The sequence below is a fragment of the Vicia villosa genome, unplaced genomic scaffold, assembly GCF_029867415.1.
Source record: "Vicia villosa cultivar HV-30 ecotype Madison, WI unplaced genomic scaffold, Vvil1.0 ctg.000506F_1_1, whole genome shotgun sequence".
Lineage (NCBI taxonomy): Eukaryota > Viridiplantae > Streptophyta > Magnoliopsida > Fabales > Fabaceae > Vicia > Vicia villosa.
Window position 1 is genome coordinate 53655 of NW_026705241.1, and position 72089 is coordinate 125743.

Below are 72089 nucleotides of genomic sequence, written 5' to 3' on the forward strand. Positions count from 1 at the left end.
ATGTTATTTTTTGAAAAATAAGTTACCACAAAAGTAGCTAGAACGTACCATTTGTACTTGAGATAAATATTGGTTATCACTATCAATCAATTAGTTACATTTTATTTTTTTAATATATTTTGAATAGTAAAAAAATTAAAATAATTATCTTATATATTAAAGTTTTTAAGTATTTTAATAACTTTTAGAACCAAAACATGAGGATAGTTTTCTCATATATATTAAAGATGTTAGCTCTAATAACTTTGAGTCAAAACATGAGTGTAAAATTTTGTAACTTCCCTTTTATTTATTTATTGATTTATTTATTAAATTTCCACTAAAATTGAGGATGACTAATATTTTACCTTCCCCTTATCATTTCTTCACGTGTAAGTGTAATGTTCAATTTTACTTTCACAATTTTTATTTATTTTATTAAATCTAATAAATAAATGTGAGGTTTATTATAACTTCCCTAAAATATCGTACTAAATTTTGACAACTTTTAGTAAACTTTGTAATTTAATATTATTTTATAAAAAAATTAATAAAATAATTGTTCCCGGAAATATATATAGTGTTGATTACAACTTCCCTATTGTCAAGTAAGATTTGTAACTTCCACACAATTATTTGTTCAATTATTCATTAATAATAATTAAATAATTAATTAAAAATATAATAATAAATTAATAGTAAATTAAAATTAATGATAAATTTCACTATATTCATTCCACTACCTGCATTTATGATCTCTCATTTATTCATTAATATTTAATTAAAAAATTAATCCATTAAACTACGTCACTCACCACTAATAGAGTGGGAAAAGGCTGGGTCGAGCTAGGCTTTGCCAAGCATGAGTCTGACCTGCTAAAAAATTTAAAGCCTAAATCTGATCTGTAGTTTATCGTAGGTTTATTTTATTGGCCGAGCCTGACCTCTTTGAAAGCCTGATTGGCCTGTTAGCCTACTTAAAAGTCTATTTCATTTGAACATTTGTAAATAAGTCTTTCAACTCAACTTTATATAGACTAACAAATTAAAATATCAGTGAGATTAAATGTTTGTTTGTATTGACTTATTTGAGTTTATCTTGTAGTACAAGTTTTATGATATTATTTATTTAAAAAAACTTATGGAAGTAACTTATGACATTGTTCATAAGATTTTTTTCAGCTTATTTTCATAAGATAATTATTTTTTATTTTTATACTTTGATTCAAAATACAATATAATAATAATAAAATTATTCAAGTTTATTTAAATAGGCCGGCATAATAGGCTTAAAATACTTTTTATATGGCCTGTGACCTAGCCATTTTAGCTAAATAAGTTTATAAAAAAATCTAGGCCTTTTCTACTTATATAAAAAGTCCTGACCTAACCTAGGCCTATGTAGGCTGGGCCGTAGGCCCATGTTAGTCGGCCTGAACTATTCCCACCCTTAACCACTAATTATCAATTTTCTCAAAAGTAATCATCAAATTACTTTCACATAAATTCATATCAATGGGAGTTGTCCACACCATAGTTTTAAAACCCGAACCGTTCCAACAGGTCGGACCGGTTAGATTGTGAACCGGATGATAGAGCGGTTCGATAAGGTCTTCGAACCATTGATGCAATTCATCCGCTAAAATTCAGTGTGATTCGGCCGGTTCACTAGTCAGACCAGTGAGCCGGTGAGTTTCTTAATCCGGCGGTTTAATATTTTATATTTATTATTTTTTTAGTTTAATTATAATTTTGATCTCTACTTTCATTTTCTTAAGTTTTGGTGCTTCTATTTTAAAATTCGATTTTATTAATATTTATAATTATATAAAATATTTATAATAACTAAATAATATTAAAATTATAAAAATAAAAATTGTCAAATTTTAACAAACAAATTATTAGGACGGTAGCTTTACCGAATTGTTGTTTGTTAATTTCTTATTCTTAATTCTTATCATGCTTTTTATAAAAGCAATTTAAAATTTTTATAAGGAGTTGAATTTGGTCCCTTTAAACGAAATCTTACGTCTTTACCATTAGACCAAGGTACATTTATGATAAATGATTCCCATAATTTATTGTAATCTAAACAAATTCAAAATAAAAAATACAAAATTTGTACCAATAGGGTCACGAACCCAAGTCACTATAATAGAAATTGATTTGTCTTTTTGTAAATGATAGTCACTTTACTAACAATAGAAATTGATTTGTCTAGTTGTTATTGATAGTCACTTTACTAACCGTAGAAATTGATTTATCTAGTTGTAAATGATAATCACTTTATTAACAATAGAAATTGATTTGTCTCACTGTAAATGATAGTCAATTTATTAACAATAGAAATTGATTTGTCAAGTTGTAAATGATAATCATTTTATTAACAATAGAAATTGATTTGTCTAACTGTAAATGATAGCCAATTTATTAATAATAGAAATTGATTTGTCAAGTTGTAAATGATAGTCACTTTATTAACAATATAAATTGATTTGTCTAGTTGTAAATGATAATCACTTTACTAACAATAGAAATTGATTTGTCTAGTTGTAAATGATAGTCACTTTATTAACAATAGAAATTGAATTGTCTTATTGTAAATAATAATCACTTTATTAACAAGAGAAATTGATTTGTCTAATTGTAAAGTGAATATCATTTAACGTGAAGGAACTTGGATTTGAAGCACCGCTATCGATGAAACCTGCACGTTACCAACAAAGGGAAACATTCAAACAGAAGATAATTCAAATTATTATAGAGAGAAACCAATTAACCAATTATGTTTAGTTTTTCTTTGTAACTCTTATGTATGAATAGTAATATTGAATATAAACATATACAACCTCTTTGCCTGCAGGATAGAGACGGCCAAGCAACAATAATTGCACTGAGGTCCATCTGTAAAGGAGAAGAGGTTTGTTCATGCCAATTTCTTATTCTCTAATCATTTTTATCGAAGCCATATCTAAGATACCATCAAATGTTAAGTTTTCCATAAATGCCATGTTCAAGTAATTAATATTTGGAAGGACGTTTCAGATAACCATTTCATAGGTTGATGAAGACCTTCCATTTGAAGAGAGACAAACATCCCTAGCAGATTACAGTTTTAGATGTAAATGTCCAAAGTGCATTGAAGAAGAGCCATAAATAGTGTTACAACCCCATGTCAACATTTATACACAACATAGTCCAATTGTATAAAGAGGCTGAATGCAAGGTTTAACAATGAATTTTATGCATGGAACCAAAATCAATTTTGCAAAGTTTGTATATTTCTATGAGTTGGTTGGTTTATATATGTGTATTGGATTTTTTTTTTAAAGTTTCCCCTTGAATGTACCTCATTAAAATGATGATAAACACATGGACGGTGCTACATTGTCAACACTGTAGGCATGTGCAGGGCCGGCCCCATAGATATTGGGGTCTAAGGCGAATAAATTTATTTTATTCTAATTAATTTTATTCAATATTTTATTTTGACCGATAATAAAACAATTTATTTATTGTTGTTGAGATATTTTTAATTTTAAATAATATTTTATTAACTTTAACTTGTTTCTTAAAATTTTTTTTATGCAAACACAAAGAAATCGTTAACAATAATCTATAATCAAATAAACATATTTTAAATAATCATATTTTTTTATGTAAAAAAAAAATCATATTTTTTATATAATTAAGATTGACACATGAAGATTCGATGCCTAAAAATGTAAAACTCTTAAACTATTATTTTTGTTAAAACTTTTAGTTGTATTTATCATCATATTCTAATGTTTGTTCAAAGGAAAAAAAGTTTCTTTTAATTGTTAATGAATTTTAATATTTAATAAGAAATATCATTAATTACATGTTTTAATTTATTCAAAGTTACGTTAAAATATAATATAATAATTGTTTAATCTATTATATATAAAAAGTAGTTTGTTTAAAATAATTTTTGAAATTATTATAATTTTAGCATTAAAAATCTCATTAAATTATTTTATACGGAATATACCTTTAAATAAATTAATGTGTGGGAGGTTTATATAAATTTTAAGAATTAATGGGTTTAAGGTTTATTAATTAATAATGCGTTTATATAAATTAAGAGGGATAGGATAATATAAATTCATTGCAGCAGTAATACAAGTGCATACAACAAAGCAAGTTCTGATATTTAAAAGTGTTTATGGCCACTTTATTGAAAAGCCGCAAAACAGTGACATTAATAATAATAGTTAAATGTTATTGATTTTCTTTCAGCAAATACTATTGAATACTAATGTAAGAAAAAAAATTAGAGGCCGTAGGCAATGGCCTAGTTTGCCTACCCCTAGGGTCGGGCTTGGGCATGTGCCCCCACTTAGGTTTAATTTTCTATAGAGTACTACTATGTGTTTCAAATGTCATATCTGAGTATAATAATACAAAACTATATACAACATATTTAATGCAACTATTAAATATCTCCAACCTCTTTCTTTATTTTAATTCATTTAACTTTTAGAAAAAAAATATGCTATTAATAACATATATACTTTTTTATTTTATTTTTTAAAGCATAAACATACAATTATATGTACCTAAATTTTGCATATTTATTATTTTTAAATATAAACTATAGGATTTTAATTAACAAATTAATTGAAACACTAATTTTATTTTTTATTTAAAAATCAATATAAATTAAATAATTATAAATTTATATATAATATTGTCCCCACTATTTAAATTTTCTGGCTCTGTCTCTGGATAAACATATGGAAATATCTCTGGTCTTTTAGAGTTTGATTTTAGCCAAACACTTAGTTAGATGAAAGATGAAAGGTGGTAATATATAAGACTGTTTTGTACAAAAACTAAGATTCACAATGTTGTCACTTGTCGGCAACCAGGTGGAAGAGACTTCAAAAGTAGTGTTTGATTGAAATCAGTTCTAGAAGAAGACATGCAAAGTATTTACAACCACTCCGACGCTCTAATTAGTATGAGGCTAGAGAATTTTGAAGTTAGAGAGTGTACCTTGAATGTTGGTATTAGTAAATTTATATATTCTTAAAATTAGAGAGTACTTTGAGCGTTGATATTATTAAATTTAAATATTCTTGAAGTTGCGATAGTAAGTATAAATTTGTCAAAAAGCTTATAAGAATAATGTTCTCTTCAACTTAATAGCCACTTGCAAAGTTCTACCTGCAAATTGTCCGCAAATACTTCGACGTTTAAATTAGTACAAGGGTATGAGATTTTTAAAGTTAGAGAGTGTGTACCTTAGGTGTTGATATGACATTATTAAATTTTACCTTGAGTGTTGGTATGAAATTATTAAATTTATATATATTTAAAGAAGTCGCTTATGTAAAGTGAATGCAAACACTCTAATGCTTAAATTATTATAGATTATAAATTTGTTAATTAAATTTATATATATTTAAAGAAGTCACTTATGTAAAGTGAATGCAAACACTCCAATGCTTAAATTATTAAATTATTTAAAGAAGTTAGAGAGTGTACCTTGAATGTTGGTATTAGTAAATTTATATATTCTTAAAATTAGAGAGTATTTTGAGCGTTGATATTATTAAATTTAAATATTCTTGAAGTTGCGATAGTAAGTATAAATTTGTCAAAAAGCTTATAAGAATAATGTTCTCTTCAACTTAATAGCCACTTGCAAAGTTCTACCTGCAAATTATCCGCAAATACTTCGACGTTCAAATTAGTACAAGGGTATGAGATTTTTAAAGTTAGAGAGTGTGTACCTTAAGTGTTGATATGACATTATTAAATTTTACCTTGAGTGTTGGTATGACATTATTAAATTTATATATATTTAAAGAAGTCGCTTATGTAAAGTGAATGCAAAGAGTCCAATGCTTAAATTATTATAGATTATAAATTTGTTAATTAAATTTATATATATTTAAAGAAGTCACTTATGTAAAGTGAATGCAAACACTCCCATGCTTAAATTATTGTAGATTATAAATTTGTTAAAGTCATGTTCAAGTAATTAATATTTGGAAGGACTTTTCAGATAACCATTTCATATGCTGATGAAGACCTTTCATTTGAAGAGAGACAAGCATCCCTTGCAGATTACGGTTTTAGATGTAAATGTCCAAAGTGCATTGAAGAAGAGCCATAAATAGTGTTACAACCCCATGCAAACATTTATACACAACATAGTCCAATTGTATAAAGAGGCTGAATGCAAGGTTTAACAATGAATTTTATGCATGGAACCAAAATCAATTTTACAAAACTTGTATATTTCTATGAGAAGATTAGTTCTAGAAGAAGACCTGCAAAGTGGTAGCAATCACTCCGAGCTCAAATAAATATAGGTAATGAGATTTTTAAAATTAGAGATTACTTTTAGCGTTGATATCATTAAATTTAAATATTTTTGAAGTTGCGATAGTGAGTATAAAATTGTCAAAAAATTCATAAGAATAATGTTTTGTTCAAGAATTTAGGCTCACAATGTCGACGGAGAATAGTTGGATGACAACTCGATAGCGGTATTTGATTGAAATTGATTTTTGAGGACTTGCAAAAGTACTACCTGCAAATTTCCTGCAAACACTCCGACGCTCAAATTAGTATAAAAGTATGGGATTTTTAAAGTTATTGCAAACACTCCGACGCTCAAATTAGTATAAGGGCATGGGATTTTTAAAGTTAGAGAGCGCGTACCTTGAGTATTCTAATCTAGAAGAAGACCTATAAAGTGTCTGCAAACACTCACTCTTACGGAAAAGTACCTGCAAACACTCCGACGCTCAAATTAATATTGACAATTAGAGTTAAAAATATGTACCGTAATTTATAGTTTGATGGCCAAAATACCTGCACCTACTTCATCATTCAAACTAGTATTGACAATGAGATTTTTAAAATTAAAAATATGCATACCTTAAACAATGGTAATTTAAGCTTATATATCTGAAGTTGTGGTATTTGAATTTAAAGGCTTAGTAAAACATCCCATCAAAAACAAAACTCTAACTAATAAATAGATAATATAATTTTAATAATATCTAACTATATATTATGTACCAAATAAGAATATTTCACCGATAAAAATAATATGTTATAAATAGATAGTTAGAAAAAAAAATCTCAATTTTTTTTTTTTGAATCAAAGAATATATATTAATTCAAAAAACCAATACAAAGCATGGTGATCTACAAAGAGATCCAACCTATACAAAAACCAAGTAACCTATAACATCAATTTGGCGATATGTATGCGAAGCTCTCTATACTGCCAAGCCCTATATACTATAGTATCTTTTATACTGCTTTCTATACAAATTTTTTTTCCTATACCATCAAAAAAATCTCAATATTAAAATAAGTAAGAGATAAAAATATCAAATATTTCTTGACAAAATAAAAATATCAAATAAAAAACCAAATAATATAAAACTATATTAATGCCTCACAAAAACCATTTGAATTTAATTAGCACGTTCCCAACTCATAGTAAAGACTAAAAATAACATGGTTTGTTTGGACTTTCATTTGCTCAATAGATATATACTACAACATTCTAAAGCATCTAGTCCAACATTTTCAATTCCATGATAATGAACACTAAATAGATGCACTAACTTACAAAAATATTTTACCTTTAACGGTACATTTTCACAAATAATAACATGAAATTCATAAAATTAAAAAATTATTATAAATTTAGATTAACAACATTCATGTTTAAAAACATTAAATAACTTATGTTTTTAAATGTGGTAACATCTCCGAACTAAAAATATTAATGCAATTTTTTTAATATAAAACACAAACAAATATAATTTTTTCATAAGATTATTTATATATAAAATTTACCCTCAGGAACATACTATAGTCGGATAATATTTTCATATTTAGAAAAATGATCCATCCACTAATTCATAGTGTGTGTGTGATGCCCCATATTCTATTTAGAAATCTAGAGCAAAGGAAGAGGTTTCAACTTTTTTTTGAAATTTCTATTACAAATCCTTCCTTTATTATCTCAAGAGTGCAAAGCTATCGGTACTTATTAAGGGGAAAGTTTATTATTGTATGCACGACTCATTGTTTATAGCAATCAAATTACCTTTTGACGCGAATAATAACATTTGTGATGAAATTACCCGGTTACTTAGTAAATGGATTGTTCATAGTAATCTAATCACCTTTTGACGCGAATAATAACATTTGTGATGAAATTACCCGGTTACTCAGCAAATGAATTGTTTATAGTAATCAAATCACCTTTTGACGCGAATAATAACATTTGTGGTGAAATTACCCGGTTACTTAGCAAAAAGATTAAGGAGCGCATTTCGCGTTACTCCTAAAAAAATTTGAGTCGAATTTTTATTTTGTTTTTTCCCCTGCTATTAATATTTAATTTTGCTTTTACACCCTTTTGATACTAAATTTCAGATTAATTTGGTGTTAAAATCAAAAGTCTTAATCCTCTCACATTACCTATATTACTTCACAAAATATAAGGTACTGGCATATGTCAAAAGAAGAGGATATTTCAATTAACTAAAGACTTAAATATAATTCCAACACAATAAGTATAAATTCATCATTGGGTTGACAAATCTCAAAAAATGGCGAATGACAAATAATCAAGAGATCTCAAAATATACCGAATGATGAAAACGATATAATAAATGTAGGATTTTCCGTCCTATTATTGCCACTGAAAAATAATTTTAAAAAATAATATAAGATACCAAACTTTGAAAAACAATCTAATAATTTTAATAGAAGTTTATTACCTCGACAGATGAGAGGAATGTTCTATAGGTAATTTTTTATGGATGTTTTTGTTTTTATTCTCATGATCATGCAAATATAGAGATTCCTCCATAGTAGTTGGAAGTGGTGGCTTCCATTTGTGGTGGTTGCGGGATTGGGGTTGGGGTTGATTGAGTTGAAGTAGAAATATCAGTGGCTTTGCGGGATTTGCACCCATTAAAAAAACACTTAAACATGGTTGGAGTTGAGTTGAGGTTGCTAATTTTGAAGTTAAAGTTAACTATAGCCTCTTGTATATACTATTGGTTCCATTCAAAATTTATAACTTCTTGTTATAATTTTTTTATATCTGTCCTTGAATATCTCAACAACAATAACGTATTAAACGTAAAAAATTCATTTTAGTTAGTGGATAGTTTTATTCAAATTTCAATATTTTAGGATACTTACTTTGCTATATCTTTTAGGATAAATTTTAGGAGATAAATATTAATTACTAATAAATTAATTAATACTTAAAAATATTATTGACATAAACATAAGAACAATTATAATATATTATTTAATATTTTTTTTATACTTTACTTTTCATGTTATTTTTTGAAAAATAAGTTACCACAAAAGTAGCTAGAACGTACCATTTGTACTTGAGATAAATATTGGTTATCACTATCAATCAATTAGTTACATTTTATTTTTTTAATATATTTTGAGTAGTAAAAAAATTAAAATAATTATCTTATATATTAAAGTTTTTAAGTATTTTAATAACTTTTAGAACCAAAACATGAGGATAGTTTTCTCATATATATTAAAGATGTTAGCTCTAATAACTTTGAGTCAAAACATGAGTGTAAAATTTTGTAACTTCCCTTTTATTTATTTATTGATTTATTTATTAAATTTACACTAAAATTGAGGATGACTAATATTTTACCTTCCCCTTATCATTTCTTCACGTGTAAGTGTAATGTTCAATTTTACTTTCACAATTTTTATTTATTTTATTAAATCTAATAAATAAATGTGAGGTTTATTATAACTTCCCTAAAATATCGTACTAAATTTTGACAACTTTTAGTAAACTTTGTAATTTAATATTATTTTATAAAAAAATTAATAAAATAATTGTTCCCGGAAATTTATATAGTGTTGATTACAACTTCCCTATTGTCAAGTAAGATTTGTAACTTCCACACAATTATTTGTTCAATTATTCATTAATAATAATTAAATAATTAATTAAAAATATAATAATAAATTAATAGTAAATTAAAATTAATGATAAATTTCACTATATTCATTCCACTACCTGCATTTATGATCTCTCATTTATTCATTAATATTTAATTAAAAAATTAATCCATTAAACTACGTCACTCACCACTAATAGAGTGGGAATAGGCTGGGTCGAGCTAGGCTTTGCCAAGCATGAGTCTGACCTGCTAAAAAATTTAAAGCCTAAATCTGATTTGTAGTTTATCGTAGGTTTATTTTATTGGCCGAGCCTGACCTCTTTGAAAGCCTGATTGGCCTGTTAGCCTACTTAAAAGTCTATTTCATTTGAACATTTGTAAATAAGTCTTTCAACTCAACTTTATATAGACTAACAAATTAAAATATCAGTGAGATTAAATGTTTGTTTGTATTGACTTATTTGAGTTTATCTTGTAGTACAAGTTTTATGATATTATTTATTTAAAAAAACTTATGGAAGTAACTTATGACATTGTTCATAAGATTTTTTTCAGCTTATTTTCATAAGATAATTATTTTTTATTTTTATACTTTGATTCAAAATACAATATAATAATAATAAAATTATTCAAGTTTATTTAAATAGGCCGGCCTAATAGGCTTAAAATACTTTTTATATGGCCTGTGACCTAGCCATTTTAGCTAAATAAGTTTATAAAAAAATCTAGGCCTTTTCTACTTATATAAAAAGTCCTGACCTAACCTAGGCCTATGTAGGCTGGGCCGTAGGCCCATGTTAGTCGGCCTGAACTATTCCCACCCTTAACCACTAATTATCAATTTTCTCAAAAATAATCATCAAATTACTTTCACATAAATTCATATCAATGGGAGTTGTCCACACCATAGTTTTAAAACCCGAACCGTTCCAACCGGTCGGACCGGTTAGACTGTGAACCGGATGATAGAGCGGTTCGATAAGGTCTTCGAACCATTGATGCAATTCATCCGCTAAAATTCAATGTGATTCGGCCGGTTCACTAGTCAGACCAGTGAGCCGGTGAGTTTCTTAATCCGGCGGTTTAATATTTTATATTTATTATTTTTTTAGTTTAATTATAATTTTGATCTCTACTTTCATTTTCTTAAGTTTTGGTGCTTCTATTTTAAAATTCGATTTTATTAATATTTATAATTATATAAAATATTTATAATAACTAAATAATATTAAAATTATAAAAATAAAAATTGTCAAATTTTAACAAACAAATTATTAGGACGGTAGCTTTACCGAATTGTTGTTTGTTAATTTCTTATTCTTAATTCTTATCATGCTTTTTATAAAAGCAATTTAAAATTTTTATAAGGAGTTGAATTTGGTCCCTTTAAACGACATCTTACGTCTTTACCATTAGACCAAGGTACATTTATGATAAATGATTCCCATAATTTATTGTAATCTAAACAAATTCAAAATAAAAAATACAAAATTTGTACCAATAGGGTCACGAACCCAAGTCACTACAATAGAAATTGATTTGTCCTTTTGTAAATGATAGTCATTTTACTAACAATAGAAATTGATTTGTCTAGTTGTTATTGATAGTCACTTTACTAACCGTAGAAATTGATTTATCTAGTTGTAAATGATAATCACTTTATTAACAATAGAAATTGATTTGTCTCACTGTAAATGATAGTCAATTTATTAACAATAGAAATTGATTTGTCAAGTTGTAAATGATAATCATTTTATTAACAATAGAAATTGATTTGTCTAACTGTAAATGATAGCCAATTTATTAATAATAGAAATTGATTTGTCAAGTTGTAAATGATGGTCACTTTATTAACAATATAAATTGATTTGTCTAGTTGTAAATGATAATCACTTTACTAACAATAGAAATTGATTTGTCTAGTTGTAAATGATAGTCACTTTATTAACAATAGAAATTGAATTGTCTTATTGTAAATAATAATCACTTTATTAACAAGAGAAATTGATTTGTCTAATTGTAAAGTGAATATCATTTAACCTGAAGGAACTTGGATTTGAAGCACCGCTATCGACGAAACCTGCACGTTACCAACAAAGGGAAACATTCAAACAGAAGATAATTCAAATTATTATAGAGAGAAACCAATTAACCAATTATGTTTAGTTTTTCTTTGTAACTCTTATGTATGAATAGTAATATTGAATATAAACATATACAACCTCTTTGCCTGCAGGATAGAGACGGCCAAGCAACAATAATTGCACTGAGGTCCATCTGTAAAGGAGAAGAGGTTTGTTCATGCCAATTTCTTATTCTCTAATCATTTTTATCGAAGCCCTATCTAAGATACCATCAAATGTTAAGTTTTCCATAAATGCCATGTTCAAGTAATTAATATTTGGAAGGACGTTTCAGATAACCATTTCATAGGTTGATGAAGACCTTCCATTTGAAGAGAGACAAACATCCCTTGCAGATTACAGTTTTAGATGTAAATATCCAAAGTGCATTGAAGAAGAGCCATAAATAGTGTTACAACCCCATGTCAACATTTATACACAACATAGTCCAATTGTATAAAGAGGCTGAATGCAAGGTTTAACAATGAATTTTATGCATGGAACCAAAATCAATTTTGCAAAGTTTGTATATTTCTATGAGTTGGTTGGTTTATATATGTGTATTGGATTTTTTTTTTAAAGTTTCCCCTTGAATGTACCTCATTAAAATGATGATAAACACATGGACGGTGCTACATTGTCAACACTGTAGGCATGTGCACAGGGCCGGCCCAATCAGTCCGGGGGTCCTGTTCTGATTTAAAAAATAGGCCTACTTTTTTTATAAAAAAAATATGGTTTTAATAATTAAAAATAATGCATAAAAAATAAAAAAATATTATTTAAACTATAAACATTATTTCATACAACCTAAATACCTAACTATTTAAAAAGAGTCTTTCTACAAATACTTTTTAAAGTAAAATCATCAACTAAAAAAAAGCAATACAGGATATGTCCATAGAGTCAAATACACATAAAATTCTAGAGTAATATGTACAATTTTTTAATTTTAATTCATAGTGAGACAAAATTGTTTTCTTTATTCCTTCTCATTTTTTAATCTTTAAAATATAACTTCTTTAATATTTATCTTTATTCTTTCTCACTTTTTAAATAGTTTTGTCATTATAATTTCTAAAAACTAAAACTTGTAAGCAACAAGCCAACAACAATCCCATCGTTAACACAACAAGTTTGTAAATGTAGAGAACAATTGTTTTCTTTTATCTTTTCTTTTTTCCATCTCTAATAAGTAGCAATTATTTTTTTCTTTCACAGTTTCACTTACTATCTTTTCTTCTTTCCATCACTAACAAGTAACCCTTGTTTTCACTTTTCAAATTCCTTTGTTATTCTAATTTTTAAAAAGCTCCACTTTCTTTAACAAATTAAGTAATTAACAAAACTAAGATATAAAGATTATAATTATTATTGACTATTGATTTCTTAATTTGTGTGTTTACTGTTTAGGTTAGTTCAGAACTTTGTGTTCTTTTCTAAAGCAAAAAGGATGAAGCTTTGACAGAAATGATAAAGTATGTTGAGATTATTTAATCAATTGCCAATTCTAGAATGGTTGAAGAAAGATTGAAAAGAAAAATAACATACCACATAATATAGAAATGGCAACGAGAGGAATCAAAACATTGCGTCGACGCCGCTTTCGTTGTTCCGTATCTCCGTAAACGTGGCCGTAGATAGTGCGCCATTTCGTTATGATTACGGTGGTCCAGTTTGTCAGCGTTTTGTTTCATTGGTGGTGGTGTTTCGTGTTTTAATGTCCTTTTTAATGGCAACTCATGAGAGAGAAGATAAACAGGGCAGCCTATTTTTAGGTTTTAATTTACATTGATTTTTGTTTTTATATTGGATAATAATAATAATATTTGGGCCCCCAGGATTGTGAGGCTCAGTGCTTCAGCACTGCCTGCACCTGGAGAGGGCCGGGTCTGCATGTGCAGGGCCGGCCCAATAGATATTGGGGTCTAAGGCGAATAAATTTATTTTATTCCAATTAATTTTATTCAATATTTTATTTTGACCGATAATAAAACAATTTATTTATTGTTGTTGAGATATTTTTAATTTTAAATAATATTTTATTAACTTTAACTTGTTTCTTAAAAAAAAATTTATGCAAACACAAAGAAATCGTTAACAATAATCTATAATCAAATAAACATATTTTAAATAATCATATTTTTTTATGTAAAAAGAAAATCATATTTTTTATATAATTAAGATTGACACATGAAGATTCGATGCCTAAAAATGTAAAACTCTTAAACTATTATTTTTGTTAAAACTTTTAGTTGTATTTATCATCATATTCTAATGTTTGTTCAAAGGAAAAAAAGTTTCTTTTAATTGTTAATGAATTTTAATATTTAATAAGAAATATCATTAATTACATGTTTTAATTTATTCAAAGTTACGTTAAAATATAATATAATAATTGTTTAATCTATTATATATAAAAAGTAGTTTGTTTAAAATAATTTTTGAAATTATTATAATTTTAGCATTAAAAATCTCATTAAATTATTTTATACGGAATATACCTTTAAATAAATTAATGTGTGGGAGGTTTATATAAATTTTAAGAATTAATGGGTTTAAGGTTTATTAATTAATAATGCGTTTATATAAATTAAGAGGGATAGGATAATATAAATTCATTGCAGCAGTAATACAAGTGCATACAACAAAGCAAGTTCTGATATTTAAAAGTGTTTATGGCCACTTTATTGAAAAGCCGCAAAACAGTGACATTAATAATAATAGTTAAATGTTATTGATTTTCTTTCAGCAAATACTATTGAATACTAACGTAAGAAAAATAATTAGAGGCCGTAGGCAATGGCCTAGTTTGCCTACCCCTAGGGTCGGGCTTGGGCATGTGCCCCCACTTAGGTTTAATTTTCTATAGAGTACTACTATGTGTTTCAAATGTCATATCTGAGTATAATAATATAAAACTATATACAACATACTTAAATGCAACTATTAAAGTCTCATGTATATCTCCAACCTCTTTCTTTATTTTAATTCATTTAACTTTTAGAAAAAAAAATATGCTATTAATAACATATATACTTTTTTATTTTATTTTTTAAAGCATAAACATACAATTATATGTACCTAAATTTTGCATATTTATTATTTTTAAATATAAAGTATAGGAATTTAATTAACAAATTAATTGAAACACTAATTTTATTTTTTATTTAAAAATCAATATAAATTAAATAATCATAAATTTATATGTAATATTGTCTCCACTATTCAAATTTTCTATTTTATTTTTATTTAAAAATCAATATAAATTAAATAATTATAAATTTATATATAATATTGTCCCCACTATTTAAATTTTCTGGCTCTGTCTCTGTAATGCATGCTTGATTTTATGCTTAGATTGTGTGTTATAAATGTATTGTGTACATTAGATCACTACTGCATGTTAGAATTCGTTGGGATTATGTTAGTGATGCAGGGAATCAATTATGGGGAAATTGGGACTGATTTAGAACCCTTAAAATGCAGAAAATTGATTCTGCTTCAGGGTAATCGGTTACTGGCATTTGGGTAATCGGTTACTTTGTAGAAAATTGCGTTACAGGGCATTTTTCATGCCAGTAACCGGTTACTGGACTCTGGGTAACCGGTTACCCTGGGCAAAAGTGCAAAAATCAGCAAACTTTAGAAAGTCATAACTTTCGGCTCGGGTATCGGAATTGCGCAAACTTTATATCGTTGGAAAGCTAGCGACGTGTACTTTCTAATAAAATTGGTCCCCAAACCAGAATGTGTGATTTAATAATATTGGAACCCTACTTAGTGAACCTCGTCGGGCGAGATTTTACATTACTAATTCCCCCGAGAGCAGTTCTGTTCCGAATAGAGAACCGAACGCCTCCTTAGTCGTGTGAGACTTGTTTAAATTATAATTGAACATGTTAATGATGTTAATGATCATGGATGTGTTGATTCTCAATATGCGGATCATTAATTAATGCATTATATTGATATGTTTTATGATGATCATATTATGTTTATCCGTCCGTTCGATTGACGTTCGGAGATGGTTGTTTGTTTGTGGCATGATGCCTTGTGTGATAATGATCATTAATTCCCGTTGTTTCGGTTAAACATTCGGGATTGATTGTATTGTGTGATTGACGCTTGTTATGCGTGTGGTATGCTAGAATCGAAGTGGGCCACTACTAGGTGGTAAGGCACCATTGTGTATGGACTAGTTTCCAAAGATACCATTGCGATGTACCTGCGGGGTCTTTCAGGGCGTTTCCCAAAGGCGTGATACATTGGCGTTCTTGGTATGATTTGCACACCTGAGCTATCATTGCGATGTACCTGCGGGGTCTTTCAGGGCGTTTCCCAAAGGCGTGATACATTGGCGTTCTTGGTATGATTTGCACACATGAGCTATCATTGCGATGTACCTGCGGGTTCTTTCAGGGCGTTCCCAAAGGCGTGATACATCGGCGTGCTTGGTATGGTGGAGTTGTGATGCCAATTAGGCGATATCACTTGGATGACTCACCTATAGTGGTGCCACGTAGGCTACACCACTAGGCTCCTAACCGGATGGGCTTGTACAGTCAATTAGGCGTATTCGCACTTGTGGATACCATATTGCGTATGGATGATGATGAGGCCGTGACGCCGTGTAGGCAACGTCACCGCTATAACTCGTCACGGGTGGAATGCCACATAGGATCTATCTGTTTCATCTAGCGATGGGTCTTGTGTGAGTCTTCTTGACGACAGGTACTTGGTTACTCACCGAGGGTGTGTGTGCAGCCTTGGTAGTTGGTTGTTACCACTTCTGGATTCCCCGTACATGGGTATGGGTTTGCATACGTGTTTGTATACTATTTGTGTACTTGTGATATGATGACTCCTATGGTGGACGATTCATGTGTTTGCTCCGTACTTGTACCGGATGTGAGGTTGAACCCCAGATCAATGGTGGATTCGGTTTGTGATGCATGTACCCTGTAGAACCGAGTGGACCCATAGGATAGGAGGACTCACTGAGATTTAGTAATCTCACCCCAATCAACTTATTTTTTCAAGTGCAGTTTAGTAGCGTTTGACAGATAGCAGGTTCGGATTGATGACTTAAAGTGGTGATGGCTCGGAGACCTCGTCAGATCTCATTTTCCGCTGTGCAGATCCATTGAAGACACATGTTTTGTAATTATCAATATTATTTTATGTTGTATTTATATGGATCATCTTGTATCTTTGGCTTTTGTGTGTACTCAAATACCAATTTTTAACGTTTCATGCATAATATACTAGTCAACTATGTATGGGGTGTTACAGTTGGTATCAGAGCAGGTCGATTCTCGGCCGAGCCATGAGACATCACTAGCAATTATTTTTCCTCCTCTCAAGTGTGTGTTGCTAGCCTGATTTTACTGATATCTCATTCAGTTGTTGAACTTGATCAACTCATCGACTGAGTGTGAGACAGTAGGATTACGGCAGAGCCGCCACGAGGAATCGTAAACCTGTAAGTGTTGTGAACCCAAGTAGTTGAAGTGGGATGAGTAATGGATTTTTTGGACGTTGTAAGTGGATAATATTGGAGTCGTCAAGTTTAAGGAGAGTGGTTGATGTGAAGTAGTGATACCCGGACTATCAAAGTGTGGATCGAGACAACTAGAACTCACAGGATTTTGACTGAACGAAGTGAATATTTCTCTAAGTCTTGGTAATAGCAAGGGAAATCCAAATAGGAATGAGTAGGAGCCTTGTAAGGGAGATTCTCCGAGGGTGTTGAGCTGTGAATTAGTAGGATTCAGTACTGATGATGCTGCCGGTGTTAAGTGTGACGGGTGAGCTGATAGGACAAAATGGCCTCTAGAAATGCGGACAGAAGAGTTAGACCTTTCTGATTGCGCTGGTACGGACAGTAATTGGATGGATGAAGTATTAGATCCTGATCCAACTCGAAGTACCCTAAGCGAGAGTAGTTACCTAGTAGATGTTGGTGGAATGTATGAGTGTGGTAACTTAAGATTGGCAAAGCTTGAATACCTTGTCGGTGGAAAAAGGGCATGCATTTCCGTTCTTATCATTTTGTATTTAAGTTCTAGAACTACGCTAGATGGAATATGAAATGATGTAGAAGCGTGAAATGCAGTGACCTAAGTTCTTGTTAGTTGTTGTTTGTCTGACCCCGAGTGAAGCCATAGAACTACGCTTAGCGTTGGGCGTTCAGGCGAGTAAGAACTAAGATCTATCTGGAACGTCAGTAGGATAATCGCAGTTGAGTTGGTTGTTAGGAACCCTAGTATTCCTATCTGGACTGAATCATCCTTGGAATCTCATGCATGCGTGGGACGAGTGGGTACACGCACTGCATGGTAATCCGAAGTTGAACTCCAATCTTTGTGCTTGGCGTTTTGGCTTTCCGAGTAAGTAAACCTTGATGTGAAGCACTCTCAGGTTTTAGCATCCTGAGGAGTGTGATTCGAAGGACTTGAGGAACGATGAACCTATTGGAGGTCTGTTCAGACACTTGTCGGTTGTGACTTTAGGATACGTGTGGAGATCGTTATACGCCACTGAGGTAGGTTTCCTGGATACATGGCCTCGGAGTTGGACCCCCATGTTGGTACTACCAGACGAGTATAATTCCACAGTATCACTACCGTGCACAAGATGCGTGAGTCATCATTTTTCCGACATGTGTGGGACAAAGGTGATCTGAAGCTCAAGGTAGAATTCTGATTTGGCACTCGTGAGACACAGGTCCAGACTCTCATAAGGTATGTAGGATGAGGATCCATACGTCACGCTCGATAGTAAAGGAATAACTAGACAGGCGATGGTGTGATGGATCAAGATCCAATACTATACTCTGAGTGATCGTGATCGCATGAGTTAGTATCCGATTGTACCTTGGGGATGTTCTCGTTTCGTGAAGTGTTAAGTTGGCATTTTTCCATGAGTGTCTAGAGTGGGACTCATGTGCTCTCATGATATCCTGGTCAGCATGGTGAGTGGCTATCATGTACCATTGGCGACCGGTGATGGAATATGCAAGTTGTATCTTGGATCGGCTCGATGTGTGATGTGTCCGGTAAGGTATTGCTAGATACTCTGAACGGAGAAGTGTTAATCTTGGTAAGGCATGGACATTTTGGTTTGAGAACTGCTAAGGAATTTATAAGAGAGATGTTCGAAGCGCAAAGTGCAAAGTGCAATTTCTTGCATTGTGGCTACACTCAGACCGTTGGAAGCACTGCAATGAAGGATGCAGCCGCTGAGGAAGTCAGTTCAGTGTCTAATTCAGAGGTGGAACATACGTTATATGACTGTGTGAATGGAGTGTGGCTATGGGAGGATCGTTATATCAGTGGGTCGCACGAGTTAGCAGAGGTGATACTACGCTAAGAGAATGAAGGTGTATGGTTGGGTAGAAGTTGTGTAAAACTGCTAGAGTTATCATGAACTGCAGTACATCGTGAAGGGTTCGATATGCCGGTTGAGCAACAAGATTGGTTGGACTGAAAAACATAGCAGATGTACACTGTGGAAATCAGTGACAAGGACGAACCTCTAAGTCAGTGAGTGTTTGGGTCTCAATGTCCTGAGGATGAAACGTGTACCTAAGTTGTGGTAGATGAACTATATGGAATGGCAGAGTAAGTAGAAGCTTGATTCTGGAAAGTACGCAACTTCAAAGAGTAGTAGTCGATGATGGATGTATATAAAGTTCTGGCACGTGTTGTAATTGGACGACTGTAGATAAGGAATTATTGTGTATTAATGGGAACTAAGTGAATTATGGATATAATGGGACTCAGAGGATTTCAAGGTGTGTGACTTGTTGGGATCAGAGTAGCGCAACGGATCAAGGGAGAATCAGATAAGTCTGAGGTAGGAACGAACGGACTGTTTTTGGGACTTTACGTTGGGATGAAAGAATCTTCCTAAGGGAAATTGTCGAAGCAGCATTTTGTTCGTTATAGTTTCTCAAGGATCACCATAATCTCGAGAAGTGTCGTCAATGGGCCGGATTGGCGTAAGTTCCTTGTGGCTATGCCTTATGCAGTACGATCGTGCAGGAAGGCGTGGGCAGTGTTTGCAGGTTAACTGCTGAATTTCACCTTTCGTCAGTGGAATTTTGTGTGAGGTGGTGGAATAACCAGGTTGTAGTTGCAGAGTGCTTCACCTTGTGGGTGGTAGTGACGGTTGTTACGGATAATACCGAAACGAAAATCGAAGTAAGAAGCCTTAGTTGCATACGCAAAGGGGAACTTGGAGTGAGTCGTCGTAAGCATCAGGGAGTTGGAAGTTAAGACCAAGGGAATTGGCAGTCATCTTAACATCATTGAATGGACTAATGTAGGAGGTAATCCGACGTTTCATTGTGGAGAGCAACGTTGTAACGAGGATTCATGAACAGGATGCGATTCGAGGAGTTGAGGAAGAATTAGTAATGTGTGTTGAGCAAGGATAAGTTCAGCGAAGATTGAAACTAAGGACGCCCGACAGGGATAGAGTATTACGGCTTTCAAAGGCATGGAAGTCCAGTGTAGGTCAGCGGAAATTAAGAGTATTAGAAGATCTTTCTCAGGGTTATTGAGATGAAGTTCCAGAGGAGATGCGTTGGGTGAGTACTAAGGTTTCCGGTCAGGAATGTCAAGACGAAGTATCAGATGAGACGTGTTGCTTGAGGGTTAAGGTTTCTAATCATGTGTAGTGGGACGCAGGTGCTTTGGCAGAATACGTTTCTTCATATGGAATGACCCTCAAACAGAGTAGTGAGATTACCTAAGGAGGAATGCGAGTAACATTCTTTCCCTTAATTGGATAGCTATGACAGGTTGGTTTTCGTGGTGAACGGAAGGAATTCGAGGACGAATTCTATTTAAGGGGAGGAGAATGTAATACCCTGACTCTCTAAACCCGATAATTATTATTTAATTGGTTAAGTGATGATTAGAAGGCATATTGATATTGGATTATATTAATCTAAGAAGGATTATTAAGAGAAAGTTTCATGTGGAATGGTTAGAATCTAATGGCATAGTTAGAATATGACTACATGACATTGTTGTAAATATGAACAAGTTAGAGGACATAATGGACCTTGATCTCTATTGCATGATCATAAGGGCATGTTTGGAGGGTTAGTTGTTATAAGTCAGAATTTTTTAAGAAAGAAGAACTTAGAAGCAAGTGGGAGAAAGTAGAAGTCATGTCCATCTTCTCCATTTTCGCAACCCATGGACAGCCTCCACTAAAAGTGCCATAACTCTCTGCTCACAGCTCCGATTGAGGTAATTCTTGAAGTTTTGGATAGCTAACGAAATTCCCTTCGATTTGATATACTAATTCGCATTCATGGGTTCTGTTTTGAGGGAAATAAGCAGGTTTGAAGTGGAGTGATCCATGTTGAGTTTGTGTGTGAATGCAGCTGCGAATTTGATGATGAAGAAGGTGAACCTTTGGGCAAGAGTGGAGTTCAAAGGCTGCATTAACACCATCTAAACCTCTATTAATCCAAGGTGAGTCCTTAGTTAGAAACTTGGGGAAAATTTGTGGGAAATAACATGTTGGGGTTTTGGGTTTTGAGTGATAAATCCATGAATCCATATATAGTGATAAATACGATTAATTGCTAATTGGTGATTCTATGTAATGCATGCTTGATTTTATGCTTAGATTGTGTGTTATGAATGTATTGTGTACATTAGATCACTACTGCATGTTAGAATTCGTTGGGATTATGTTAGTGATGCAGGGAATCAATTATGGGGAAATTGGGACTGATTTAGAACCCTTAAAATGCAGAAAATTGATTCTGCTTCAGGGTAATCGGTTACTGGCATTTGGGTAATCGGTTACTTTGTAGAAAATTGCGTTACAGGGCATTTTTCATGCCAGTAACCGGTTACTGGACTCTGGGTAACCGGTTACCCTGGGCAAAAGTGCAAAAATCAGCAAACTTTAGAAAGTCGTAACTTTCGGCTCGGGTATCGGAATTGCGCAAACTTTATATCGTTGGAAAGCTAGCGACGTGTACTTTCTAATAAAATTGGTCCCCAAACCAGAATGTGTGATTTAATAATATTGGAACCCTACTTAGTGAACCTCGTCGGGCGAGATTTTACATTACTAATTCCCCCGAGAGCAGTTCTGTTCCGAATAGAGAACCGAACGCCTCCTTAGTCGTGTGAGACTTGTTTAAATTATAATTGAACATGTTAATGATGTTAATGATCATGGATGTGTTGATTCTCAATATGCGGATCATTAATTAATGCATTATATTGATATGTTTTATGATGATCATATTATGTTTATCCGTCCGTTCGATTGACGTTCGAAGATGGTTGTTTGTTTGTGGCATGATGCCTTGTGTGATAATGATCATTAATTCCCGTTGTTTCGGTTAAACATTCGGGATTGATTGTATTGTGTGATTGACGCTTGTTATGCGTGTGGTATGCTAGAATCGAAGTGGGCCACTACTAGGTGGTAAGGCACCATTGTGTATGGACTAGTTTCCAAAGATACCATTGCGATGTACCTGCGGGGTCTTTCAGGGCGTTTCCCAAAGGCGTGATACATTGGCGTTCTTGGTATGATTTGCACACCTGAGCTATCATTGCGATGTACCTGCGGGGTCTTTCAGGGCGTTTCCCAAAGGCGTGATACATTGGCGTTCTTGGTATGATTTGCACACATGAGCTATCATTGCGATGTACCTGCGGGTTCTTTCAGGGCGTTCCCAAAGGCGTGATGCATCGGCGTGCTTGGTATAGTGGAGTTGTGATGCCAATTAGGCGATATCACTTGGATGACTCACCTATAGTGGTGCCACGTAGGCTACACCACTAGGCTCCTAACCGGATGGGCTTGTACAGTCAATTAGGCGTATTCGCACTTGTGGATACCATATTGCGTATGGATGATGATGAGGCCGTGACGCCGTGTAGGCAACGTCACCGCTATAACTCGTCACGGGTGGAATGCCACATAGGATCTATCTGTTTCATCTAGCGATGGGTCTTGTGTGAGTCTTCTTGACGACAGGTACTTGGTTACTCACCGAGGGTGTGTGTGCAGCCTTGGTAGTTGGTTGTTACCACTTCTGGATTCCCCGTACATGGGTATGGGTTTGCATACGTGTTTGTATACTATTTGTGTACTTGTGATATGATGACTCCTATGGTGGACGATTCATGTGTTTGCTCCGTACTTGTACCGGATGTGAGGTTGAACCCCGGATCAATGGTGGATTCGGTTTGTGATGCATGTACCCTGTAGAACCGAGTGGACCCATAGGATAAGAGGACTCACTGAGATTTAGTAATCTCACCCCAATCAACTTATTTTTTTCAAGTGCAGTTTAGTAGCGTTTGACAGATAGCAGGTTCGGATTGATGACTTAAAGTGGTGATGGCTCGGAGACCTCGTCAGATCTCATTTTCCGCTGTGCAGATCCATTGAAGACACATGTTTTGTAATTATCAATATTATTTCATGTTGTATTTATATGGATCATCTTGTATCTTTGGCTTTTGTGTGTACTCAAATACCAATTTTTAACGTTTCATGCATAATATACTAGTCAACTATGTATGGGGTGTTACATAGTTAGAAAAAAAAATCACAATATTAAAATAAGTAAGAGATAAAAATATCAAATATATCTTGACAAAATAAAAATATCAAATAAAAAACAAAATAGTATAAAACTATATTAATGCCTCACAAAAACCATTTGAATTTAATTAGCACGTTCCCAACTCATAGTAAAGACTAAAAATAACATGGTTTGTTTGGACTTTCATTTGCTCAATAGATATATACTACAACATTCTAAAGCATCTAGTCCAACATTTTCAATTCCATGGTAATGAACACTAAATAGATGCACTAACTTAAATATTTTACCTTTAACGGTAAAAAGTACATTTTCACAAATAATAACATGAAATTCATAAAATTAAAAAACATAAATTAAAAAATTATTATAAATTTAGATTAACAACATTCAAGTTTAAAAACATTAAATAACTTATGTTTTTAAGTGTGGTAACATCTCCGAACTAAAAATATTAATGCAATTTTTTTTAATCTAAAATACAAACAAATATAATTTACTCATAAGATTATTTATATATAAAATTTACCCTCAGGAACATATTATAGTCGGATAATATTTTCATCTTTAGAAAAATGATCCATCCACTAATTCATAGTGTGTGTGATGCCCCATATTCTACTTAGAAATCTAGAGCAAAGTAAGAGGTTTCAACTTTTTTTTTAAATTTCTATTACAAATCCTTCCTTTATTATCTCAAGAGTGCAAAGCTATCGGTACTTATTAAGGGGAAATTTTATTATTGTATGCACGACTCATTGTTTATAGCAATCAAATTACCTTTTGACGCGAATAATAACATTTGTGATGAAATTACCCGGTTACTTAGTAAATGGATTGTTCATAGTAATCTAATCACCTTTTGACGCGAATAATAACATTTGTGATGAAATTACCCGGTTACTCAGCAAATGGATTGTTTATAGTAATCAAATTACCTTTTGACGCGAATAATAACATTTGTGATGAAATTACCCGGTTACTCAGCAAATGAATTGTTTATAGTAATCAAATCACCTTTTGACGCGAATAATAACATTTGTGATGAAATTACCCAGTTACTTAGCAAAAAGATTAAGGAGCAATCACGCATTTCGCGTTACTCCTAAAAAATTTTGAGCCGAATTTTTATTTTATTTTTCCCCTGCTATTAATATTTAATTTTGCTTTTACACCCTTTTGATACTAAATTTCAGATTTATTTGGTGTTAACAATCAAAAGTCTCAATCCTCTAACATTACCTATATTACTTCACAAAATATAAGGCATTGGCATGTGTCAAAAGAAGTGGATATTTCAATTAACTAAAGATTTAAATATAATTCCAACACAATAGGTATAAATTCATCATTGGGTTGACAAATCTTAAAAAATGGCGAATGACAAATAATCAAGAGATCTCAAAATATACCGATTGATGAAAACGATATAATAAATGTAGGATTTTCCGTCCTATTATTGCCACTGAAAAATATTTTAAAAAAATAATATAAGATACCAAACTTTGAAAAACAATCTAATTATTTTTAATAGAAATTTATTACATCGACAGATGAGAGGAATGTGCTATAGGTAATTTTTTATGGATGTTTTTGTTTTTATTCTCATGATCATGCAAGTATAGAGACTCCTCCATAATAGTTGGGAGTGGTGGCTTCCATTTGTGGTGGTTGTGGGGATGGGGTTGGGGTTGGGGTTGAGATTGAGTTGAAGTAGAAATATCAGTGGCGTTGCGGGATTTGCACCCATTAAAAAAACACTTAAACATGGTTGGAGTTGAGGTTGCTAATTTTGAAGTTAAAGTTAACAATAGCCTCTTATATATACTATTGGTTCCATTCAAAATTTATAACTTCTTGTTATAATTTTTTTATATCTGTCCTTAATTATCTCAACAACAATAAGGGATTATATGTAAAAAATTCATTTTAGTTAGTCGATAGTTTTATTCAAATTCCAATATTTTAGGATACTTACTCTGCTTTATCTTTTAGGATAAATTTTAGGAGATAAATATTAATTACTAATAAATTAATTGATATTTTAAAATATTATTGACTTAAGCATAAGAATAATTATAATATATTATTTAATATTTTTTTTCCATACTTTACTTTTCGTGTTATTTTTTGAAAAATAAGTTACCACAAAAATAGCTAGAACGTATCATTTGTACCTGGGATTTTGCAAAATTTTGTAACCTTACTTTTATTTCTTTATTAAATTTATATTAAAATTGAGAAGAACTGATATTTTTCCTTCTCCTACCATTTCTTCTCATGTAATGTTCAATTAAGTTTGTAACTATCACAATTAATTAATAAAATTAATTGTCACTTTCCCATAAAATTTGTTGAAATTTGAAATATTATATGTCGTAATGTTCTTTTATTTTGTTTTAAGTTATTTAATTTTATTAAAAAATACTAAAATTTTATTAAAATATATAAATTAATTTTACTTCCACAAATTTTTTGTTTATTTTATTAAATTTAATAAATTTAAGTTAATTGTCACCTTCCCAAAAATTTTGTTGAAATTGAAATATAATATGTGATAATGTTCCTTTATTTTATTTTAAGCTAATTAATTTTATTTAACAAAATACTAACATTTATAAATTAATTTTACTTTCACAATATTTTATTTATTTTATTAAATTTCATAAATTTGTGTTAGGTTCATTATAACTTCCCTAAATATCATACTAAATTATGATAAATTTTAATAAAAATTAATAAAATTTTGTTCCCTAAAATATATATTAGGCTGATTATAACTTCCCTAAAATATTTTTCAAATAAGATTTGTAACTTCTACACAATTATTTGTTCATTTATTCGTAAATAATAATTAAATATAGTAAATTTTATTTATATTTATTAATCAATTTTACTTTCACAATTTTTATTTATTTTATTAAATTAATAAATGTGAGGTGTATTATAACTTCCCTAAAATATCATACTAAATTTTGATAACTTTTAGTAAATTTAGTAATTTAATATTATTTTATAAAAAAAAAAGAAAATAATTGTTCCCGGAAATTTATATAGTGTTGATTACAACTTCCCTATTGTCAAGTAAGATTTGTAACTTCCACACAATTATTTGTTTAATTATTCATTAATAATAATTAAATAATTAATTAAAAATATAATAATAAACTACTAGTAAATTAAAACTAATAATAAATTTTACTATATTCATCCCAATCTCTCATTTATTCATTAATATTTAATTAAAAATTAATTCACTAAACAACGTCACTCACCACTAATTATCAATTTTTTAAAAAATAACCATCAATTTATTTTCATATAAATTCATATCAATGGGAGTTGTACACACCATAGTTTTAAAATCTGGATCATTCCGACCGGTCGAATCGATTAGACTGTAAATCAGAGAATAGCGCGGTTCGATAAGATCTTCGAACTCTTATTGTAGTTGATCCGATAAAATCCAATGATCCAATAGTTTGAGCGGGTCGATAATCAATTCAGGTTTTAAACCTTTGGTCCACACAATTTTTTTGGTGCAAATTCATTTTCATTGTTTCCTCTCATGAGAGTTGTCACACTTTTTTTTTATATTTATTTTTCAATATTTCCTTTATTTATTATCCAATTAGTATTTTCAACATAACTAATAAATTTGTACTATTTTTATTAGTATTATTTATAATATTTATGTGATTTTCATTGTTCAAATTTATTCTCCATTATTTCTATTCTTTTATTATTAACGTGATTTGTCTTTACTTTTTGATTTCTCATTTTTCTAAATTCTTAATTTTACTGTTGTTTGTTAATTTCTTATCATGCTTTTTTTAAGGTACAAATTTTAAGTTATCATAAATTGTATTTTTGGTAAAGAAATTTGTTTTCTTATTTCTTAAATTCTTAATTGTATTGTTATTTTGTAATTTTTTTATCATATGTTTTTATGTTACAGTTTATCTTGCACAATTTATTTTCTAACACGAACGATTATATATTATAATTTTAATACATTAAAAATAAATTAAAATTATCGATAATTACGAATAAATGTCAAGATACAAACACTACTTAACATGTCATTTATAAAGAAATATTTCAAAATTTAAAAATAGAAATTAGTTGTATATTACAATTATTTATTTAATTCTAACATCTCAAGTTGTATCGCTTTATTTTTATTCTAATTTTTATAGTTATTCACCTCTATTTTAATTCATTTACTTTTCAACCAAAAGTGTGCCCAATATTATATAAAATTTATCTATAAAACTTAAAAGAATTTTATGAAAATTTTGTCATTAATATTAATTCAATAACATATTTCTGTGCATCGCACGGGTAGACGAATAGTAATGTGTTTATATGAGTTTATTATAAAAAACTTACATGCAACATATATTTATAAAAAAAACTTAAACTTATAAGTGCTTTTTAATACTTCCAAATGAGAACTACTTTAAAAAAAACAACAAGAATTTTATTTATTAAATAAAGTTTTTGTAATACCCCATACATATACGTCTAGAATAATATGCATATGATATTATAATGTTTTACATAAATGTCATACATAAGCATAAGTAGCGGAAAAAGAAATAGTATTAGTAAGAGTACAAAAATCGAATACAACATGGCCAAAATGGTGCATGGTCAAGGTACTACTACATAATCCAAGGTACATCGACTTAAAATCTCAAAACATGATAGAAATAAATGCCGAAGAAACATCTCCAAGCAAGCTAGATCATCTTACCATTGCCTTTGTCATGCCTGAACAACCTTAAAAAATATAATTGGAATGAGGTGAGATTACTAAATTTCAATGAGTTCCCCTATCTTATGGGTCCTTTCGATCCTATAGGGTACATGCATAAGATACGATCCACAATTGATTCAGAGTTTCCTTATTGTCAAGTTAGGAATCAACCATAACACCACATAGCATCCCAATTAGGATTCCCTTGACCAACCAACATGATTAAGATATCACACACAAAATATAACAATACAATCAAGTATGCAGACCCGTACCCATGTACGAGGAATCTATAAGTAGTATATGCTTGTCTACCTAGGCCACAAAACCACACCCTCGATGAGTAACCAAGTGCATAATGTCAAGAGACTCGCACAAGATCATCGCATGATGAGTCAGATTAGTTCATCAGAACTTATTCTGGAACGAATTGGTTTACGCCTACTTGGCTACACAACCCCATCTGTGACGAGTTCATCAAAATTTAAACTGGAATGAAGTGGTTTATGCCTACTTGGCTAAACAACCCCATCTGTGACGAGTTCATCAAAACTTAATTTGGAACAAAGTGAAATTTCCTAAGTGGTGTCACAACCTCGTTAATTATCCATTCACAGATGATTATCGTAAGTGCGAAAACGCCTATATGGCTGCACGACTCCATCGGGAAAAAGTGCTAGCGGGTTCATCAGAACTCAATCTGGAACGAAGTGATTGACGCCTACTTGGTCACACAAGCCCGCTATAGGTGAGTAACAACGTGACATTACCTACATGGAATCACGACCTCACCATACTGATAATCCAGGTGAACTGTCTAGTGAGTAAACCGCCTCGTCAGGCACCATTTCCCACCATATCTATAGCTCAGGTGCGTACGTCCGAATCCGGTACGATAACTCCAAGTGATTTACCACCTAGTAGCTTAGGCCTACTTCGATTCAAGCATATCTCATAGTCACATATGAACTTTCAACCAGAATGAACGGGAAACAAGTGATCACGTCACATACAAATCACGCCACGATCAAACAAAACACCTTCAAATGATTAAATAGAACGAACGGAACAACAAGCCAAACAAATGATTATATCATATCATTTATTAACCATGGTATATATTACATTAAGCACACATGCACAAGAGGGCATAAATAATGATCACGTCATATCAAACGCCAATCAATAGTATATCATGTTGGTCACACGCAAGAAGAGGCGTCACACTCGGGGCGGAACTGAACTCATGGGAAACCAGATACAAAATTTTTCCCAGTAAGGTTTGCTAGGAGAGACATGGCGAGGTCCCAATGAAGCCTGGTAGAAAAGAGATTACCTTCAGTAGAGGCCTATTCACTTAGCGAACTAGTAGCAAAACCAATTTCCCTAGGCGAGGGCTAGTGAGCTCTAACAGAAGATACCCAGTTCTGGAAATGGGAATTTCTCTAAGAGAAATATATTTTGCTAAGCAAAATGTGCTGCAACCCATAAAACCAAAAAATTGAGGTCTCACTAGGCGAGACACACCTTCGTTAAGCGAAAGTTGCAGAGTGCAGAAAAACCATAAGCACTAGAAACAAAACCAACGAAAATCACCATTCCTTCTTACATGCATTCATTGATAAAGAGTTATAGACGCATTTCAACATAAAAAATAGGTTATAATATAGTAAGGACATTAAGATACATTTAAGGAGATAAATATTAATTACTAATTAATTAACATTTTAAAATATTATTGACTTCAGCATAAGAATAATTATAATATATTAATATTTTTCACACTTTAATTTTTATGTGATTTTTTGAAAAATAAATAACTAAAGAAGTAGCTAGAACGTACAATTTCTACATGAGATAAATATTGGTTATCAATCAATTAGTTAAATTTTATTTTTTTAATATATTTTACATAGTAAAAAAATCAAAATAATTATAATGTGTTTATGTAAGTTTATTATAAAAATCTTACATGCAATATATATTTGTAAAAAAAAAAAAAACCCTTAAACATATAAGTGCTTTTTAATATTTGCAAGTTAGAACTACTTTTAAAAAACGAACATACATTTTTTTTCATTAAATAAAGTTTTTGTAATACCTCATACATCTACGTCTAGACTAACATGCATATGATATTATAATGTGGTACATAAATGTCATACATAAGCATAACTAATGGAACAAAAAATAGTATTAGTACAGAGTACAAAAACCGAATACATCATGGCCAAAATGGTGCAAGGTCAAGGTACCACTACATTATCCAAGGTACATTCGCTTAAAAGCTAAAAACATGATAAAAATCTATGCCAAAGAAACATCTCCAGGCAATCTAGGTCATCTTACCATTGCCTTTGTCCTGCCTCGAACAACCTGAAAAAAATGATAATTAAAATGAGGTGAGATTACTAAATCTCAATAAGTTCCCCTATCTTATGGGTCCTTTTGGTCCTACAGGGTACATGCATTAGATACGATCCACCATTGATTTGGATCTTCCTCACTGTCAAGTTTGGAATCAACCATAATACCATATAGCATCCCAATTAGGAGTCCCTTGACAAACCAACAAGATTATCATATCACACAAAAAACTATAACAAGACAATCAAGTATGCAGACTCATATCCATGTACGAGGAATCTAGAAGTAGTATATGCCTGCCTACCTAGGCCACACAAGCATACCTTTGATGAGTAACCAAGTGCATAGCGTCAAGATACTCGCACAAGATCGTCACATGATGAGTCAGATGAGTTCATCATAACTTAATCTGGAACGAAATGGTTTACGCCTACTTGGCTACACAACTCCATATGTGACAAGTTCATCAGAACTTAATCCGGAATGAAGTGACATTTCCTAAATGGCGTCACAACCCCGTCAATCATCCATACCCAGATGATTATCGCAAGTGAAAAAATGCCTACATGACTGCATGCGCCCATCGGGCGAAAGCGCTAGTGGGTTCATCAAAACTCAATCTAGAACGAAGTGATTGATGCCTACTTGGTCATACAACCCCGCTAGAGGTTAGTAACAAAGTGATATTGCCTACATAGTATCACAACCCCACCATACTGATAATATAGCTGAGTATCCAAGTGAGTAACCTGCTTCGTCAGGCCCCACTTCCCACCATATCGATAGCTCGGTAACTCCAAGTGAATTAACACCTAGCAGCTTAGGCCTGCTTCGATTGAAGCATACCTCATAGTCACTTCTGAACTTTTAATCGAAAAGAACGGGAATGAAGGGGGTAATAAGTCAAACAAGTGATCATATCATTTATTAACCATGGTACATATTAAGTTAACCGCACATGCATAAGAGGACATAAATAATGATCACGTCATATCAAACGCCAACCTTTAGTATATCATGTTGGTCACACGCAAGAAGAGGCGTCACACTCAGAGCAAAACTGCACTCAGGGGAAACAAGATAAAAAATTTCCCTAGTAAGGTTCGTTAGGCGAGACACGGCGAAGTCCCAAGAAAGCCTAGCCTAAAAGAAATTTCCTTTAGTACAAACCTCTTCTCTAAGTGAACTGGTAGCGAAACCAATTTCACTAGGCGAGGGCTAACGAGCTCTGATAAAAGTAACCCAGTTCTGGAAACGGGATTTTCTCTAAGAGAAATATATTTTATTAAGCGAAATGTCCTGTAACCCGTAAAGCTATAAAATTGAGGTCTCACTAGGCGAGACAGACCTCCGTTAAGCAAAAGTTGCAGAATACAGAAAAACCAGAAGCAGTAGAAACGAAACCCACACGAAAATCACCATTCCTTCTTACATGCATTCATTAATCAATAGTTATAGAAGCATTTCAACATATAGAAATAGGTTTTAACATAGTAAGGACATATGATCATACCAAATTTGCACATTTCGTGGATTTTGTCACAGCCCTTCCCAAAATCATGCAATCCCTAATTCTCAAGTTCCTAACTAATGAAATTCACCTGATAAGAGGGGATTAAAGCTGCAAGGAGGTGAATCCAGAGAATAAGTCTTGGGTTGCTTGCATGCAAGAATGGAAGTAGCTAAAGCTTGAAGTGAATCCTAGCTTTTCCTTTCCTTTTTCACGTGTTCCACCCTCTCCTTCGCTCCAAATTCTATTTTGAAAAGGAATGAATGAAATATGAAGCCCAAACAAGCCCTTAAGTCCTCTTTAAAAGAGTGAAATGACCATAATTCCCCTTTCAAATAATTGGTCAATTCCTAAGGGAAATTCCAAATTGATAGAATCTTGCACTACTAACCTCCTAACTAATCACACTGATAATCCATCAGAATATTAATTAGTCGATAGTGGCACCTGGGTGTTACAGTTACAGTCATGATCATTTTACAACTCTATCCAATAGGATTCAAAATTTAAATCAATAGATTATAAGACTAAAATTTACCACAAAGTTAACGCATCCAATGTTGAAAGTGGGAATAACTATATCACACTCTCAAAATAATCGATTAGTTACACAATAATTTCTTCTTTTATGTCCATAAAAAATAATTATAATATATTAATCGATTTTTTGAAAACTTCAAAATTTTAAAGTTTTTTAATTAGTCATAAAAAACATTAAAGCTATTAGACCTTTCATTGCTTTCTCTATATCTAAATCATGTGGCTAGGCACATATGGAATATAGAGGTAGTATAAATATTTTAATTACTATTTTAAATATTTGTGTTATAGTATTTTAATTGTGTAACGATGCATTTATTATTTTTAGTACCGTGTTAAAGTGTATCAGTCACGGTAGGAATATTGCAAAGCTAATGCAATCAGATGAGCCGTGATTCTAGGATGTCATGCAGCTATCAGGGTTTAAGGATTTATGTAGGACTGATTATGGTTATATTAACCATGACTTATTGTTTACTTTATGGAGAGATGACATGCAGAGAGGTTGTCATTTCGTCTTTCGATAAGTGAGATGTCTATCAAACTTGATGATATCTCACGCCGCATTCATCTTCTCTTATAGGGAAAGTTATTAAACTTCTATATGACTACCATACCTAAGGCATTGAACACGATGATCACATATTTGGGAGTTAGCTTGGGAAAAAATCAACAGGATTTAGATGACACTAGAGGATGTAATGTTATGTTGTTATTCTTGATTGATTTGTATGAGCACCACATAGCTGCAACTCTAGATGCTGATAGTGATGATTACGAGTTGCATACCACCGAGCGTGTGCATTGAGGTCATACCTCTTTTTTTGGTCGACACATCCATTTTTGTGGACAAAAGTGCTACATATGTCAGCGTTATCTACATGAGATATTTTATTGACTTGAAGAGGATCCACGAGTATAACTAAAGGATTTCTTGTTTGGGGTACCTCTACGTTAAGGGTAGTATATGAAAAGTATCGATAATTGACTGGAAACAACTTTCTATTTATGGTAATTTTGTTGCACCCTTATAGATATTAACGTCATAATATCTATACTACACTATTTTTTTACTAATATTTCATTTGGGCCATTTTCAAGCATGAATTCACCAGTGTTTTTAATGTTTTGCCGATTGAGCATGGCTTCTCTAAGGCTTGCCACATGCGTTCTCGATCATCCCTCTTAGAGATCGATATCCAGGTGATTGATCTTTTTTGAGATGCTATTGACCGCATCATGGAGGATGATATTAATGAGATGTCGTACGACGATCACCGTGAGACATGAGCCTTGAAGGTGATTGCATTGTACTCTTGATGGATGGTTTGTGGATCTTGACTTATGTACCCCCATCTACATGGGCGAGTCTTGTGTCGGTTCGAATATATCTAGGGTATACTCAAAGACCCCACTGTTGTTGCTCCTACCCCTGTCTTCCACAGAGATGCTAATGAGATATTTGCATCGAACTTTGGTCATCTAGTTCTAGAGAATGTATGGTGTGTTCCCGCTCTTCGTCCATGGAGTAGAGTATACGATTACATCTAAAATAGAGTTTCACACCCTTTCATGAGACCAGATGTATAGGGAGATCCCTCGAGGCCAGTCATTAGTAGATCTTAGAGAAGAAGTGGGCAAGACCAAACCATACCGTTGATGTGTTACATGCATGTCACTGCATTGTGGATATTGGGAGAGATGCCTTAATTAAGGGCGAGTTTATTGAGGGAACCTATCAGATGGCCACCTTAGTAAAGGCATGACATGCATTGCAGTGCCGACGATAGAGGAGGAACAAGGGCGTCCGATAAACTTAGTAGTGTAATTTTTTTTATATATTTTTTGATATTTTGATATTTTGATATTACAATTTGAACTTGAAAGGATTATGACATGGTGACATTTAAGGATTATGACATGGTGACATTTTAACCAAATTAAGAAAACAGATTCAACACTCGAATTAAGCAAACGTGATTCGACATACGCAATTTAACGGTAAAGCAACGCTAAAACGCAAAACAGATCAAGGAAACATAAACCAATCAAGTTAAATCAGAACATTCTATATAACTTGAATTAAGCATACAAGACATGCAGAAGAATGTTGAAAGGGAAAAAATTTGGATTAAAATTATAAAACCTCAAAGTTTTGGCGGAAACATGAACAGTAGATCGATCCTTGGTGATTAGTTATCCATGTAAAGCATACAAAGCTTCCTATTTTTCATAAAAATTCATAATGATCACATAAGCTACACTTTTGGTTAAAATATCAAAAGGAAAATCGGGCACTAAAAGCATCTGACCCGAAAAACATAAAAAACTGATCCAAAACTAATTATTTCTTAAGTCTAAAACTAATTAAATGAATTATTTGTATCTTCTACATTTCAAACCAACCTATATTTATTTAGGTTGAAGATCATTAATATTGACGAACTTACCTTAAGGCTATTATAAAGCCTTGTTCATTTGAAGGATGAAGTATAGATCTTTAGGAAAATTAATTTTTACTTTAATTTTCTATGTAAATAATGTAATATGCTAAGTAAACAATATAATTTATAAACAAATTAATTTTTAAATATTCTGTGTAAACAACGTAATGAGTGTTTTAAAAAAAATTTATCTTACCCCTCAATTTTATTGATAAACTGAGAGGTATGATGCACTAGATTTGAAAATAATAAAAATACAGATGTTGAGTTTCAAACTCATATGCAGATAACTTAACCCCTCGATTTTTTATTAACGTAACCGAGGATGTAAAGTGATAGTTTTTAAAGACATTCTTTGTTATCCCGCTTCTTTAGTCGAGGTTAAATATATTTCACCTTCGAAATTAAATGTATTTTTATATGATTAGAGTTTGACATTGAATTAGATGTTTACATAAAAAGTTGCATTGAATTAAGAAGAAATCTATTACAATATGAAGTAAACATGCCATGGTTTTAAATTGCGGCTGCAGTTGCGGTCGTTGTGGTTGCGGCTATTGCGGTTGTTGCGATGCGGAATGCGGTCGTTGCAGCGTAAATTCATATTTATGAACATAAAATATATACATAAAATATTATATTTTATTATTTATTTTCGAATTCACATTTCTTCTATTTCTTCTCTAAATTTTCATATATGTCTCATTAACAATTCGTCATCGTTTTAAATATCACTAATCCTTTTAAAATATATCTTAAATCTTCAATATAATTAAAAAAAAGATAGACCAAATAATTTTTGCGAGCATTGCATAATCTGATGCGCCTTAATGCGGCCGGTGCAGTGTTATGATGCGGCTTAATGCAGCCGATGCGGTGTTATGATGCGGCCGTTGCAGTGTTATGATGCGATTTTTATTGTGATTTGCAATCACACCGTAATTACGGCCAGATGCGGATGCGGACACTACCGCAACCGTAATATTGCGGCCGTATGAGGTGATACGGTCCCGCTAAGCTTCTGCAAATATATTATTGACACTAGAAACTCTCTCTCAATTCTACTTTTATTACAACAAGAACATAATGTACCACCATACCAGAAAATATAAATTACAATTGATTGAAGCAATTTATTATTAAAATTATTACAACACACATAAAACACCCCATACCATAAGGGTCTGACTTATTGAGATAAAACATGACACCCAAAAACATAAATCAACAAGACAAGATTCTTATTCTTAGCTATTTACAAGTGCACAATGTTTCCTGATCTCACCCTGTGACCCTGTCTTAACTTTAATTTGACCCATTTTCTCAATTGATTTAGCAAATTCAGCATAGAAATTTTCAAGTGTCCCTTGAAGAAATTGAGTCACCAAAGACTTTGTAACTGAATTTGTCAACAATGCAGAATCAGATTCAAACAAACCTCTTCTCTTGACAACTTGACTATAATAACTAAGATCAAAAGTGTTTCGACTTCCGGGGTCCATTTCGACTATTGTAGTATTGTCATTGATGTTCTTGCATTTGAATGTCTTGAGATTTGTTGCATACTCACTGTCAAGTGATGGATCTTCATCACCCTTTCCAGTAAAATTGTACAAACGGTTCGAAAATGATGTGCAAAGAGAGATACCAATTGTGTGAGCACCTAAAAAAATTGAAATTATGGTCATAAATATTAAAACCATATACACTACTAAAAAATGTTGAATAAGCAATTTTCTAGTAGTGACTTAAAATGCGCGATTTTAAGGAAATTGTTGAATGTGATAATATTACCTGAGAGAAGGACTAAGTCTTTTAAATTAAGTCCTTGATTGGCAAAGAGAGTTTGGAGGGTGGTGAAGTTGTTAAATGGAGCAGGAATGTTTTGACTGGATTCCACTAAGTTTGATATGACTCCATCTCTTCTACCTGTTGGAACTTTCCAATAGGGACCACCCTAAAATCACAAAAAAAAAGTCATTATTTTCGTAAGCTGAAAACATCTTATCAACATATAATAAGTCGTTTTTATAAGCTCTTCCCAAACAGTCTCACGCGTAGTAATGTTAGTAGATAAGTTTAAATAAGTCAATCCAAACGGGACCTATTATATTGAAGATGGAATTAGTGCTTACTGCTTAGTACTTACTGTGACAACAATAGAGTCTCTAGCAGATAAGGCTATGATATCAGCACAAGAAACAACACCAGGACATTCAGCTTCAACAAGGCTCTTGATTCTGTCAATGAAATCAAATCCTCTAACTGTAAGATTTGGAGGAGCATTCTTTTCAGCTTGGTTGGTTGTTGAGTTCAGAAGTACCGATCCATCACATCCCTACATCAAAATTCATAATGTTAGCTCATCAACTTTGAAATTCATAAGAAAAAAATAAGGTTGAACTTCATACATACCCTAACAAAACAATCATGAAAATGCATTCTTATTAACGCGGCTGCAAGGGATGGAACATTGCGGATATGTTCGTGAACAAATTTCTGAATGATTTGTTCAGCTTTTGGACAGCTCTTAGCATAAAACCCTAGCTCCAATTGAGCATGAGTCGATGCGGCGAAAAGACAGATAATCAAAACCTTGAAGTACTTACTCAGATGTTCCATTTTCATAGATGTAAATACTAATGAAAAACTTGTGTTTCTTTTGCTGTTGAATTCATAACAGTGGTAAGTGATTTATATATAGTTGTTATGTTGAGAACTTGAGGCAGAAGAAACAAAGAAAATAATAGAGATGGTCCATGCAGCTAGCTAACATGTGGGATAAGGTGACAAAACACATGCTACTTTGTTATCCATTTGCAGTTTAAAATTGGTTAGTTGAGAATGTCCTTATAAGACAGATATGGTGACTGACTACCATATTATTGGGTTTCTGACTGCTTCTATAATGTCACTTGATTTATTTAGTAAAGTTTATGACATAATGAGTATATTTGCTTTTTTCAAAGTGTTGGATTCTTTTTAGGTGCATCTAATTAAAATAATTTATTAAAATATAAGATTAGTGAGTTGTTATTAACTTTAGTAATTAACTAGTTTGTTAATTAGTTAGTTATACTAACTATAATTATGTATTATTTCATATAACAACCACATTGTTACTTCTAACAAGGAAGTTACTTTTCGAAGTTGTAGATTCCCGTTAATGTTATCATGAAGATCATTCTCTTTTTTGCACTTGATCGCTTTATAAAAAAAGAAAATTTGCACCCTCTAATGCTTAAATTAGTAATTGTCAAAGATAAGAGATAGAAATATAGTTTTTAAGAAATGTTTATGTATCTGATTTGATGTCCGTGTTTTCTTTTATAAGTTTTTCATTAGGATTTTACTAACCTTCACGTCGTAGTTTTCAATTGGACCGTTCATATTGTCAGATGAAGAGATATTGTTATGTTGTTCAACATTCTTCAATTTCTCTCTAGTTTGGACCAGGTGTATTTTTTAAGACTGGTCCAAATCTGCTCTCTAGGTCCTAGAACATTTTTCTTTAATAAATGATATTCGTCCCCTGATATCTTTGGTCTAACGTCATTTCAGACACAAATATCTTCATCTTGGACTTTTGTAATTCACGTGGGTCATTTTCCATCGAATATGAGACCGAGTAGCAATAGACACAATTCTATCACTATTCAATATACATTTTATTACAAAAACTTGTAGAGAAGCTTAAAACTCGGCTTAAACTACTTGGTCTTTAACCATCTCATAATCAATTCGTATCATGACATATATTGATCCTATAGTTGACGTCAAAGCAGATGGAAAGTATAGGTTTAGAAATATTGCATCAATGCATGCATATATGGTGAGGATGATTGGTCCATGGTTCATTGAGACTTAGATAATGAAATAAGAAATCTTAGATCAAGTCTCTATGAGAAGTTATTTAGAGATCAATCATCATAAGTGAGAGAGTCTTTAATGATATGAGTTTAGGTCCTCAACCAAAAGAGAAATGAATGATATTATCATATATGGGCTATTTGATAGTAAATCGATATAAATCAATCTTGTTTGTTTGGGGTATTTTAGTTTGACTTTCTTTTCTATGAGGACTTTATATTTATCTATTGTCTCCATTTATTGCATTGGTTTTGTAAAATAAAATCAATGGGTTTACGTAGTTACATATTTATATTTGTAAGATTAATTACTTACCTTTACGTAAATATTAATTTCGATGCTAATTAGGTAAAAATGAAGGAAGGGTTTATGTTTCCAGAAATCACATATTTACGTTAGTGGCGCGAAACATTGTTACCTTAAAATAGTACTATATTTGTTATATTTTGTTGTATTCTATTGACCTTATATTATATTAGATGTTATCGACTCAAAATTATAGTACATAAGTCTTAAAGTAATAATACATCAATCTCAAAATAATAATACATCAATCAGGATAATGGATTACCGTGAGTTAAACGTAATACTCGAAATATCTCTACAAAATTAGGGTTGTCCTCAACATCATCTAATTGTTGAATATAACTATGAAACTCATGTGAAATAGATTATAGCCTCAAATCTTACAATATTTCATCATAGCCAAATATTGTAACTGCTTTGCACATTCTGAAAGGGTGGTATCAACTGAGAATGTGACACCCTATAATATCACTACAAGTATCTTACATAAACATCGTAGGAGTGTTAGCCACATCATATGGCGGCTTAAACTACTAAAATTAAGCTATAATTATTTGATTAAGAATTCCAATTTAATTTTAGCTAATGAATGTTTCATCTTTATCTCACATTCTACTTATTCCTTGTCATTTGCTAGAATCAAAGAAATAATAAAGCAATGAACTTTACCTGCTCCTATACTATGGAGTATAGTTCCTTTTACTTTAATGATGCCATACATTGAGACAGCTAATTTTCATATTAAATTAACTTAGATTACCTGCTGCCACCTGTGGAACAAATTGTTAAGAAATAGAAAAGTGTGACGAAAGAATTATAGAGTTGGTAAAATAGTCGCTAAAAAAAGTTGTAAGATCTAAATCTTTGTGGTTATAAACATACATTGAATTGAATACTTAATGATGATAAAGATAGGGACACATTTTGGGAGTTTCTTTTGTATAAAGTTATATTAATTCATATGTACAACTTGTAGGGTATAATATAAATTATAAACTTGGAAATAATTGTAATAATTTGATAAAATATAATTGTTATGAGACTTAGAAGTCAAATATAGTGAGATATAGTAAGATGATATGAGAGATAATTATGGCTAATGTTATGGAGAGAATCATGTTGTCATAGCTAACTTTCACCAAAATAAAAACTAACAAAATTTGTCAAATGTCAAATAGTAAGTGAGTCAAATTTCATACGGTTATGGATAAGAAAGTGTTGACAAAACTTACCTGTTCTTTTTGTTGTCTTTTCCATTCTTATGAATTAAATTTAAAATAATTTAAGTTTAAACATCATATAAATATGAAGTATATCTTAATGCACTTCATTGATCTCTTACATACCGCGTGAAATTTCATTTTTGTCCCTTATTTCCGTAGATGCACATCCGGAAGCATCCTATTTTCTTGAAAAATTTAATTTTTTTCCGTAGATGTATCTACGAAAGCGTTAAAACAGTGAAATTTGGGATTTTCTCAATTAATTGAGAAATTAATTTGAAATTTTCTCAATTAATTTGTAATTTAATTTGAAAAAATCCCAAATTAAGTTACAAATTACGAAACATTCTAATTTTCCCAATTTACGAAACATCTACGGAAGGGTTTGAAAAGAAAGTGTCTCGTAGATGTATCTACGAAACATTCTAATTTTTCCAATTAATTGGGAAAATCCCAAATTTCACTATGTTTTAAGGCTTCTGTAGATGCATATATGAAAAAACTATTTTTTTTTTTAAAATAATGCTTCCGAAAGTGCATCTACGAAAGCACAAAGACATTTTGGTCAACTCGGTGGTGCATAAGAGACTCAAGGGGTGGGATGAGAAATTGTGAATGTGTTTTGCATGTTGGCTGCATTATTGGTAAAACATACCTGGTTGATTATGTCTATGCAGGTTGCATATATGTGTGGAGCTAATACAGGTTTTGTAAGGAATGTCATGATCGACGTCATGACATCCATGTGTGACAGAAGGAGCTGTTATTGTTTATGAATTGTGTTTCCTGATTTATCTTTTTTATCAGTTTAGGAAACTTTTTATTGAGTGTTGCATATTTCGTCCAGAAGATCCTACTGACAACACATTGTGTAACAGACAGTTGGCGTGTGAATTACGTTAACTTTGTTAACCCTAATGTGTTTCTAAAAAAGCCCAAGGCCCAAGACTGCTTATAAAAAGACCTGCAATCCTAATTTGGAACGCAGATAGAAGATTGTGTATTGTGAAGAACGGCTGTTCTGTAACTGTCTCTTGTGATCCACGCTATTATCTTTGATGATTGCGTTGGAATTAGTTTGTGTTTTTATTGTGTCACTCTATGCTTTTAAGCACGAGTGTGTGTCTCTTGATTGAAGCTTTTAAGAAGATCAAGGTGTGTTTTTGAAGTGTGTCTTCTATCTGTAATTGTTTATTGTGTATGTGTATCACTGATGTGATTGAGGGGGAGTGGAATGGAGATATTCCATATCTAGGTAGAACCTAGGTAGAAGGGTCATTGGGCAGTGATTAAACGAGGAGTTGTAAACTGGGAGTTTAGCTTGAATTGATACTGCTAATAGTGGACTTCATCCCTGACTTGGTAGCCCCCAGAGTAGGTTGTTTGAACCGAACTGGGTAAACAATTTTGTATGTTCTTTACTGTTTTATGCTGTTTGTTATTATTGTCTGTGCTGCGTAATAGTGGATGTCATAACATCCAGTTTGACATCGAGCGTGTGTTACTATAATTTTCAATTGGCATCAGAGCAGGCACCCTGCCTGTTTACATCTGCGTGAGATCTAGGGATAACAAAATTCTGGTACTATGGAGAAGGAACTGTTAGTGTTTGGAAACAGACCACCTATCCTGGATGGCTCTAACTATGACTACTGGAAACCTCGTATGGTAGCAGTCATTAAGTCAGTGGACAGCAAGGCCTGGAGAGCTGTTGAAAGTGGATGGAAACATCCTGAGAAAATTCTGGAAGATGGAACCACTGTTCTAATTCCTGAAACTCAATGGAGCAAATCTGAGGAAGAGTTAGCGTTGGGCAATTCCAAGGCCCTAAGTTCAATATTCAATGGTATCGACAAGAACATCTTCAGACTTGTGCAACACTGTGAGCTGGCTAAAGAAGCTTGGGATATTCTCAAAACAGCACATGAAGGTACGTCAAAGGTAAAGATGTCGAGACTTCAAATACTTAGCACTAAGTTTGAAAATCTCAATATGAAAGAGGATGAAACCATTCATGAGTTTTACATGATTGTCCGTGAGATTTCAAACAACTCTGCAGCATTAGGTGAGAAAATGACTAAAGAGAAAATGGTAAGGAAGATCCTCAGATCACTGCCTAAGCGATTTGATATGAAGGTAACTGCCATTGAGGAAGCTCAAGACATCAGTAACATGAATTTGGACGAACTCCTTGGTTCTCTCCAAACCTTTGAGTCAAGCATCTGTGAGCCTGTTGAAAAGAACAACAAAAGCATTGCGTTTGTCACCAACACAGGTGATGATTCAAAAGAAAGCAATGGTGTAAGTGATGAGAAATTATCAGACGCCATAGCCATGCTTGGAAAACAATTCAACAGACTTATTAAAAGGGTTGATCAGAAGTCCAGACCCGATGTCAGGAACACTTCCTATGATATCAGTCAGACATATGACTCAAGTAAAAGGTTCAAAGCTGAGGAGAAGCCCTATCTAGGAAAAAGGGTTCAATGTCATGGATGTGAAGGATTCGGACACATTAGAGCTGAATGTCCTACCTACCACAAGGAGCAAAAGAAAGGATTGATTGTTACTTGGTCCGACGAAGACTCAGATTCAGAAAAGGAAACTGCAAAGCATGTCACAGTTTCAACAAGAATCTATGAATCTGATGATGATTCCAATGATGATGAACTAACCTTTGATGAACTAGCTGCCTCGTACAAGAAGTTGTGTAGGGAGAATACTGAAGTCTGCAAACAAGTGGAGAAACAAGAGGTGATCATAAGAGATCTAAAATCTGAAAAGATTAAACATCTTGCAACCATAGACTCCCTCAGTAGTAAAGTAAGCATGTTGAATCACAAACTTGATCAAATGACCAAGTCATTCAAAATGCTGAAAAATGGATCTGACACTCTAGAAGAAATTCTGGAATCTGGACAAAGATCAGGAGACATGTCTGGAGTGGGATTTGTGGCTAAAGAAGAATTAATCTCTGGACTCAAGAGGATAGAATCCAAGACGTGTGTGACTAACCAGATGTCAATCCAAATGTCACAACATCAAGGAAACATAAGAAGGAGGTTCTCAAAGAAAAGGTTCCAGAAATGGAGGTGTCATCACTGCGGAAGATTTGGTCACATAAAGCCATTATGTTTCAAACTATTTGGATATCCATACCAAACTCAACAAGTCAAACTTGATCATGATACCTGTAACAGGAAGCAATCTGGGATAGCTAAGAATGTTGCTCTAATAGCACACACTTCTCTAAGGATGCTAGCAGAAGAAGACTGGTACCTTGATAGTGGTTGTTCAAATCATATGACCGGGAGGAAGAACTCTCTAATAGATCTCAAATTGGAAGGAAACAACTATGTAACTCTGGGTGATGGAGATATAAGAGAAGTCAAAGGTGTTGGGAAGACATAAGGGGTGAGTATACCTAATCTAAACAATGTTCTACTTGTACAAGGTTTAGCTGCAAACCTTATAAGCATTAGTCAATTTTGTGATGAAGGATTCAATGCTAAGTTCACCAAAGATGAGCGTATCATCACAAATGAAGCAAATGAGGAAGTCATGAAGGGATTTAGATCTAAGGATAATTGCTATCTATGGAAGCCTGACACATCTGTCCACCCCTCTGACCACTCCATGATCAAGGAAGAATTAAAAATGTACCATCACGAATTTGATGAATCTTATGATTCTGATGAATCAGATAAAGAATCCTATATTGGTGATCTCACTATAAGTGAATTGTCTACTAGTTTTTTTGAGACCAGTCTTATGAATGAGAAACGGTGTGCAAAAGTAAGGGAATACAGAAGTATCAATAGATTTTTGCTAGAAGAAAGAGTAAGCCTTGTGTTGGACATTACAGATCGGGAAAGAAAACTAGAAAAGTCAAATTGAGCAATGATCCCAAAGGACTGTCTGAAAGCAATGTTACAGAGAATGTTGCAACAACATCTAAAGACAATATGACAGAAAAGGGTATGTTGGGTATTTGCTACCAAAACTTATTATAGCAATTAACCAACGTGAGGGAATACTATTTGGGCTTTGTCAAAATCCATGTTTGAAATTTCCCTCACTCAGTGTGCATATAAAGCCCCCTTGATCCCCTAATATTCTAAAAACGGCAAACCTTCCTAGTAGTGCTGCTAGCTACTCTCTGAGATTGATTTACTTCTATTGCTCTCACAAGTGTGAAACAAGTTCTGGTTCTCTAAGGTTCAGAATGTCTCAGCAATCGAATGATGAATCTCCCGTTTCAGACTCAGCAACACCGGAAGAGTCCTCTAACCCTAATAGGGTCCTTAAGGTTATCCCTTTAAGGACGATTAGTAGTGACGAAGTAAAGGCCACAAAGCCTAAAACGACTCATGCAAAACGACCCAAAGAGGGTTTTCACAACAAGGGTACCAAATCCTTAGCATCTGCTACCATGGAGGAACTTACTAAAGAAGGATCCAAGTATGTCGGTAGTGCAATTACCAGGATTGTTAATCATATTCTGAAGGAGAATCATCAAGTGCCTGGAATATCTATTCCACTTCAAACCATAATGGTTGATCCCCTGAATAACACCAGTAAGGCTGAGGCTGTTCACACCGTGGATGGTGACCTAGAAATCAACAAGGATGAGCAAGGGGTTACTAAGAATACCAATGTCACCAAGGATGTCAATGACATTGACAATAAAGAGCACCCTAAGGCCAATACTGAAACTGATACTAATGTGGTATACTTAGATGAGTACTCTGAAGACGAATTACTTACTTCCTTGAATCTGAGTGTAGCCAACAGGCTAATGACAAGAAGAAAAGGCAAAGCTGTTGTTCAAGGATCACCAAAAGGGAGCACTCAAGTGAACAACCCTGCCAAAGACACTATCAGAAAGAAGAGTACTTCTGCAGGTCCTGTCAAGAGCAAAGTTGTTACCAAAAGTAAAGGGGTTGGTCCTTCAAAATCTTGGAGCAGGGTCATTCCAAAGAAAAGAAAAGAGCGGGAAATTTTTGAACCTGAATCTGATGTTGAAGCAAATGTCCCTGACATTCTATCAAGGAAGAAGCCTACAACCAGTAAGCTTGCTGCTAACATTCCTAAAGTTCCCATTGATAATGTGTCTTTCCATTATGCCTCTAGTGTCAACAGATGGAAATATGTTCTCCAAAAGCGATTGGCTGTTGAAAGGGAATTGGCTCCAAATACTATTAAAAACAAGGAGGTCCCAGAGCTGATTCAAGAAGATGGACTGCTAAAAACTATGTGAAATCTTCCCAAATGCTATGAGAAGCTGGTCAAAAAATTTGTGGTAAACCTATCTGAAGATTGTGGCAATAGCTGAAGTGCAGACTACAAAAAGGTGTTTGTAAGAGGTAAGTGCGTATCGTTCTCTCCTTCTGTGATTAATAAATTCTTAGGAAGAACAGATGAAGCTCAAATCGAGCTGGAAGTAACAGACAACCAAGTCTGTCAAGTGATCACAGCCAAGCAAGTAAAAAGCTGGCCCATGAAAGAGAAACTAACTGCAAGTAAGCTGAGCATCAAGTATGCAATGCTTCACAAAATAGGAGCAGCTAATTGGGTTCCAACAAATCACAAGTCCACTATCTCAACTGTGCTTGGTAGATTTCTGTATGCTATAGGAACAAAGACAAAGTTTGATTATGGAGCATATATTTTTTACCAAACCATGAAGCATGCTGAAAGCTTCAGTATTAAGGGTTCAATTGCCTTTCCATCCCTCCTAAGTGGTATAATTCTGGATCAATATCCAAACATTGTCAACGAACATGATGTAGTGTGCAAAAGAGAAAGTACCTTGGCTTTCCATTACAAACTGTTTAAGGGAAAGCATGTTCCAGACATTGTCATGACATCAGTTGAAACTTCCAAATCTGGAGCATCAATCAGTAAAGCAGAAGTCATAGCAATACTAAAAGAGACTTGCAAAGAACTGGAAGCAAGAAAAATGTCTCTTGAACAAATGCTACGTACTCTGGAAATGGATGAGAATGAGGAGTTTGCAGATACAGAAGAGATGGAAGATAAAGATGATCAAGAATTGAAAGAAGAAAGTGCTAGTCCTGCTGATGACTTTGAGAAAGAAAGTTCTTCAGACACCTCAGCTGGTTCTGACTCTGAGCAGTAATTGCAACTAGAGTCTAGTGTGTTTGTTTTTGTTTTGTTTGATTTGTTCTTTTGCATTTAGTTTCGTCTGTTTTATTTTTTTTTCTTTTCGGTCAATTTTATTTTTAGACTTATTTAAACTCGTTGCGCGAGTAGTTTTTTTTTTGTTTTGGCAACATTTGTGGCCAAACAGGGGGAGAAGTATTATGTGTCACCCCAGAACAATAAGAATGGTGGTTGTGTGTGATCAACAATTATATTTGCTTATCTTTGTGTTGATCTATTTGTGCTTGTGCTACTCTTGTGGCTTGTGCTTGTGCTACTCTTGTGCACTGTCTGTTTTTGTTTGAGCACTGTGTGCATACTGGTGATGTATGTTGTTTGTTTGTATTAGCTTGTGTTTGTTTTGATTATCCGCTGCAAGTGTTTCTCTGGTATGGTGTGACAGGATGTTTTAGCCAAAAATTTGCCAAAGGGGGAGATTGAAGGTGTTTTGCATGTTGGCTGCATTATTGGTAAAACATATCTGGTTGATTGTTTTTATGTAGGTTGCATATATGTGTGGAGCTAATACAATTTTTATAAGGAATGTCATGATCGATGTCATGACATCCATGTGTGACAGCAAGAGCTATTATTGTTTATGAATTGTGTTTCCTGATTTATCCTTTTTATCAGTTTAAGAAACTTTTTATTGAGTGTTGCATATTTCGTCCAGAAGATCCTACTGACAGCACATTGTGTAACAGACAGTTGGCGTGTGAATTAGGTTAACTTTGTTAACCCTAATGTGTTTCTAAAAAAGCCCAAAGCCCAAGACAGCTTATAAAAAGACCTGCAATCCTAATTTGGAACGCAGACAGAAGATTGTGTATTGTGAAGAACGGCTGTTCTGTAACTGTCTCTTGTGATCCACGCTATTATCTTTGATGATTACGTTGGAATTAGTTTGTGTTTTTATTGTGTCACTCTAAACTTTTAAGCACGAGTGTGTGTCTCTTGATTGAAGCTTTTAAGCAGATCAAGGTGTGTTTTTGAAGTGTGTCTTCTATCTGTAATTGTTTATTGTGTATGTGTATCACTGCTGTGATTGAGGGGGAGTGGAATGGAGATATTCCATATCTAGGTAGAACCTAGGTAGAAGGGTCATTGGGTAGTGATTAAGTGAGGAGTTGTAAACTGGGAGTTTAGCTCTGAATTGATACTGCTAATAGTGGACTTCATCCTTGGGTAGCCCCCAGAGTAGGTTGTTTGAACCGAACTGGGTAAACAATTTTGTGTGTTCTTTACTGTTTTATGCTGTTTGTTATTATTGTCTGTGTTGCGTAATAGTGGATGTCATAACATCCAGTTTGACATCGAGTGTGTGTTACTAGAATTTTCAAATTGTCTAAATTCAGGTTAAAACTTTATTAAAATTAAATAATTAGGAACTTAATTTATATAAAATTAATTTAAAAGTCCAATTTTAATTTAAAAAATAAATAATATCAAAATCAATTACACAACACTGAATTGACTATTACATAAATAAAACAAAATATACATGACATAAGTCTCAAAATCATTTAAAATAATGGTAAATAAATCAATAAATGTTACAATTTTAATTTTCTTTACAGTAAAACAACTTCATTCAATAGATAAAAAAGAAGGAGTACAAGCATAATAACAAACATTGATTGAGCATTTCTCATCCTCAATCTAAAATCAACACTAATAGCTAAGACTACTAAGAGTTGGACAATAGTAAACTTTGAAAGATTACAATCCAAAAGAGTAATACCAAACCAATTCCTTAATCCTAGTAACCAAGCAACAGTCTTCCATAAAAGATAAATGAGTTTGGGAACCACAATCTTTGAATCTATCCAGTTACGGATCATATGTTTAGTTGTATCACGCACAGTTCGATTATATCGGTTCTCTACCTTGAAAAAACCCACCATCTCTGAAAGAAACCTTTGTTGGATGGAATAGAGAAGATGGTTAGAAATCACCCTTAGATTTTTACTCCAAAGTCCATTACCATCATTCAAACCTCTTTGGAGCAAAACAACAAACACCTTGAAGGCCCACTGTAGATAGCTTAAACTAAAGCATAACACACACAAAGATCCCAAAAGGCAACAACACAAGAAAGAAACCACAGAACTAAAATTAGATAAATGGAAAAGAGGAGGAAAACGTAGACCGTAGGTAAACCATGGTGGTTTTGGAGTTGGGCGAACAGCCAAAACCATTGAAGTTGTAGGAGCGGCCGATAGTGCCTCCGAAGACGCCCGAGTAAGGAGAAAGAGCTTTGGAGATGAACTAGCGGTTGACAGCTTTGAGGATGTGAAAACAACCATTCGTGGCGGCTCCGGTGGCGGTCGCTTCAGAAGGAAGGGGAGATTGGCGGTGATTCGGAGTGGTGAGGGGGGGGAGTCGGTGAAAGGAGTTAGCCGATGAGAGGAAGTGATGCTTTCCATAGAGGAGGGGAGGAGACAACCATAAAGGTGGAAAAAGACCACCATGAAGGTGGGAGCAGCCGCCAAACCCTAGAAGGTTGGAGGAAGAACAGAGCCTTCTAATAAATGTTACAATTTTATAAAATTGCTTAATTAACTGTCATAAATTTAGTACAAACGAATTAAGAAGTATTGCATATAACATTAATTAAAAATAAAGTTCAAATAAATTGTTTTTCGTTAACCTGTAAAAGATATATTTTATAATAATATTTTCATTAAATTGATACTTATTTTGAGAGGTAACTTATACTAAATATAAGTTAAAGAAATAATTATATATTCAATTCAAAAAAGAAAAAAATCATATAATAGATAAATTGTATATCTATTTCTGTAAATATCAATATTTCACAAATTCATTCAAATAAATATGTGTAAATTACTTTAAAAAACCAATTTTAGAAAATATGAAATCATAATATTAAAAAAAGGAACTTAGAGAAAGAGACTATTGAAGAAAAAGGAACATATACAGAAAGAAAGAGACTATTTGTATAAACAAACACTGGAGTATGTACATGCATAATTGCATTTAAAATAGCTGGACTTAACTAAAGTGTGCAATGGGACCAATTTCATGTCATTTTTGTCTTTATATATATGTTGCATAGCATAGAGCAAGTTAGCTGGCATGTAAATTGTAAAGCAGATTCCAAACCAAATACATGTGCATGTCAAAAGCAAGATTATTAACGACATAAGTTAAAATAAAGCAAAGCCTAGAAACCCTTAAATCATGTTTTGTTTTCCATATAAACCAATGATTGATTTTCATCAATAAAGAAGGGCCTGGTCTGGTCTCCAATGTTGGAGTTGATGACAAGAAATCAGGAAAGGGAAAGTTGAAGAAAAAGAAGGTTCATTATTCATCAAGTATGCTTTTAAAATAAGTAGGGGGCGGGGGATTATTTTAACTTGTAATTTAATTAAAGATTATGATTAGAAAAATAATAACAATCATTTTTCTATATTTATTTTAAACAAAATTTATTTAATAAATCAACATTCATTTTAAATCACATGGATTACTATGTAATTAAATATAAATATCCATGACATGCTTTAACTTTATTAAAAAAAATAGTATAATATTTAAGATATTTAATTTATGTATACATGTATTTAGATTTTTAATAATAATAATAATATTTAGTAATTTAAAGGTAAAAAGTTACAATTAAAATTTTCTTTAGTATACTAAACTTTAAATGAGATGGATTATTGGACTCGTCAAAATGAGAATAGAAGCCAAGCTCCAAAATATAAGAGAAAAAACAAACATCACACTTATTTAAAAAAATAAAAACAAAATAATTTGACTTGTGGTATTTTTTAAAAAAACTTATAAAAAGTTAAAAACAATTCTAATTAGTTGTTGGTTATAGAAAAGATGAGAGAAGATAAATTAGATGCAAATTGCATTTAATTTTACTTTGAAAAAGATAAAAGTTAATTTTTTTCTCTTATATTTTGGTTAGGGGTGGGAATAGGTCAAGCCAACTAACAGGGGTCTACGGTCTAGCCTACACAGGCTCAAGTCAGACCAGACTTTTTTTTAAATAGAAAAGGCTTAGGCTTTTTTAAAAGTCTATTTAGTTAAAAATGTTAGGCCACATGCCATAAAAAAGTCTTTTAACCCTAGTAAGCTGGCATATATATATATATATATATATATATATATATATATATATATATATATATATATATATATATATATATATATATATATATATATATATATATAGTTTAATTATTATATTTATATTTTGAATTAAAATACAAAAATCAAGCTTAGTCATTTTGAAGATAGGCTTTTATGTTGGCTCTTAGACCAAACAGGCCTTCAAAAAGGTCAGGCTTAAGCCTAAAAATAAATCTTTGATAGGTTACAGCCTTACAGGCCATGCTTAGGCTTTGAAATTTTTGACAGGCCAGGATCAGGTTTGACAAAGTCTAACTCGGCTCAGCCTATTTTCACCCCTTATTTTGGACTAGAAAAATGCATTTCTTTTTCTTATATTTTGGGACGGATGGAGTATAATTATAATCCCTCAGGCTGTCACCGTGAGAAAATGGTTGAATTTATTTATCCAGCTCGGTGGGATTTGATGGACTTAACATTTCAACACATGGCACTTAGGATGCATAGGTGGGCTTGATACAGTTATAGCGGTCAAAATGGCTAGCCTATATGGGTCAGTCCGTCAGGCCTGAAAAGGCCCGAAAAATGATAGAGTTTAAGTCTAAAAATTAGAGTCCATATTTTTCAGGGATTTTTTAGTGCAGCCATGAAAAGTCCGTTACTCATCAGGACTAGCCCATATGGCCTGTGGGTAGCTCATTAGGCCCGCATAATTATAAATTTTAAAAAATATATATTAATATTTATATTGTCTTACTCCAAAATAGCACATTGATTTTTTCCACCTCACTAAATTTTTATATTTATTCTATTCAATCTTTCTCTTTTAAATATTATACATTAATATAATCAGCATTCTTTCATCATATTATATTAGTTTTTCTGTTATGTTAAATATTCAAGTATTACTTTATAGAATTTATGCATATATTGTATTTAGAAACACATTATAGTATTTATAAGAGATAATATAGTACTTAAAGATGAATTATTTTTAAAATAATAAAAATTTTAATTTTATTTATAATAAATACTATGAAGTTTTTTATTTTAATTTTTTAAAATAAAAAAATATGTTTAGGGCCGGGTAGTCCGAAGTATATTTAAGATCGGGCTTGGGTAATAATTTTCGAGCCTATATTACACAGTGTCTTTTTGATCTACCCTTAAAAAACCCAGGGCCCACCTGTTTAGGATCGGGTAGCCTATTTTTTTACAGCTCTAGGTACAGCCCTTGAGGGCTTTATACTAAGACAATTTCTCATTGCACACATATATATTCTCTCAGATTTTGCACGAAATTTTCAAAATGCCCACTACTTTTGAAGATGCATTTTCGGACACATTAAATTTTATTTTTTGATAAAAATAAATTTTAGTGAGGTGAGAAAATTTTATTTTTTGCACACATTAAATTTTAATTTTTGATGAAAATTTAGTTCCAAGATATATCTTCAAAAAAAATTTATATAAATTCGAAAATGTACTTCCGAAGATACCATTTGTTCTAATTGTCATCAATTTCTCTAAAAAAAAAAAAATTTAAACCATCATATAGACTAATACTTTCATTCTTAGTAAGCCTCATTTTAAACTTGTAAAAAATAATTGCAAGTTTTTTATATTAAATAATTCATTTTTAGTACAAAAATAATAAGTAATATATAAACCATGATTTAAAATAATATAAATTAATAAAAAAAAATATTGAATTAAAATAAATAAAATATTATTATTTTTAGTATATTTTGATAGATTTTCTTTTACATAATTTTATTACTAAAATATATCAATCTCGATTGTTTGGTTTTATTACTAAAATACTAATAGGATGATATAAAAAATAATAACACATGAACATGAATTATATATTAGTAACGAAAATAATTATAATTATTATTATTATGTGAATTATATATTAGTCAAGAAAATAATTATTATAAAAATAATAAATAATATTTATAAAAAAAATATCTTTTTAAGGAATTTTTTATTTTTATTTATCTTAGCTTGTTGAGAAATTGATGACAATGGGAACAAATAGTATCTTCAGAGATACATCTCGAATTTATCCAAAAAAATTCAAAAATTCTTCTCCGAACTAAATTTTGTCAAAAAATATGATATTTGGTACGTTCGAAGATGCATCTTCAAATTAACCAATGAAGTTTTTGAAATTTCAAGGGTGTACCCCTTCAAGCAAGGGTGGGAAGAGAAATTGCCTTATACTAAAAGAAAATATAGTTGTGCCCTCACTAACAACAATTACTTTTAGCACAATAGTAGGTGCTTGTCCGAAAAATGGTATCAAGTCTATCAATCGGACTTTGGACCGTCTACATCCCACACACCAAATTCAAAAAAAAAAAAAAAGTGTTAGGCATAAGGAGTATATTGAATAAAATCTGAAGTCTCGTTTTAATTGGAGATAGAACATTGAAAAATTTATGTCAAGTATTATTGATGACCTTATAAATTGGTTTTGTAAAAATGACTTAGGTCAAACTTTAATATTTAATTATATTATTATTTCATTTACAAAATCAAATTTCTATTTTATTTTTAAGCAATTTGGATATCGTTTAGGGAGTTGATGATCACACTGCACAATATGGCCCAGCAATTCGGAAAATCCCTCTGCATGTCGTGGCTAATGGTGACATATCCGGTACAGCATAATCCGCCAAGACCGGATCCAACAACAACATCATTAAACCACTGAGCCCGTGGTTTAAAGAGATCAAATATTTTTCTCGAATGGTTCAAGGATTTTATGGGCATCCGTTTCTGTCACAACAAAAAAACAACAATGTTAGTATACCGTTTAAATTCATTTCAACTATTTGTAAGTAAGCCAATTAAATTAAAATATGCAATAAAAAACAACATTGTCGTCCCAAATATGTCGACCGGCATGGTCATGATAGTATATCAAGACAGACGTGTCTGAAGGCCCTCCCGGGTAGCCGCCATCCTGTGCATCCTGAGCATCATCGTCATGCTCAGGGTGAACCTCGGGTACCTCCTCCTCCTCATGTACTTCCTCCTCCTCCTCCTTCCCCTCCCGACTAACCTCACGAGAGGAAGACGCTTGAGACAGCCGACTCCTCGCTGCAGATGAGGATCCTGTAGGCGCCTCATCCATTTGGACTTGGACTCATACTCGACCCCGTCCCCGAGTCACGACTTGTTGTGCGGCTCTCTCGCGCGGAGCTGAGGCTGTCTGGGTTGGCCTCCCATGTCTAAGTCGATCGGGCGGTGCCTGGTTGTCCACCATTTTCCTGAAAGCAAAGCCACTGGTAAGAGTATGAAACAGATTTGAAAATTAAAAAAAAAAAAACAACTCTAAGGACATTTCGCAAGTGCATATCCGAAACTAGTTTAGGGGAATTTTGGATATGCACTTCCGAAATTACATGCGAACAACCATTGTTGTTCAACTTCCATTTCTTGCCCTAACTCATCCAAAATCCAATTTTTTTACCTAAACACTAACATTAAACATCACCAACATCAACATACACATTAATCTAAATTCTAACAACCCTAAACATCTTCAAAACAACTATGAGATAGAGATAGAAAGTATAGGAAACTCACAAATATTTGGAGCTTTGAGTAGAACTTGAAATGGGCTTTGAGATTGTAGGAGTGCTTGAATGGAACTTGTAGAGTAAGATTGCTTGAATGAAACTTGATAAAAATGGGATTGAAATGGAATTTTGGTGTTTGAAGAGTGTATTTCGGAAACAATGGGGATGGTTGTTTGTGTTTTGTGTAATAACTCAAACTATTTTGGATATGCATATTTGAATTCACTTTTCTTTTTAAAAGGATGACTTCGGATGTGCATATGTGAAGTCACCCTTTTTTTGAAAAAAGTGAATTTGCATATGCTTATCCGAATTAAAGAGATATTTGGGGTTTTTACCCCCGAGTCTATGAAAAGGTATGTGAGTGCAATGAGAAATAGTTAAAGAGCTATGAACAAATCTGTTCCATTGTTAAACCATGAAAAACAAACTCAAATTTTGTTCCTTTGTTTAGATCTGAATTTGAGATCCATCTAAAACTAAGTATATTGCTTTTAAATCATGTAAAACATAACACACAAATTAGAGGCAACTCTTCTAGCTTTAAGGTGGAGCTCAATTCCGCAATCACATGCCCCATATTTAAAAACTGCTCGTATAAAATATTGTTGCTGACAATATCAATTTCTTCTTCTTTTATCATCACTATTCTTCTTTAACTTTTTTCCCTTAAATTTCAAATAAAAAATCCAGATTTTTATTGTCAATAATAAAGGAAAAGAGGAGATTTTTCTTGTCAATAGAAAACTCAGATTTCTACTATCAATAAAAAAGAAAAAGAAAGATTTATGTTGTCAATAAAAAAATTCACAATCATTAAAACTTCATTGTTGATTTTAGTTCTCAATAAACAAATCAGATTTCTCTTAACCTTAATAAAATTTGCATTAGAGTATGAACTCTGAAAAAATTTAGAACAAGAAGTTTGAATATCCCGTCCCGGAATATTAATTGAAAAGATTGTGTATGTATTTACAGATGAGATTTGAAGACTTTCAATAAAATAGTCATTTTACCAGGTGATTTTTGGTGAATTTCAATAGTCTTGTATACTGTATTTATGTGAAGACTAGTGGAAACCTGGTGTGGTGGAGATCATGGTTAGACAATAAATTCATTCTATATCCAAAATTAAACAATTGAAATTTGAAAGGACAAAATAAACATTTTAGAAACTCAAATAATCTAATCATATACAATTTTAGTGAAAATTCAAAATAACATCAACACAAAATAAAATAAAAATATATAAAATGATACATTTTATGTAATTAAAGTAGTGTCATTTGTTCTTTTAAAGATTTCAATCATCAATAATTGAATTAGTACTAAAATTCAGAGTACATATACTAACCCCTATAATTTTTTTTTGTAAGTATCCTTAGAAACGAAATTATTGCTTATACTTAAAAAAATATTGTTTGTGCAAATTATATGTGATTCAATTTCTATAATAGCGGGTCAATTATAACACAAAAGAGATTAACTTTAAAATGTTAATCTGCTATGATGTAATTCATTTGATCACGATCAACTATAACACAAAAGAGATTACCTCTAAAATGTTAACCTATCACATGCACCTTCACGCTGTTTATAAACATTATAATTGGGGTAATCAATATTCATGTATTTTACAAAATAATGTTACATTCTTTAATAATTCACCTCAGCTATCATCTTTCAACTTATGATTTTATATTGAATTTTTCTTTATCCACCTCCCTATGGGGGAAACCCCCAGCGAAATCCCAAAACTGCCCCTGCTTCGGAGATGCATCTCCGAAGTTATTTTTTTTTGTTTTTTTTTTAGTTCGGAAATGAATCTCCGAAAACATCAAAAATTTGATGTTTTCGGAGATTCATTTCCGAACTAAAAAAAATTCAAAATCCGTGCATATTGTTGTTTATCATGTAAAATCGGACCGATTCAATACATATATAATATAAGTATGTTTTATGTCATCAATGTCTAATTTATGTCTATTTTGAATTCCTTTGGTATTGTTTACACAAAACACTAAGCAATCAACAAAATGCAAAATTTAAGTCTGTTTTCTGCATAATTCGGAAATGAACTTCCGAAATATACATGTCTGGAGCCTATTTTCGGAAGTTCATTTCCGAAATGTCCCCTGAGGCAGGATAAGGTTTGTTGGGTCATCAATGCTCCAATAAGTCTATAAATACCACACACTCTTCTTCATCCTCTTCACACCACAAAACACAAATGACACAAACCTACCCTCACCTAGCATTCGTCTACTTTGAAATCGGCTACCTGATGCCGTTCCAATTTCGCTTCTCGCGCGACACGCCGTTTGCGGAATTGATACCGTCGCTCAACACGCTTTTGCGCTATCCCGAGAATTGAAAGGTTGTCAAGCTCGAGTACCGCTCTCCATCGCTTAACGACGAGGGAGACATTAAGTTCACACCTTTTGAGATCAAGAACGACGAAGACTTAGCGGTTATGTGGACAACGTTCGACCGATTTTCTTCGAAAGGCCCGATCGAGTTGGACGCCAAACTTCAAAGATCGGCGGACGACGTTATCAAAATGTTGACTCATCCCCACCTACCCGTGTTCAACAATATGTAACTTTGATTTTCAGTAATATTATCGTTGTAATCTTCACCCGATTAAATAAAGCGAATCGTTGTTATTTTTCATTTTGCTTCTGTCCAGACATAACTTCGGAAGTGCATTTCCGAATTCCATCATGGGGGGTGCGCTCGGAGATGAACTTCCGAAACACCACATTTTCTGAAAATTTAACTTTATTTCGGAGATGCATCTCCGAAATCAATTTTTTATATTAAAAAAAACACTTTTTCGGAAGTTCATTTCCGAAAACACCTTTTTTGCAAAAAAAAAAAGTACCTTTTCGGAAATGAACTTCCGAAATAAGGGGTAGTGTGGTAAATTCACTAGGGGTGGGGAAGAAGGTTAGGAGGTGGCTAAAGAAATTCTCTTTTATGTTTTTGTAGTGTTGACTTACTCCATAACATTAAATATACTTGAGATTTGTAATGTAAAGTTTGATACAAAAGACTTCTTTTTTTTTTTTATGATTTTATGATTTTTTTTTATTTTTTTTACCAATCGTTAGTTGGTCCAGTGGTGATTGGCGCTGGACTTGGTAGGGAGAACCACGGTTCGATCCCCCGCAACTGCGATCGGGAGGGGGATGGAACCACTTGATGCCAGAACTCGCCCCCGAACCGGTCTAAACCAGTGGTATAAAGCCAAAAAAAAACAAAAGACTTCTTTTTTTTTTATAAACAATGAGATATATTATAGGTACTGAGTACAAAAAGTACTCAAATGAAGTACATAATTAACAGCTAGCTCCACAATCCACCAATCCTTTACATAAACTTAAACACAAGCTAAAGGATTGTGGAACCACTCATAGAAATTACAAAGCACTCTCTGTTTTGAACCTAATGCTAACCACCACCAAGTGAACATTTTCACATTATGAACAATTTCATCTACATCACCTACAGCATTGTTAAATATAATGTCGTTTCGTTGTTTCCATATGCACCAACAAGTTGCCATCCATATACCCGCAGCTCTTCTTGGTGAACAATAGTTCCTTAATGCATTCAAAACCTGCAAGAAATGATCACAGCAGTCTAACCTTAATGGTGCAGCTATCCCTAACCACTCCATGATCTTCTTCCAAACCCCTGCTAGGAAAGCGCAGTTCAAAAACAGGTGGATAGAATTTTCAGCAGAAATACAGCCAAACGCACATAAGCTCAAATTTGTATTTGTTATGATGTTTCTTTTCATGAGTTGCTCCCTCGTTGCCAATCTATCCATCAACAATCGCCAGCCAAAGATTTTGACTTTGGAAGGCATCCACCCTTTCCATAACGCCTGAATCGCGTCTCTTGCCACTGGCTGCAGCCCCTCCGCCCCACCCTCCAGGAGAAGCTTCTTATAATACTCTCTCACGGTGAATGCATTCATTTCTCCACCAATCCACACGATCTTATCCATTTCGGCATACGTAGGTACCACATCCCCCAAAATCCTACATAATTCCTCCAACTCCACACCTACCAACTGATCATGTACCGGTATGTTTTCAGTCAAACCCCACTTCCAAACATTATCCTCCCACCATTCTAGATTACTGACACTGCAACTCTTCATAACTTCTGGTACAGCTTGATATAATAGTGGAAAAGTACAGCACAAAGGTTCCTGACCAATCCATGTCACTGTCCAGAATGGAATCCTCCTCCCATCCCCCAATTTGCTAGCTATGCACCTTAAGAATCCAGCCTCTGCCTCACTATCAGCCAACTTCATTAGGTCTCTCCACCAAATGGATTTGTGTGACTTATTCCCCACTTTTGTTTTGAATAAAATTCTTTCATGAAGTAGACCATACCTTTCCTCCAAAATACCTTTCCATATAGCTTCTTCATCTTTTAGGAACCGCCACAGCCATTTAGTGAGAAGAGACTTATTGAACAATTCTAAATCTTTGATTCCCAGCCCACCATCCTCTTTCTTCAAGCAAATTGTTTTCCAACTCATCCAATCCACACCTTTTCTTTCCTCCGCGTTATGCCACAAGAAGTTTCTTTGAAGCTTAATTAATTATTTCTTCACCTTTTTTGGCATCTTGAAAAAAGAGAGGAGGTACACAGGTAAATTCATCAGTACGGAATTTATTAGTGCAACTCTACCTCCAATGGACAAAAGTCTGCCAATCCATGGAGACAGTTTGGACTTCGTTTTCACCAGTAGTGGCTTCCAAAAGCTAGCTTTCCTCGGGTTTCCTCCTACTGTAACTCCAAGAAAATTAAATGGAATACTTTCCAACCTACAACAAAGAAACTGACTGGCTGCTTGTAAAAAATAATGGTCCACACCTATCCCATATAGTTTGCTTTTCCACATATTTACTCTTAGGCCCGATACCATTTCAAACCCACGGAGTAGCACTTTGATAGCCCACAAATTTCTCCACGATCCTTCACCCACGATAATCGTGTCATCAGCAAACTGAAGCAATTCGTATGAGACCCCTTGGTTTATTCTAAATCCTTGAAATTCCCCTCTTTCCATAAGCTTGCGCATCATACCTGCCATACCCTCAGCCACAATTGTATACAAGAATGGGGAAAGGGGGTCTCCTTGCCGTAACCCTCTACCGGCTATGAATTCCTCTGTTGGGCTGCCATTTACCAGGACTGACATATTGCTATTGAATACACCCGCTGACATCCACCGCATCCATCTCTGGCCAAAGCCCATTTTAATCAACATTTCCTTTAAAAACTCCCAGTCTACACAGTCATATGCCTTTGCAAAATCTACTTTGAACAACAGGCAGCTCTTCTTCCTTCTTCGCGCATAGTCTACAATTTCGTTTGTTACCAAAACCCCGTCAAGGATCTGCCTTCCCGGGACGAACGCAGTTTGTGACTTAGAGATCAATCCTCCTATTACCTTCCTTAGCCTTCCCACCAGAACTTTTGCTATAATTTTATAGATGCAGCCTATTAGACATATCGGTCTAAAATCTTCCAGACCTTGTGGATGCTCCACTTTTGGAATCAGCGCTACGAATGAGGCCGACATAGCTCTAGGGAGATTTGCCTTATCATGAAAGTCTTGAACACAATGAATAATGTCATTTCCCACTATATCCCAGCATTTCTTGATGAATTCTAAGTTGTATCCGTCTGGTCCAGGACTTCTATCACCCTCACAATTGAACACCACTTCTTGAATTTCTTCTTTTGAAAACTCTTCCACCAGCGCTGCACACTCTTCTTGCGTCAATCTGTTGAAGTCTATCCCCTGCAGCCTAGGTCTGGGCTTTGACATCTTTCGGAATCTCTCCTCGAAGTGCTTCTTAATTTCCTCCTTAACCTCCACCACCCCTTCTATCAATCCTTGGTCTGATTGAATTGCAACTAGTGCATTCTTCCTTGTTCTAGCTCTGAGTGCAGAGCTAGAAAAGACTTCTAAAAGACTTCTAATTCCCATAATATCTTTCATGGTGTACAAAATCAATGTGCACTCTAATGAGTGCATCCAACTTTCATTTTTAGCACGTTTCAAATTGTCAGTCTAATTTTGTCCTTTACAACTATATCAATATCTAGCAAATGTTAAATCTTCTCTAAATTGAAATCTTGCAATTCATCACGATGCTTACTAAAAAAAACATATATATATCATTGACAATAATAAGTGTAAAAATAAATCATGAATAAGGAAAACTTCTCTTAAAACATCAACCAAAGCAAGTTGTATGTGCAAAACAAAATATATAATACGAAATAAGTATACATTTCATTCAACTCTTATCATATTACTAGCATCATGATATCCTTATTCAAGGATATCTAAAACATCAAAACCGTGCCGAGAAAGAACATCACAAACTATTTTCATATCACAATTGGGACAAATATTATGTCTACTCTGGAGGAACGTTATGCATGATGTTGAGCCTCCATAGTAGGGAATAAATATACAATGCATGTGTCAAATACTCATATCTTTTGTTTTGGTTTGAAAATACTCATATCTTAAACATGAGTTAAATCAACTCATGTACATTTGCAATTATAATCTCATGAGCCTAACTAAGAGTATGAGCCCTTTTAGTTTGTTGCCGCTCATTGAACAGACTGTTTGTAGAAATTTTTTAAAACTCAAACTTTCTGTTCTTGTTCCTCTTTTTCCTATCCAACAATATCAGATATCAGACTTCAACATAGTTCCATCATGAGAATTGTTATTGCCACGAGAGTTAATCAATTTTCGATTGAAGTGGGTAACGTAGAAACAGTTATTGAAATCAAAAGGAAAATAGAACAAACTCACGGTGTTCCGGTGGCTTACCAAATCCTAACAGTTTCTGGATGGGAACTCGTCGATGGGTTAGACATGGAAGATTATCCAATAGTCACTGAAGGCACAAAAGTTGATCTCACCATTAAGACAGGGGAGTCAAATTTCATTAACCATTATAAGAAAATGCAAATCACATTAAAGTTTCCAGCTAAACAGACTAACATAGAGGTGGACCAGACCGATACCGTTCGTAGCTTGAAGGAAAAAATTCATATAATTGCTAACATCCCCATCAAAAGAATGTCACTTTTCTTTTTGGGGAAGGAACTGAAAGAAGATTTTAGAAACCTGAATGAGTATGGTATTTGTGAATTTTCTGAAATTATTGTGTTCCTCAAGGCAACGAATCAGTCCAAAGAACCATCATCTAGGAAGGTGAGCTTTGTGGTACAAACTCCCTCTAGTTTGCTTGACTCAGCCACCATTCCAGTGGAGATGAGGGATATAAGCACTATTAATGACTTGAAGCAGTTGCTGATAGGTAGAATAGTTCTGCCGGTTGATGATTATATGTTTATACACAGGCAGAGGATTATGCGCGATAGTTGTAGCCTTAGGTGGCATGGAGTTGAAAATGGCAACTATCTCTACGTGTTTAAAGGGTCGGTTAGTCGCAGTGGGTAAGCCTGAGATTGAAGTTATCATAATAATTAGGAATTTATGTCATAGGTTGTTTTGTACATTGTTTATCGCATTTTAAACGGAGAGCTGAACAGCATTCTCCGTTAAATTTTGTTGTTTTATTCATAAACATGTTTAAATTTTAAATTTTTTAAATCTCTCAACATGTTATACCAGCTGCTACTTGTATAAATTTATATGACTCTTCAAAATTGAATAGAATAAAACAAAATATTATAGATTTCATAAATGTAGTTGTGCATTTTTATTAACATTTATCAATAGCTTAAATAACATCAATAATCTCCAAAGAAAAAATAGAAAAGAACCATATCAGATGACAATTCTATACTTCTATTCATTAGATGCAAATATTTCTATTGAAACTGATAGGTTAGATGATTCACAATTTTGAGGGAATGTCTTTAGATTTTCAATTCAATTGATTACAGAATAGATGGTAAAAGGACATCTGTGTTGATGCAACTAAGTGATTCAGCAAATATGCAAACAAAATTTCTCCCTGCTATTATCTGCTTCATAATCAAAATATATACAGCCGTTATAACGGATTATGGCGGGAAAATTTGCAATATCGGCCGATATTTATCATTGTGGCGAGTTCAAAAACCGCCATGTATATCTGCCATAGCGCCGCAATTGAGGATATTTGATAACACTGCTTTGTCATTGTATGTAATCACCAAAAATACTTTGCAAAAAGCTAGAGATACATAACCCTAGGCCTAGCTATCGAATGCTAGACACATCTCGTGGAATGACTCATTTGGATCCATTGCTAATGATAAGCAAGCTGTTTAAGAATATCATTTCAATTCTTTGTAGCATCGACACCTCTGAAAAAAGGTGAGTCAATGTCCGAACCGACACTTGTGATTAAATTTAATTTATTCATTCTTTCTACCAATTATTGGACTTAAGATTCCTCAAGGGACACAAATAATGTAAGAGTATACCTGGAATCTTTGACTGGAGAAATAGAACTTCAAATCGGATCTGAGGAGGTTAAATCCAGCAAAACATAAGTTTAGAGATTCTAGTTTGCCCTGCAGAAATACTTTGATATCGAGAGATACGAGATATGGGCGGGAACAAAATTGCTTTATGTAACCAACAGATGATCAGGCACAGAGATCCATAATCAAATATCCTAGACAATCTCAAATTATGCAGGAAACTGCAGATGAAAGTAATGTCATCTCAGATTTCTTCCCCAAACGATTGAGTGTCCGATTATGGTTCAATTTTTTGTTTGATCCTCTAATGCCTCTGTCAAATCTTATAATTGACAGGAACAGACAAACCTTGTACTTTCATCATAGTATCATCGACATTTCCATTAGTAACCTCTAAGTTCCAACTACTTGAATAAGATTTTAATCGTGGGGATCAACCCGTGCTTGCTAGCATAGCTCAACAACAGCAGGGATGCTATCAAAGTCAAACTTTTGGTTATGCCTAATAACATTTTGGAACATGTGTTTAAGATGAAACATCTCAGCAGGAACAAGTATATCATTCAAACCACCTTTAACCCCATTCATGAACCCTGTTCTTGGCACAATGGTTGTAACCCAGCAAGTTGGAACTAAATGTCTCTTCACCAATATATATCTCTTCACCAATACATATCTCTTCACCGAAATATATATCCCTGGACAAAATCTGTAATTGCATAACATACTGTGTGTTGTCGATGGCGGATGGCGGTCCATGGTGGATAGTCAAAATCCCGCCATACCGGCCGTTTCGCGGTGCCGTTTTAGCGGATTATAGCGGAAAATCCCCCAATATCAGTCGATATTTACCATTGCGGCGAGCCCAAAAACTGCCATGTATATCTACCATAGTTGTCATGGCGCCACTATTTGATAACACTAAAAAAAACATAGTTATCAACAATTTGAGCTAACACCACCAAGTAGACCAAAATTCAGTAAAATACATATTTATATAGAAATCCGGAAAAAACTCTGGAATTGCATAGCATAAGTAAAATAACATATTTATTGACGGTTACTAAAAGGTTATAATGAGAGTATTATAACAACATAGATTAGATTTGGAGAACTTATCTAAGCCCTCTAAGATTCTCTTCCAATACAATTTTTAAGTTCTCTAAACTAGGGAGATTTTGTATTATGGAGAGAAGAAAAAAACCAAAACCCTCCCATCCCAAAATACTACTCCCACCGTCCTAAAATATAAGAGAAAAAAAATCATTTTTTTGTCCCAAAATATAAAAGAGAGAAATAACTTTCATCTTATAAAATTAAATGTAAATTGCATTTAATTTACACTCGCTTATCTTTTCTGTAACCAACAACCAATAAAAATTGTTTTTACCTCTTTCTATGTAGATTATTTCAAGAAAATCACATGTCAAATTATCATGTTTTTACTTTTCTTAATAAGTAGTATGATTTTTGTTTTATCTCTTATATGTTAGGACGGAGAGAGTTCCTTCTTTCCATTTCATCCTTCCTTTTTTTATGTCCTTTCTCCCTTCCTAAACTCCCAGCAGAGCATACTAGATCACAAGATTACAACTTTATCGAATGCCAATGCAGATAAAGCTTTCCAATGCAAGAGTAAACAGATAAATTTTAGAGAACTAATCCCCAAAACATAAAATTTGGTTCCAGAGCGTAACATTCATTTTCAATTCGGCACTTACTCTTTCCACCAAATTATTTTTAAATTATTCCTGGAAGTATAATTATTTACAATATAGCACCATAAGAAGTTCAGAACACATCATATACAGGGTTAGAGAATTAGGCTGAACCAAAGAAGGCTGGGCCTAGGGAAGGAGCTAGACTCCGGCAACATGGTGAATCAAAGTTTAGATCCCGATTGGAAGAGGTAGTCACAGTTAATGTGATTAAAACAGGTGTGATTAAAAATCAAAACGCACTTACAAGGCATGAGAGGCAATGAATTGAGAAGAGTGGAAACACCATGGATAAGAACATTTCTAGCAAGTAAGACCTCATTGGCAACATAAACCATGGCACGAACAGGGTAAAGTTGGGAACATTTCTCAATTCTCTTGAGAATCGTGGGTCGGAGTTTCCTCAAGTCCATTTTGGTGGCGTAGAGTCTGCCACGGTTCCTAAAGCAGTAGCCACCAAATTTTCCGTATAGAAGAAGATCGTTCCAGAACATATTTCTGAAAGCCATCGAATGATCCTGCAATGAAAACAATAGAAAAATTTTGAGATGCGGCCAAAGGGGCATTTCATCGAACAGTTAGATGTCATTGTAAAAAATCGATATCGGTGATGATTATTGAACTCGTAAAAAAAACTAAGGGTGTGTTTGGTTATGGCGAGAGTATGAGAGAAGAAAATAAAGAATAGTGTCAAATGAGAGAAAGAAATGAGAAATATTGATTTTTGGAAGATACATAATTAATTTTAGAGGTGTAGAATTGATTTCAGCGGATTTTGAGGTGTTTGTTTTATCAAAAAGTAGAATTGATTCTGCATCCAAAATTGATTCTACTTAGCTAGAATTTGTAGCTTATATTTTCATAATTGATTTTCAGTAATTTTTACACTGAAATTTATTGTTCAACTTACTTTTTTTATAAATATATACAAACATAAATCAATTGTGTTAAATTCAATTTTGTTAAAATCAATTCTACAAAACTCATTTTTTATGGAATTAATTTTGTTGACCGCTAATTCAAACACATCAAGAGTAAATTTTGTGTATTGTTTGATATATAATAAAAAAAGAGAAATAAAGCAAAAAAAAAAAAAAAAGTGCAAGTTATTTATGAAAGTACAAATATATGTCTCTATATTACATTATAATTATAATCAAAATGTTTTTTATTATTAATATATTTACTTATCTAATTAATCATATGAATTTAAATCTATTAGTTTTGTCTAAAAAAATTAAGAGTGATTACAACGTGCACCATTATAGACGAGGATAATAATGTAATTGCATAAAGTAAGAGTTACTAGTGTTCCTTTTTGTATAAAGACTGAAATAAACCCATGAACATTATATCTCTTCTCCACTTCTGTGCATTCCAAATAAGAGAAATACATTTTTTTTTCCACTTCTCTCTCCAACATCTCTCTTCTCAAATTCTTTAATAACAAACACACCCTAATTGTATGTTTGGTTTTAAAGAAAGAATGTGAGTGGAAAGATTCATGTTCCACCGTTTGGCATCACTAAAAAAAGGAAGGATGAGAAGATTTGTCTATATTAATAACTTTAAGAGGACCTTTTTCTACTAATAAATCTCTTAAATTAATAGTAATATTTGTCCACTGACTTGGATCACATGCAGTGGCGGATCTTGCCCAAAATATTAGGGGGTGCGGCTTGAACCGAAATATTAAGGGTGCGGCTTCAACCGACTAAAATATTATAATCAATAAAAGAATGAGTGTTCGAGACTTCGAGAGACTTTTGAAAAGAGTGTTATCTTTCTCTTATAATCATATATAATATAATTTATTTTTCTTATATTTAACCATTGCATTATTAAAAAAATGTACTTTTTTTAAACAACTTTAATAACAAAATACATAAATTATCACTACTAAACTTAATTCAAATGACCAATTTCAATCTATTCTACTACCGTGAGGCTAAGCCCAAAACTCTATGTCATGATTGATCCAAAATAATAAATCATTAACTAATTGTCCTATAGTTAATATTTTTAGATCAAAATTTTCTAAAATAATTTTTAGAAAAAGACAATGTGTTATTTTTTCTTCATTTATATTTTAAAAAAGAAGAAAAAAGAGTCAAGTAAAATTAACACAAATACTTTTAAGAAAATAAACACAAATAAATAACAATAAAAACTTCAGATTATTTATTACTGAATAAAAAGATTTCATAAATTAAAGAGAAGAAAAAAGAATTTTTTTTTAAAGAAAATAAGGTTTAATAAAAAAGCAAGACCTTTTCTTTTTGAAAAAATTAAGTGGTATTAGTTCATAAGTCCTTGAGGATATTTTTAAGCCCATTATTAAAACCAACCCTAATTATTCTTTCGTTCCCATTCCCAATCCCAGTAGCAGCTTCATTTCATTTGTGTTATTTACATCTGGTCTTTGATCTACTTTCTTCTTCCAGTACTTACTTTCTTCATTTCTCATCCTTCCAATACTGTATTTTATGACTTTTCCTTACAAAAATGACCATCACTCTATTTCTATCCTTACTTCCTACTGTATATCGTAAAAGCTGTAAAAAAATTGAGGGGTGCCACTGCACCTGCCAGCTCCTTAGTAGATCCGCCACTGATCACATGTATTTTTAGGGATGTCTACACTATCCAGTTCTTCTATTAATAAATCACTATTTGTATTTTCACCATTGTCGAAGTTGTTAACTTAACCTAAATTGTTAAGTTCTTCTACTAAATCTGCATTTTCATTTCCGTGCGTGTCTATAATGTTAGCTTCTACATTGCTGTTAACTTGTTCATTCAATGAATAATCGTTTAAATTTTCAATTTTTTTGTTTATTTTGATAAATTTATCTAAAGCTCTCTTTTGCGACTCAACTAAATATTCAATTCTTTTTTTTCTTCAATTTTGAACATCCTGATTCAAATTTTCGAGTTAACATTCTTCTATTCTTAAATAAAATAATAAATATTTTTGCAATACACACTAATATAAAACAAATAAAATTCACCAATAATAAAATTTAAACGAATAAAATTCACCAATAATAAAATTTAAACAAATATAATTATTTAAAATAAAAATTAAACAATAAAATATCAAATAAATAAAACCTTTTTTTAATGCTTCTTTAATTTTGTTCTTCCTTTTGTCCTTGTTCTTTACAAATGAGAGATGAAAGAGATAAACAAGACTATATATAGTTTGAATTCATATGTGATGCTCTGCTCATTGACCCAATCCTGGGTATCTTTTTTCCCTGTTTGAGTCAAAGGGGGCTGATAAATGAGGTTGGATAAGCATCAACGAATTGGCGAGCAGGAATTTCCTCTGGGCTTTCACCTCTAACTATAAAGATTTTAAGAACTGATATACTCGGATAAATGGGGATGAGAAGTTTCCAGAAGTTCTATGCCCATCTGATGGGAGCCGGCGCTTTCCTCTTTATTGGACCGAGGACCCTGTCCCCGTTATTGGCTATGACTACGACAAATTGAACGCCGACGTGATCCAAGCTCTTTCTTTTTTGGACTCCTTTTCCTTGATAAAAACTAAAGACATTATAGAGAAGTCAGATGATCAAGTGACGCTCTTGTCTTTCTTATGTACCATATTTTATACTTACTGTGCCCTGTGGATTACTTGTTCACCTCATAGCTTAATCCGTGTTTTCCTTTTTTTATACTCACTGAAGTTAGGGTGAAGTGTGCCGCTACCTAGTCTACACTGCAATCAGATCCCTCCGGTCTTCAGACCCGAATTGTTCGTAGTCAGATCCCTCCTAAGTGCACAAATTACCCCTGAATTTTTTTTATTCACCCCTTATCCGACATTTAATTTATACGCTTAGAAAAAATTAAAATAAGTTATAAAGGCGTAAAAAAAATATTACAAGAGTAGAGCGAAAATTACTTACATTAGCCCTAGTGATATTAGTCCTAAAAGTAAAGAATTTTGCATCCAAAAAAAATCACAATGGATCCTCTCCTTCCCTCCATCCCTCTCCTTCAACCAAAACACATGCAATTGCATAGAAAGAACTAAGAAAAAATGATAAATAAAATAGATGAGAGAAAATAATAGAGAGAGAAAGAGACATAAATATGAAGGAGATAGTTGGAGAAAAAATTGTGAAGAAGATGATCCAAACCAAAAAAAAATGGATTATCTCGTCAGAATCCACCCAAATTAAAAAAAAAAAACAAAATAGCATAAGCAAAATTCAATAGAAAAAGGTGAGACCGCCAACTTGGTTCTCAATTCTCATTGGTCGGTTTTAAAAGACACGGATCGCCAGGTAAGTTGACAAAGAGCCATTGATAAGAAATATAGTTTCTAATCTAACGGTAGATTTGCTTTCAGAACAAAATTCTGTTATAAACCGTGTAACTATAAAACCTTGCCAACACCTCTTCCTAAAATATCTCACCATCTCCATTTCTCAGCACTTTCTTACAGTAAACCGAATTCACAGCTTGAATCTAGTTTTTCAAATTTCAAAATGGACGCAAGCACGAAGGTGAAGAAAGGTGCCGGAGGAAGGAAAGGAGGAGGACCAAGGAAGAAGTCGGTCACTAGATCCGTCAGAGCCGGACTTCAGTTCCCCGTCGGAAGAATCGGCCGTTTCTTGAAGAAAGGCAGATACGCTCAGCGTGTTGGAACTGGCGCTCCTGTTTACCTAGCTGCCGTTCTTGAATATCTTGCCGCTGAGGTAAATTAACTATCTTCGGTCTCAGTTTCACATTGCTACTAACTTTGAATTTTGTAAATTGAATCTGAACCCTAATTTTGAAACTTGGTTAATGGTTCAGGTTCTTGAGTTGGCTGGAAATGCGGCACGTGATAACAAGAAGAATAGGATAAGTCCAAGACATTTGTTGTTGGCTATTAGGAATGATGAAGAGCTTGGAAAATTGCTTGCTGGTGTTACTATTGCTCATGGTGGTGTTCTTCCTAATATTAACCCTGTGCTTTTGCCTAAGAGGAATGAAAATGCTGCTGCTAGTACTCCCAAGTCTCCATCGAAGGCCAGGAAATCTCCAAAGAAAGATTAGATATTAGGGTTTATTTATTTACTTGTTTTGTGTGGATACTTTAGGTTAGGCACACCTCTTGTGTGGCAAGAATTACTCAATGTATGCCAAGCAATGTAATTGAATGTTCTTCTCTCTCTTATGAGTTTGATTAGTTAATGAAATCATTTTTATTTTAGCTATTTTGTTGTTTAATAAGTTCAAGTTCTTTGATGTTTATGGATAAATTATCATTAGGTTTTGGTTTTTATTAGATTTCAATGCACTTTAAATTCATACTACATTACAACATCAATCTTTGAACAATAATTTGCCATACCTGGTGTACTGCATACTTCCATGTTTATTGATGAAAAGAACTTGAACCTTATGCTCCATGAGTTATGAAGTAAATAACAACTTTCGATATCTAGGATCCACCTTTTATCATGATTGGTGAAGTTATTGTGACTGAAATAGTTGGTTAATATAAATGTATTAGATTTATACCTGTGTTTCAAGTCAACCTCACATGTCTATAATGATTCTGCAATGCTAAAGAATCAATACTCACTAATTATTTCAACTTTTCAGTTTCAATACTCACATTTCTCTTTCAAATTCCACATAGTACACATTACTTATTTCAAAACATCTACTATTATTAGACATTATCATGATTCTATAAACAGTTAAGTTATTGTTTCATCTACCATTTTCTTTTAGTCTAACTAACAAAGGACCAACTTTAACCTTAATCTATTTTTTATTTGCCTACAATGTTCTAAGTCCAATGAAATACTCCACAAACTTACCCTGCACACCTATTTTGGTTTTTGGGTGAAATACTAAGAGAGTGTTGGAACAAAATTTGTTCTTTTGATGATAAAAAATACTTAAAGTATAATAGGGTTATACTAACATTTATTTGAGCGTGTAGGATCATTAAGTCAGTAATTAACTATATTCTGACTCAATTAAATGACTTGTAAAGAAAAAGCATATAAATTCAGATACTAGTGGAGCAAAATCTGATTTTCAAATGAAACCTCAACTCCATATTGACTTTGCCTCTGATAAGCTGGAAACGTAGTATAATGCATTTTTCTCCGTATTATGTTCAAAAGCAGCTCCATCTTATCAGCTGTCAGAATTATGGAGAAAGTCAACTAGAGGTTTTAGTGCAAGACTCAAGGTTGTATGACAGAATTTCTTCAATCTACTCCAGCATAATGCATAAAGAGATTATTCAGAAGATGAAGATCCTTATCGTACCTACTCCAACGTCTCTCTCTTGGAAATTGCTTCTACAGAAAAGATACTCGTGCTAGCAAGCTTCCAACATATCTTTTGTTCCCTCTGTATAAAGAGCTGGAGATTCAAAAGAAGTAACAATAAGAATACATACAACAAAGTTATCCCTATATTAATTACTTAATATAGTTTAGTGGATGACAATTTAATTAAGGGTATACTAGTAATTGTATTATCTCTCTTACATGACCTAAGAAACGCTCTCTCTGTTTATCATTTTCTTTCACTAATTGACCATTCCTTCTAAATTGTAGAACATAAGATGATTTGATACTCAGAATAATGTCTACCTCGTAGGTTGTCTTTATGTATATTCCATCTTCTTTGTTGAAAGAAGATTCTTTCATATTTCTCCGTGAGGTTGATGTCTCAACCCCCCCCCCCCCCCCCCCCCCCCTTTTCGTTCGAGTTCTAAAGAAATTTCATCTTCTCTTTCATTCCTTGAACAAAAGGATTCTTCATTTAATAATGAATCTTCCAAGGAACATTCAACTACTGAATATGTTATTTCAAAGGATTTTACTTGAGTTGTATGATAGGAGTATGATGATACTTCAATTTGGATATCTTCATTCCTTGAATAATTTAAATAGTTCGTTCAATTTCTCTACAATTTTCTTCTTTCTTGATTTTTTCTAAAACTCATGAAAACTCCCATCTTTTAATTTATTAATCGAATGACAAATCATATCAAAATGGATTGTCATTTCATTATCTTCATTTGCAACTCATTAAGAGGTAATATATCCAAGCATATATATCCCCAACAAGAAACAGCAAGCTTAATATTTTCACAAAAACTCTGAGCCAAATCATTTTATGAATTAATGATGCATGCATATTATTATATAAATATGCATATTATAGAATCATCATAACATCAATATAAGATAACACTATTATTATTATTATTATTATTATTATTATTATTATTATTGAATCACAATCTAATTTATTATTATACATTTCTCTAACACATCAAAACCAACATGTTGTAT

The 72089-nt window shown here is 32.8% G+C and overlaps 2 protein-coding genes across 2 annotated transcripts; one reads left to right on the forward strand and one right to left on the reverse strand.

Moving 5' to 3' along the window:
* Positions 1 to 36372: 36372 nt before the first annotated feature.
* LOC131629083 (peroxidase 3-like) lies at positions 36373 to 38107 on the reverse strand. Its single transcript, XM_058899882.1, has 4 exons — positions 37699 to 38107; positions 37433 to 37621; positions 37078 to 37240; positions 36373 to 36946 (listed from the first exon to the last, which is right to left on the reverse strand). The coding sequence occupies exons 1-4, from the start codon at positions 37909 to 37911 to the stop codon at positions 36531 to 36533; spliced, it is 981 nt and encodes a 326-aa protein (XP_058755865.1). The 5' UTR covers positions 37912 to 38107; the 3' UTR covers positions 36373 to 36530.
* A 31076-nt stretch (positions 38108 to 69183) lies between these two features.
* LOC131629084 (histone H2A.1-like) lies at positions 69184 to 69980 on the forward strand. Its single transcript, XM_058899883.1, has 2 exons — positions 69184 to 69476; positions 69577 to 69980. Exons 1-2 carry the CDS (start codon positions 69267 to 69269, stop codon positions 69817 to 69819), a joined length of 453 nt encoding a protein of 150 aa, XP_058755866.1. The 5' UTR covers positions 69184 to 69266; the 3' UTR covers positions 69820 to 69980.
* The last annotated feature ends 2109 nt before the right edge of the window (positions 69981 to 72089 follow it).

What these genes read in the sequence shown, in the direction of transcription:
- LOC131629083 (XM_058899882.1), bottom strand. Translation starts at nt 37,911, where the DNA reads ATGAAAATGGAACATCTGAGTAAGTACTTCAAGGTTTTGATTATCTGT. An exon ending in TTCATGATTGTTTTGTTAGG is followed by an intron (nt 37,622 to 37,698) that starts GTATGTATGAAG and finishes ATTTTGATGTAG; the next exon opens with GGATGTGATGGATCGGTACT. An exon ending in GAGACTCTATTGTTGTCACA is followed by an intron (nt 37,241 to 37,432) that starts GTAAGTACTAAG and finishes TTGTGATTTTAG; the next exon opens with GGTGGTCCCTATTGGAAAGT.
- LOC131629084 (XM_058899883.1), top strand. Translation starts at nt 69,267, where the DNA reads ATGGACGCAAGCACGAAGGTGAAGAAAGGTGCCGGAGGAAGGAAAGGA. An exon ending in TTGAATATCTTGCCGCTGAG is followed by an intron (nt 69,477 to 69,576) that starts GTAAATTAACTA and finishes TTAATGGTTCAG; the next exon opens with GTTCTTGAGTTGGCTGGAAA.